Raw genomic sequence first — 72,089 nt, 5'->3', positions numbered from 1 at the left:
AAGATTAGTAGTCATAGTTCTGTGGGTTCATTTCTGGGTCTTCGATTCTGTTCCATTTGGTCTTCATGCCTGTTATGGTCCCAATACCAAGCTGTTTTTATTACTATAGCTTTATAATACAGCTTGAAGTTGGGTATTGTAATTCCTCCAGCACTGTTCTTTCTGCTTAGGATTGTTTTTGCTATTCTGGGTCTTTTATTGTTCCATATGAATTTTTGGATAGCTTCCTATATTTCATTAAAACATGATATTGGGATATTGATGGGTATTGCATTGAATTTGTAGATAGCCTTTGGCAATATTGCCATTTTGATTATAGTAATCCTCCTAATCCAGAAGCATGGGAGGTTTTTCCATTTCCTTAGTTTTGCCTTAATTTCATTTTTCATCTTTTTAAAGTGCTCATCATAGAGGTCTTTCACTTCTTTGGTTAAGGTTATTCTTACGTATTTTATGTTTTTGAGATTATTGCAAAAGGAGTTGCTTTCCTGATTTCAGCCTCGGCGTTCCGGTCATTACTATATAGAAAGGCCATTGATTTTTGAGGGTTTATTTTTTATCCTGCTACTTTGCCAAAGTTTTGGATCAGCTCTAGTAGCTTGGGAGTAGAGTCTATGGGGTTCTTTGGGTATAGGATTATGTCATCTGCGAAGAGAGAAAGTTTAACTTCATCTTTTCCTATTTGGATCCCCTTCATATTTTCTTCTTGCCTAATTGTTCTGGCTAGGAATTCTAGTAGTATGTTGAAGAGAAGGGGAGAGAATGGACAATGCTGTCTTGCTCCTGATTTTAAAGGGAATGGCTTTAGTTTTTCACCATTTAGAATTATGCTTGCTGTTGGTTTGTCATAAACTGCCTTTATTATATTCAAGAGTATTTCCTGGAATCCCATTTTTTCCAGGGCTTTTAGCATAAATGGGTGATGGATTTTATCAAACGCTTTTTCCACATCAAGAGATATAACCATGTGGTTCTTTACCTTGCTCCGGTTGATGTGGTAGATTAAATTAATTGACTTGCGTATATTAAACCAACTTTGCATCTCTGGAATGAATCTAGTTTGATCATGGTGTATGATTTTTTTGATGACCTGTTGAAGTTGATTGGCCAGAATTTTGTTGAGAATTTTTACATCAATGCTTATCAGGGAAATCGATCTAGTTGAGCTATGCAATTATTTAGTTCTTTGGTTTCTTGTTCAGTTTTTGGCATGTTGATTTTTCCAGAGGTGACAGTGGAGTGTTAAAGTCCCCAACTATCAATGTGTTTGGGTCTATGAGTGTTTTTAGAGTCAGTAATGTTTGTTTGATGAAGTTGGGTGCTCTTGTATTTGGTGTGTAGATATTTAGAATGGTTATATCCTCCTGTAAGAGAGATCCCTTTATTAGTATGTAGTAACCTTATTTGTCTCTTCTTACCTTTTTTAATTTGAAGTCAATTTTATCTGATAGCAGGATTGTAACTCCTTCCTGCTTATGGGGGCCATTTGCTTGATAGATGTTATTCCAGCCTTTCACTTTTAGAAGATGTTTATTATTGCTGGATAGATGTGTCTCTTGGAGGCAGCAGAACGATGGATCTTGATTTTGGACCCAACTTATGAGCCTATATCGTTTGTTTGGAGAATTAAGTCCATTAATGTTAAATGTTAGTGAAATCCTGGGGCTCTGTGGTTCACACAGCTTGCAGGTAGGCCTTGTGTGTCCTCTGTAGATGGGGCATGTGAACAGTCTTGGGAACTGTGGCTCCTCCCATTTGCTATGGGCTGGTTGCCTTTAGTGCCTGGCTTTGAATAGGTTGTAGACTCAGCAAGGTGGGGCTCCTCTGGTCTGGTTTACCCGGCTGAGAGTTGGTTGCTTGGGGGGCGGCCTCCTGGGTGGAGCTGGCTATGGATTTCAGCTCCATTCCGGGCTGAGAATTGGGCTTCCTCTGTGATGGGACCATTTATCTGTCTCTGGAACTGTTTGTTCTCCTGTCTGGTTGTTCCGTGCCGCCGGTAGCTCCCACAGCTTTCAGTTTTAATTTAGAAATTCCAGCAGGCAGGGTGGGTTATCTCTGGCTGAGTTCACCTGAGTGTGTGAGCCATGGCCTGGGACGAGCCTCCCACCTGGGCAGGGGTTGTTCTCCTGGGCAGAGCTGGCTCTCACTGGTGGGTCCCTCTTGCCCTTTTCAAAGATGGCTCCTTTGTCCTCACTTTCCCCAGGCCTGCTTTAATTCCAGTCTGGTCTGACTCTATGCCAGTGTCAAAGATGGTGCTTTGCTCTGGCTGTGAGGGAAGGGCTACCTCCTTGAAGCTGCTCTGTGGGCACGAGTGAGAATGTCTTTTATGGGGTACTCATGCTTTCTCTGCGATTTCAGCCTGTCCGTGCTCAGCCTGCGATCCGCATCTGTCTGCCGCCATCTGGAGGATTTCTCCCTGGTTGCTGCTGTGTTCTTTAGGTGCATGAAGTGCAGGGCACTGTGCAGGCACCAGCAGATGCGCCCAGAGCTCAGATCTGTGTTTTCAGGCCAGCAAAGTCAATTTTTCCTTCCTGGCCAGAATCCCTGTACTGTCATAATTTATTTGGGCTGTCTTTCTAGGAGTAAAAGTTTCTCTGGAGTGGTAAAACTGTGATGTGGGAGGGAGCTCAGCTAGGGCTCTGCTGCTCCTCCTCTGTCTTTCCAGAAGTCCCCTTTATTTTTGAATGCCTTTTGGTCTTTAAACTTTTTCTTTGGCTACTTAGGGGTTCAAGCACAGACATAACCAACAATTGATAACCTGCCATACTCAATATTTATTTCCTGTGAAGATCTTTATATGAGTCATTTTCGAATGAATAAAATCAAAGTTGTGTTCAAATGAAAACAACAAAAAAGTATGAGAAGCATGAATATCACTCCCTGCTGCACTTGCTCTGGGGAAGTATAGGATACAGAGTCAGATTAAAATAATTCTTGGGTTCCTCTGAAATATTATTATATGGAGCTTTGTTTCATTAAACATTTAATTAGACAAATCCCATTTTAATGCATTTTCTTACTGAATAGTTGCTGTAATTGCCCAGGGACCTTTGCTTTACTCTCTATGGTATGGTTTGACTGACTTTGCATTCTTTGGGGATTTTTTTTTTCAGTAATGTGAAATAAACACATGGCTTTGTGCATGATCAACTAACTAATTGGTCTACCATTTTAATTATACTCTCTGCCTTCGTGTGTGTGTGTATTTGTGTGTGTGCATGTGTGTGAGTGACATGGTGTCTCTGACTTTGCTGATGCTGGTCTTTAACTTAGAATTCTCCTGCATCCATGGCATGAGTACCAGGGAGAGTAAGATTGTTTATCATATCCAGTTGAATCTGTCTTATATTCAGCCCAGAATTCTTGACATTGTCAACTCAACTATGAAATTACCAGTGGATAAAGGCATTAGGAAGATTTGATGCCACGTGACAGAAGTTCTTATGTTTGCAATCAGTATACCTTGATGGAATGACAAGCCACATGCTTCTTTCTCCCTATCCAATGGAAATTAAAACCATGAAATTGTGAGTATTTTATGTCATCTATTTTCAGAGATTTCCTGGTTACACAACGTTGATAAAGCTGTGTCCCTCACAGCTCTGAATTTAAAGAATGGAAAAGTTCTCTTAAGATTCTTGGAAAATGTCTTCAGGTGTCTTATAGAGATGATTATTTTTGTTGTTGTTATAAAAAGGAGGTAAAAGGATGAAGTAGATTTGAGTGTAAACTTCTCTCTTTTTTTGTAAGTATTGTGGTCTGAACCTAGGACTTCATTAAGCAGACACATTATGCTCCGGCAGTTTATATTCTGTTTTTCTTTTCTGTTTTTGAGACAGTTTTTCCATTTTGACTCAGACACCTTGAACTATGATCCTCCTATCTTTAACTTCCTGACATAGTTAACACTGGTAGTCATCCTGAAAGGATAGCAGTTATCATCATTAACCAAAGCATGAATTTTTAGATTTGTGTTGGTTCTAGGGTTCAAGGCCTAGGCTCTGTCTCCAAAATTATTCTCTTAAAATTGTGGTTCTATCACTTGAGTCACAACTCTATTTTCAGTTTTTTGGGTTTTTTTGTAGCTTATTGGAGATAAAAGTCTTATGAACTTTTCTACACAAGCTGGCTTCAAAACATGATCTTGAGATTTCAGCCTTCTAGGTAGCGAGAATTATTGGTGTGAGCCACTGACACTCAGCTCAAAGTGTTAGTTTTTAAACAAAAATGTTTTATGAAATCAATCTCATTATATTTTCTACCTTGAGTTCTATCTCTGTACATATCATTCAGCAAACTTTATTAATTATTCACATGAGCATTTTTTACCTCCCTTTTATCTATCATATAAGTATACTTAACATTTTTTCCTGCCCATAAAACAGTTCCTTTCCCCACAGCCACCAAACCATTTCTATTCCCCTGTTTATGGTAAGGATTTTTCAGTGTGATGAAATGTGGATGTGCTAAATTGCCAATTGCAAATCAGTCCTTATAATGTGGATTAATGAGACATGTCCTAATCTGGGGGAAGAGTGAGAAGATTTCTCAATTTTCATTAATAAACTTGGTCCTAATAACAATCATGGAGCTAATTAAAGAATTTTGCAGTCTCTCAGATTAGAAGGAGAAATTCTTGCAAACAGCAGCATGAAACTCTGGACAGATGAATGCTGGTGTACAGAACCCTATCTACCTCATGACGTCTCAACCTATGTCAAGATTGAACAGAGAATGAAAAGCAGTGACTTAATTTCCATATTGAGTCCAAAAGCAAAGAATTGCTCAGTATGAAGAGCTAATAATAAATTTAATCTGGTAAACATGGTGATATAATCTTAGGATTTGGAAGGCCAAGGCAGGGGATTGTGTGAATGAGACCTGTCTCAAAAAAATATACAACAATTAGGTTGTATATATTCTACAACTTCAGAGTATCTCTCTGTGTCCTTTTTTCATTTGAGCATGTCATAAATATATCTGAAGAAAACACACACACACACATACAGTCACACATGCACACACACATACATTGTAGGACAGATAGAAATTATTGTTGAGGGCTGGGAATGTGGCTCAGTGGCAGAGTGCTTGCCTTGTATACATGAAGCCCTGGGTTTGATTCCTCAGCACCACATACACAGAAAGGCCAGAAATGGTGCTGTGACTCAAGTGGTAGAGTGCTAGCCTTGAGCAAAAAGAAGCCAGGGACAGTGCTCAGGCCCTGAGTCCAAGCCCCAGGACTGGAAAAAAAAAAATCCAGGCGTGGTGGCACATGCCTGAGGTCCAATTGTAAGGGTGGTTGAAAGGAAACTCCCAGGCGGTTGGGGGGGGAGGGGGAGAGGCAGGAGAGAAAAGGTGGGGCAGGGGGAGTGGGAAGGGATTAGATCTAATCCCAGCAACTCAGCATGCTGAGATTTGATAAAATAAGAGAAAATGCACTAAAAAAATAATAGTAGAAATAAAAAAAATTAAAAAGAAATTATTGTTGAGATCCCTCCAACTACTATCTCAAACAGCAGATACTTTGCATATGGACTAATATTTCAAGGCTTGCTAAGAATTATTCTAATGCTAAACTCCAACCTGGTATAGAAAGAGAATTTTTTCTCTTTCCCTAAACATGGATTCAGTGACCATTTTCTATATGGGACAGCCAGCTTTAAGAGGCATACTTCCAGTCAAATCCACCCAACTACGCTATTATTGAACAGCCATAGATAATAAGTAAACTAGTGACTGTATATATGTCTCCATGGACCCTTCTTTAAAATCAGATGATGGTCTAGTAGTCCTGTACCTCATCCTTTAATTATATTTTATAGCGTAGCTAGTTGTTGTTTTTTAGTAGGTCATGTGCTATTTTCATATATTTTCTGTTTGTCTTAGAGCAAACTCATGAATTTATTCAATAAAACAAATGATATGTATTATCTGCTGATACTTTTTCTGAATCTAAAACCCATGAAAAAATAACTAGCTTTCTCTTTATTGCCCAATGATCAAGAAATCATTAGTCTTTCAATATTGTAAAGTACTCTTTCAGATGGCTGGTGAACATAACATTTAATATACTACCAATGAGAAAATAGTATTAGAATTGGTTGAATAATTTTCAAATGTTCTTGTATCTATTTTTCTGATTTATTGATTTTTTTTCTTTTTACTTTTGAAGCATTATCTTGCTATATGATACAGGCTGTAACTTGAACCCTGTAGATATCCCCTGATGGTTTCAAGCTGGATATCCTCCTGCCAATGAGCCTATGGGGGCTGACACTTTAGACCTCCACTACCACACCCAGGTCTCATATCTCTGCCCATGTTTTCAAATACCTACTAGTGCTCAGGAATATACTGAGGCTATGTAAGTAATATTACAATGATAAAACCTCCTATGAAAGTGTGTCCAGAAAGCAGACACTTACCAGTTACAACTGTGCCCTCAGAATAATTGATTATTTTGTCCTCTCGTAGATTGATGACAACATTCTAGAAATAGCTGAGGTTGAAGTTCAGCAATAAGAATGCTTGTCTAACAGGCTCAAAGCTTTGTGTTCAAACTCAGCACACAAATAAAAGAAAAAATATTAAAGACTTTATTAATACTATAATTAGATAGGTACATGAGATAATTTCCTATAAACAGTAAAATTCAAACTACACAAGGCATGGACAGATATTTGAAACAGGAATCATATAAGAGAATCCTTCAAAATCAAAGAAATTATACAAGTAATAAGAAATAATTCCTACTGTTTTGAGATAAAGTTATTTTTTATCCCCACATGAGATCAATAATAAAATAACCATATATCTTCTTTTTCTAAGCTGCCATGGTAGTTGAGCCATACCTGTAGGCATAATGTTTTCTTCCTCTATGTATTCACTTGATGACAAAAAAAAAAGAATAAGCCAGGCTGGAGGTGTGGCTCAGAAGGTAGAATGCCAACCAAATAAGCAAAAGCAAGTATCAGGAAGTACAAGTCCTAGCCTCAAAAAAAAAAAAAATAAGAAGCACAAACTGGTGGCTCACACCTATAATCCTAACCTCTCAGGAGGCTGAAAACTGAAGGATAAAAATGTAAGCCAACCCAGGCAGAAGAATCTGCAAGATTCCCTCTCCAATTAACCAGCAAAAATCTGGAATGGAGTTATGGCTCAAGTGGTTGAGCACAAATCTTGAGTAAGCAAGCCGAGCAAGTGTGAAATCCTGAATCCAAGCCATGGTACTAGTACACACAGGATAGTGAAGGAGTATCTGAACATTAAATCATAAAGGTTTCTGCCTCCATCATGAATGGGGATGACATCAGATTATATCCAGAGTGAAAGTGCTCTTAAACACACTGTGAAAGCCACCTAATCTTTATTCCTCAAAAAGCATAATAAGATGATCTATCTAACTTACTACTCAAAACCAGTGAAAGCATAGGTATCAGCCATCCCAGAGGACTATGCGGAGATAATCATAGGCAGGAGAAGAAGGTTCATAAGGAGGTTTATTAGTGGGGTCATAGTTCCCACGGGAGAGTGAGTTACATGGCGTCTGCACCTTATCCAGGTGGCAGCTTCTCTGGGGTAAAGGGGAAGTAGTTACTAGTGAGTAGGAGTGGCTCATTAGGTATGGGTGGATCTGCGGGCTAGTGGGAGGAGCTGAGGACCTGAGGCTAGGGAAATGCTAACATTCCCCCATTTGTTGTTTATTAATAACAGAGGAAGAGTACTAGGCTGGGAGTGTGTGCGAAGGTTGTCTCTTCTGGAACTACTTCCTGCTGAAAAGGGGCAAAGTAGTCAGGGGTCCCTGATTCGTCATTTGGCCTGGTACCATCCAGTTTGGTTGGTAAAAGGCCTCATCATTTCCATGAAAATGGTTATCGGGGCCAATGGGTGTCATGGTCTCCTCTGGCTACCTCCTGCAGCTTGGGCACATCAAGGAGTCCCTGGTCCTGGGGTCTTCAGGGTCCAGGTCTGCGCTGGGCAGAGCAATGTAGTAAGAGGATGGCCTTGAACTGCAAGTTCCCAGGTGGCAACCTCAGTGAGGGATGTTATCCTGTTAAAAGAGACTTTTGGAAAGGTCAGGCAAAAGTCTGACAAGTTCACAGGACCAGTTAACATGAACAACATGGGAGAACACACCCTGGGCACAAGCCAGAAAAGTTACATTTGGAACATAAACCCAATTGTGGCCCATTACAAGGAAGGAGGAATAACTGGATTGGGGACAGAAAGGAAGTGTTTAGGGATATTGGACTGGTTGGGAGTAACCAGTCACAGGCTAATTTATATATACATATACAAATAACAAGTAACTAAGGCAAGAATGCAAGTTTATGTCCAGATGGAAAAAGGACAGGTATGGACATTAGGTGGGTAAACAACTATTCCTCTTGATCTCCCAGCTCTGATTAATTTTGAAAGGGCAAGTTTATATTGACTCCATTTAAGATGTGACTTCATCTCCTCTTACTCCTCTCCATAGTTCCTGTTGTCAGGATAGACCTCGTCCTGAAGGTCTAGGTGCTCATTGCTTGGATAGCTTGTCCCAGTTGTCATTCACCGGATTTGAACTCAAGGCCTGGGCACTGTCCCTGAGCACTTCTGTTCAAGGCTAGTGCTCTACCACTTGAGCCACGGTGCCGCTTTCAGCATTGGCTGGTTCTCTAGAGCCAAGCTTCCAGTCTGGCTCTTTGCTGATTAGTTGGGAAATGGAGTTTTAGAGGGATTTTTTCTTTCTTTATGCCCGGGCTGGCTTTGAACTGTAATCCCAGGAGTCTTAGCCATAAAAACCCTTTTTATTTCAATTAAAGAAGCAAGGAGAACAATAGGAGTAGAGCTTACCTGTTACTTGTTGAGAATTGACCAACAAATACTTGAAAGAGTTCTGCTGTAACACTAAGAGAACAGCAGACTGAATGAGATCCATGTGCCATCAAATCAAATCATCATTTAACCTTACTGGCAGGTGGAAGAGAGCACAAATTAATTAATAACCAAGAGGGCAAAGGGTTAAGACAATGTAAAAGTCTCAGCTTCAGCAGCGGCTGTGTCTTCCATCCTGGATCAGCAGGCTTCATTAGTCATGTGTGATGGAGGCAGGCAGGAGAGATGGGTTGGATCTGGGCAAGGCTGCAGTGGCATCTCTCAGAATCTGGATAGATTGTCACACCTCCTGCTGAATTGCCTGTAAAATTCTACACAGACTGGTTAAAGACATTTAAAATCTCCCAGTATTTCCTGGTTGCTTACTCTGAGTAGTATGGCTTTTGTTGGCTGGTGCCCTACTGGTTTAAGCAGGGTGACAACTTTAAAAGATTTTAGAAGGCTTTGGCCTTTAACCATCTTCCTAGTCACAAAATCCTCACAGACCAAAGGCCAACCAAGTCTGTTCTCTGCAGCAGCCACAACAGTTTCTGAGACATGGAGGGGGAAGACTCCAACGCTACCCCAATGCAACCCTGTGCCCAACCCTGTAGCCACAGACCACCACAGTCTACGCAGATAGCACACATGTTGACTTGAATCCTATAAAGCCAAATATTCATCCTGCATCAGGAAAATCTAGGTTAGCACTCTGGTCCCTTGACCTTAAAGAGTTTATGAGAGCACAGGAGAGAAAAATGGAGAATCAAAATCTTAGTCTATACCAAAGAATTGTCAGAATCAGATGCACACTTGACTTTTAGCATAGATGGACATAAAGAATAACACACTGGTTTCACATAATTGTACTTATACCACATGCTGCATATTTGAACTTTTTGGAGTTTTTCTTAGACACATTTGTTTGCACCCGAACATGATCAGTTTGGGTTTAAAACCTGGGTTTTTTCTTTTGGCTTGGAGTCTGGTGCACTGTGACTCCACCCACAGGCTGCAAAGGAAAGTTTAACAGAAGACTTAAAGTAAGTTAAAATAGTAGTCAAAAGCAAGTAATTTTGAAACCATGATGCCAGATTTTACATGTCTTACCAACAGACAAACAGACAGACATACAGACACTTATTCATAAGCTGTGAGGCACACTTAGATTTTTTTTTAATTGGCCATGTAAGTTTTCTGGAATTTCAGTGCCAAAATTATATTATTTTGCCCATATTTTAGAACCACGTGGTCAGTTAAAAAACAAAAAAAACTTTTCCTAGGAAACAAAAAATTTCACAGATTATCTGGTGAGGAAATGAAGAAGCCACATTTTGAGAAACCAGTTTAGCATTTGAATTGCAAGGCACATTTGAATTGCAAGGCCACAGTTACAGAATTTAGGGTGGGGGGGCAGGGTTACCAGGAGCTTGAGTCTCCCAAGTCCCTGCCCTGCCTCGAGTAATTCAAGGAATTTTGCATGCCCATTACCTGGGGGATGGGTGGGACTCCACCTCCAAGAGTTTTTGGAACTTTGATGGAACCAAGGTGGCGCTTGCTAAAATTAATTCTATTGTCCACTAGAGAAAACAGGATTTAGCCAACAACAAACAGAACTTAACCGAATCTCCAAGCTTAACAAACATCAATCAAAGCATATGTTAAACAAATATTGGCACCTTTGGAAGCTAGTACCAGCCCATCGCAGGCAGGCAGGCAGAGTTTAGAGAGAGGTAGAGAGAGAGAGAGAGAGAGAACTCCATCTGCCTGAGTGCTCAGAGAAGTTATGTAAGTCCAAATTTGTAAGATTGTGAGCAGGTTTGGACTGTTCCCCACTTGATGAGTGACCAGCGGAGCTGAACTAGAGAAAATCCAAGCTCCCGGCTAATGGTCACTCACCTTGGTTGGAGTTTCAAATCTGTTGTGGTGGATGATTGTGCCCCTCCCATGGTAGCGATTAGCGAAGCTGAAGAGTTAAATACCAAGCGTCCTCGGTATTACTCCAGTCAGCTGACATGTGAGAGACAATCAGTGATGGAATTGTCACCCCAATCACTGTGTCTCGGACCAAGCATGGAGTGTGGCCCTGTGGCCGCAGCCCGGTGGCCCTATGCTATGGTCATTGAGTGGGGCTCAGAACTTGGCGCCAAGATTTTTGTGTGGCCCAGAAGCCACGGCCCTGTGGCCCTACGGTAAATTGGAAAATCTAATCTGAGCCCTTGTTTAGATGATCACTTACCCTGGGTGTGAAGGCAAATTTGTAGATTGTTGTGGTGGATGGAAGTAGAGCGCTCAGTCAGGAGAAGTTACCTCAGTGGTCATCTGGGTGGGCTTAGGACAGCAGAATAGGTCCCAGAGGCAGCTTGGACCCCCCCAGAAATGGGGGAGCAAATCCACTGGGGAACCTATCCCGGGTTCAGCACCAATGAAAGCATACGTATCGGCCATCCCAGAGGACCATGCAGAGATAATCACAGGCAAGAGAAGAAGGTTCATAGGGAGGCTTATTAGTGGGGCCATAGTTCCCACGGGAGAGGGAGTTACATGGTGTCTGCACCTTATCCAGGTGGCAGCTTCTCTGGGGTAAAGGGGAAGTAGTTACTAGTGAGTAGGAGTGGCTCATTAGCTATGGTGGATCTGGGGGCTAGTAGGAGGAGCTGAGGACCTGAGGCTAGAGAAATGCTAACAACCAGGAGACTGGACACATCTATCAGGAAAAGGGGACCAGAGAAGGCCACCCAGGTCAATTGAAGGTTAAATCTAGGCAATGAGTAGATTATAGACTCAGTGATTTATTTATATCAGATACAGATATATTGGATCCTGTTTGGAAACTCAATAGTTGAGGGATTTGAAACAAAATCAGTGGAAACAAAACCTAAGCCAAGCACCCAGCCTGAGGCTTAGTGGCAAGGATAATTGCCACTAAGTGCTTCTAGATTCCAAATGGATTCTGAGGTCAAAATATGTAAATAAAAAATAAATGAAATAAGGTTTTAATTTCTAAGTTAACCTTTTGGATTTTGTTGATGTTGTTTACTATGATTCTCCCTGCACCATTACAATCAGAACTTCATATATATGACCCCAAGTTTTCTCCTCTCTTCTCCCTTTCCATTCCCTTCCCCTCCCTTTTCCTTTTGCCTTTTCTTTTCTTTCATTTAGTTGGTTAGTATTCTTTCTTTTCTCTTTCTTTCTTCTTTTCATTAATTCTTTTTTTTTGGTCCAATCCAAAACTCAATCTTGATACCTTATCCTTTCACTCATTGGCTAGTGCTCTACCAACTGAGCCATGCCTCTAACTCCTAGACAGTTTTGAGTTCGGGTCTCATTAACCTTCAAGTGGCTGGGTCTGAACTTAGGATTCTCCTGCTATTGTCTTCTGGATTGCTTGGATTATATATGTATGTCATCACACCCAGATTTCTCTAATTTTTTAATCAAAATTCATTGCATTCAGTTTCTCCTAACAGCTTCCAAAAAGTCTGAATTATCCTGGCTTTCCATATTATCGTTCCAACCTATTTGAAGATATTTTAAAGTAGACTGAGATTTTTACTTGGTATACATATGTTCTTTAGAAATTATTTACTTTTTCTTCATATTGCAATAAGGATACTGGGTCTAACTGGTGCCATCTTGGCAATGTGCTGGATGATAGGGAATTAGGTCTGACTGGCATCATCTTGGCTTCTTGGTGGATGGAGGTGAAATCCTACTACCAGAGGATGAGCATGCCTAAATTCCTAAAGGCAGGGTAGGGGACTTGAATAGTAGGTTACTGGACGTGCCATACCTGTGCCATGAAGGAGAGACTCAGAATTCTTCATCCTCTTTGAACTCTCCAGTTCCCTATGACCCTGCCCCCTGACTATGATCCAATGTAGGCCCTGACCACTTCAGCCTCCATGTTGTGCCATTCCCCATATCTCCTGACTTTCCTCAGGTCACCATGCCATCCCTTTTAAACTTTCAATTAAAGTTGATCTGGTCTATTGAGATCATTTTCTGTTCTTTCTTTGTTCAAATATCCTCATGACTAAGTTTCCTAAGAATTTTGGTCAAGACAAGAACAAATCTATAAAAACAGCAGCCTCATGCAGATTATGGACTAGTGTTTAGATAGAGTAGATTGCCAATTTATATGAGAAGGGATCTACTGGGATTTATTTTTCATGACATAGTTTGAGTGATTTAAAATGGCAACCAGTCAATAAAACCAAGTAAACTCTCAAAGGCCAATGTCCTATGGTAAAGGTGTTTGATTCAAAAGCCTCAGGCTTTCAAGTGGATTCTGAGAAAAACGCAATTAAACAAATAATTACATAAGAAAGGCGTTTATTACTTTTAGATTTTTTTCCAGTGGTTTTCTTTCCCTTCTCCATCTTCTTCCATACTGAGATTTAAACCCAGAGCCTCACACTTGCTTAGGGTTTCTCTGAGTTTGGTGGATCCTCAAATCCCTCACCTTCCCTGCCTCTGCCTTGCAAATAGTCAGGATTACTGGTGCCTGTCACCACACCTGACTATTTCATAATTTTCTATCAAAGCCTTTTCTATTCAAATGATAATTGTTTTCTGACCTAGTCCAGAAGTGATTCAATATTAATTTTTGAAATCTATTTTAAAGCATTTTGAAGGTAACCAGAGTAAGTTTATTTGAAAGTGAAAGGAACATCATAAAAGAAAGCAGGGAGACCCTCCACTGGAGAAAAGCCCCAAAGAGAAGTCTTTTAATGAATTTTGAAAAGTCTAAGTCAAGCCCCAGGGGCTCTGGGCTGTAATCCTAACTACTCAGAAAGCTGAGATCTGAGGATAGCAGTTCAAAGCCAGCCTGTACAGGAAAGTCTGTAAGAGTTGTATCTACAATTAAAGTTACTAAAAAAAAAGATGGAAGTAGAACCGTAGCTCAAGTGGTAGAATGCTAGTCTTGAGTAAAACAAGTGTTCAGAGAGCAGCTAGGCCCTGAGTTCAAGCCCTAGGATACACACACACACACACACACACACACACACACACACACACACACACACGAGTCTATTTTGTATGTAGGTAATATTTAGGGATGAACTTGTGTCTCCATATGTTTTAGAATTTCCAGTTATTTCTTTTTATTTATTTGTATTCATTCAATTTTGGTGTAAAAAGAAGAAGCTCTGTGTTTTCTGTTCTTTTCATTTGAGTACAGTGTGTTTTATGGCCTAGAACATGGTCTTCTAGAGAACATTTTATATAAACAGAGGGAGAAAAATGAATTCTACTGTTGCTTTTTGAAGCATGTGCAGTTATATTCACTCAATTCAGGGTATTGTTTTTGGAGTTCTAGACCTGAGGCCTGGCTTTTCACAGTTCCAACAGGCCAACTCCTGCCATTCTTCCCAAAAGACTAAATGGAAAAATGTGTTGTTGAAGTGAGAAAGAAATTTATTGTCAGCATAGTCACCTCAGGGAGGAAAATGGCAGTCTCCCGAATGAAGGTCTGTCTCTGAAGTACAAGCAATTTTCTTGGAATCCCATAGGGAAGGAACAAAGACAAAGCTCAAGGAGCTTGTTCTGCTGAAGACTGGGCAGGCCATTGTGTGGATGACCGCTATCTTAGCATCAGTCACATGAAGATTTGTTGGCGACAAAAAGTTGCTGCTGCCTGGGATGCAGTTTGATTTGTCGCAAGATGTTTACTGATCATACTTGTTTTTCCAGAAATCCAACATGGCCTCAGTAGAAAATGAAACAGGGAAATAACTAGTCAAAAAAAGGCAGATGGAGTAGGCTATGACAAGAACTGGGTTTTTCCTTCTGGTTTAAGATAATGACTGAAAGACTTCTAGACACCACTGCAGTAGTTTGAAGAAAGAAGATCTAAAAGGTAGCTTTGCTAATCTGTTGATTATGATGTCAGCCTTCAAGTGAGAGCATTGGTAGTTAAAGATAAATGTTCCTTAAATGGCTAAAATCTGATATCACATTTAATGTAGCAAATGGGGCATTCCAAATGAAGGCAGTTATGCCATTCACTACATCTCTTTTACATTGTGGAATCAACTAAATCCTCAATGTTTTTTGCTGACTGGATCTGCCCATTTTGATAGTTTTGAAGTTGCCAAGAGTATTTATGAATTTCCCTTCAGTTTGAACATGTTTTTCCTCATGTAGTTGGACATTTTATTGTTAAGCATATGTGAATGTTGATACGTTTTCTGTTTTTCTCTGCAAGGCTTATTTACTTCCATGTAATACACTCCAGTTCTTTCCACATTGCCACAAATGGTTAGATATTACTACCTTTTGTAGTTAAATATTCCATTAGTTATATATGTTCTATTTTCCTTTTCCATTCACTCATTTGATAGATATCTCAATTATATTTCCTGGCAATTTTGAATATTGCTATCATAAACAAGTATTTCTTTGATAAACTGATTTAATTAATTGGTGATTTCTTTGGGATGCATAGCAGTGACATTGATTAATCATATCACAGTTCTACTTTTATAAACTTTTTGTTTGTGATAAGTCCTCTTGAATTTGGAGAGGGGGCTGGGTAAAAAATTTATAATCGTCTTTCCTCCATTTCCTGAGGAGCTGGGATTACAAATATGCTTTCTCATGCCTGACTACAGTTAAAGAAAGAAATCAACGTTCACCCAGGAATCCTTGTCATGGGTCTGAAAATCTGAAACATGAACCTCTATGAAATAAGTGGAAATATAGTTAGGATTTCTAATAAACTTCTCTTCTTTATAGAAAAGACCAATTCCACTATTCTAGAATGTAATGTTCCAATTTCCAGAAGAAATTTATTTATATTATGTGGCTTTTTCTAAAAAATATATATATATATATATATATATATATATATGATCCTAGGGAATTAAATAACTTTAGATGACATCTAGTATTTCTAACTTTTGCACATTTGATTGGCAGAGTCAACACTTCACCAATCTGAATGCCCAAATAAAACCATTTCACAAGACTTTCCATTCTTCAATCTGACACATGAGCAGTCATGATTTAATCCATAGATGTTATATAAGGTTCAAGAAACAAATCTTATTCTGGCTCAGTTAATATCAAATGGCTTGACCTTAAGAGGGCTAAGACTGTTTTCACAAAGTAGATAATTTTTCAGGCTTCCATCATGTTCTTACAGGGCATAAACTTGTCTGTTTATCCTCTGCATTCTGCCTTTCAAATAGGATCATACCAGGCTACCCTCCTGCATAACATTTTAAGAGCTTTCTGAAAAAATTATTCAGATGCATTCCACAGACCTTTTAAGGCATATATGTGGGAGAATGAGCTCTGGAATCATGATAAACTATTCAGACACAAGTCTGGCTGTATTTATTTATGCTTCAAGACAGTTTTCTCATTAGCAAATCTGAAGACAAATCCTTAATTTTTATTTAGTAGCATAGCTTCAAAATACATGAAGTGGGCCATTAAATTAAAATCAGTAGTATCAGTCATAGGCAATTTAACTCACATTTGTCAAAAAAGAATATCAAAATAATATGATCAGTAATTTTAACTATGTACAAATAGAATGCAGTCTTTTATTAAATAACTCAATAATTTTTGCTGCATGTTTTAGCATAAAGGACCTTGGTTAGAATCCAAATTCCTTCTGGAATGTGTCCTTTGACAGCCTAGACAAGGAGCCTCAACATGTCTCCAACAAGGAGAACAGTAGAGTTGATCTCAGCCAAATCTGCTGCTCCAGAAGGTGGTCTCACTTCCAGATTGGCATACTCCCAGAATTCCTTAAGTTAATCCTTTTTCTAGATCTAATAATAAACTTTGAACAAAATCAGGATGTAAGGATTGTCTCACTATGCAACCTCCATGGAGTTTGTCAGCAAGAGAAGATCTTTATATGAAATCAACTGCTGTCTTTTGTTACCAAGTTTCCCTCAGCTTGAGGAAAATGAAAATTCCTTTCTGTACTCTAGGCCCTTGACTTTTCATAAGCATTTACTTTAGAAAATTTATGTAAATCTTTTCTCTGTCCTTTGAAGTTGCAACTCCCCTCACAGCCTCTTCCAAGGTTTTCTACCCAGCAATATATTTCTCTACTACTGAAGAGCCTTGTCTTGGAAGGGAATGATTAAAGAAGGGTTCCTGCGGCTCATGCCTGTAATCATAGCTACTCAAGAGGCTAAGATTTGAGGGTCACAGTTTGAAAGCCAACCTGGGCAGGAAAATCTGTGAGACTCCCCACTAAACTACTACACACAAAAAAAGAACCAAAAATGGAACTGTGACTCAAGTGGTAGAGCACTAGCCTGGAGCAAAGGAAGCTCAGGGACAGCACCCAGGTAAGGAATAATGGGGTGAGAGCACTATGAAGGGCCTTACAATTTGCACATTTACCTCCTATCATGATGATAGGAGACAGTTTACATTTGGGTAAGGCCAATTAGTATAAATAGATAGTATAAAATTGTTCCTAATTTACTGTTCAGCTATGTAAGTTCTCTGACTGATCCAAGTATAAAACCACATTAAGTAAGATTGAGATCTCTAAGCTCAAAAGTTTTATTGAGTCATAATTTTTCTGTGTCAGCTGAGAAAGATCCTGGATGAGTTCTGTAGGTTGCTAAAGTGTCTGTTGAATTTAGAGCAGTTTTATCAAAAAACTTGAGTTGGGAAGGCATATGTTGTTGACACTGAACCTTCAGCGACTATAGCTAAAACAGACAGGATAATCTAAAGTGAAGAGACCTGGGGATTGGGAACATGTGTAAGGAGAATTGCTTATTGCTTTTGAACTGTTTTTGAGTGCCTAGGAGCTGCCTAGCTGGGGATTTTGCTAAGGATTGTAACATACATTCAGAAAATGTGAAATAGTTTGTGGCTTCTGTTGGTGATGGTAATTCAGACCAAAAAGGGTAACTTAAGATAGCCTTTTTCCATCCTCATCCCTTTGCAACTAAACTTAACAACATCACAGCTTCCCTCCCCCCAATTTTTCAATATCCAGGCTTTGTCTCTGCCCTCCACCTATTGCTGGCAGTAATGTCAGAATAAAATCATATTTCTCCTGACCAGAAATCTAATGCAAGGTATTTTTTTAGCACGTTTGATTATAATGTCCTTTAAATTGTTCTCTTCTAGCCTTTGATTTCTTGCAATGTATTAAAACAAAGTACTGGAAATATATGACTTCCCTTTCCCATTTTACTAAAACTTTCCTAGCAGATGACTGGATCTAAGATACTGTATGCCATATTCTGCTGAAAGTGTTCAAGTCTTGTATTCAGACAAAACATATTTTCTCCAAGGAACCAATAGCTAATTACCAGTTAGTTGCCTTTAAAATCATACCAAATGCACAGAAATGGAAGGTCAAAGGGTGAACAAATGCAGCAATGATACTCACTGGACACTAGGTTGAACGTGAACTATACAACTTGAAGGTGAGGATGGGAGGGAAATACTGGGAGAGACAGCTAGGAGAGGGATGACATTGTCCAAAAAGAAATGTGCTCTTTACCTGACTTATGTAACTATAACCCCTCTATACATCACCTTTATAATCACAATAAAAATTTTAAAAATCATGCTAGTAAGGTGATATTGATCAGGATAGACTGTACTCTTCAACTGCTTTGTTAAGTGGCAACACCTTGTAAAACCACTTAAGATAATTTTGAAAAATTATACCAAGATACAGGCATGATGATTCACACCTGCCATCCATGTACTTAAGAGATAAAGGTAAAAGGATCCAGAGCTTGAGTCTAGCCAGGTTACATAGTGAATTCCACGGAAGTAGGAGCTACATAGGGAGAATCTGTCTCTTAAGAAAAGAAAAAAGGAAAAGATTTTGCCATGAAGAAAATACATATTTATTGTTTTTCTGCCAGCAGAAAATATCATGCATTTTTTATTTTGATTTTTGCATAGGCTAAGAGGAAGGACTCTGAGGCCAACCTCTATATTTCTATATGGAAATACAAATTCTTGAGTAGTCTGAGTCATACTTTAAAGGAGGAGCCTAGACAGCACAGAACTGAAACGAAAATCTCCCAGTCCATCTTGGATCCAACTGTGGTGCTATGGAAGATTTTCTGGAACTTAATTCGGGGTGCATAAAGGTGACAAGAAGTCCAGAGGGAAATCCTGGGTAGAATTCACTGAGATTTTTGAAGTGAGGTTTCTCCTTCCTCTGTTATCTTGAGGCCTTTGAGAACATTCCAGTAGCCACCTTTATTCCCCAAATACAATCATCTTTGAATCTGCTGTCTTCAGCCATGGTGAAGTTTGAGAGAAATTTAACTCCTTGTCCAGTTTTTCCACATCACGTAGTTAATACCTACCTGGTAGATTAAACAGGTTGCTTGGAAATGAAGTGATGTGCATAGGTCTTTCCTTGTGCTTGTAGCTCATGCCAGCATCAGGATGCAGAATCCAACTCTCTTGGTCTGGTCTTCTTCTTGATATACCATGCTGTGGGTCTCCTAGTGCACTCAGGAGTTTGGAGTGCCAAGGAGTAGGAGCTGGATGGGAAGGAATGTACAACTTCTTGCCAGAGATGGGAAGTAGGAACTTCTGGGAAGCCATTCTTCTTAGGATATATGTTATGGTGTCCATTTAGAAGGCCTGAAATGGGAATTAAAAGAAACACATGATTCATTTTTGAGACTTTCTTTGAGAACTGAACATAGTAGAAATTTTGTTGTTGTTGTTGGTTGTGGGGCTGGCTTCAACTCAGGGCCTGGGTACTGTCCCTGAGTGTTTTCACTCAAGACTAGTGTTCTACCACTTTGAGCCCAAGCACCATTTATGATTTTCTGGTTGGTTAGTTTGAGATAAGAATCTCACAGACTTTCCTGTCTGGGCTGGCTACAAATCATGATTCTCAGATCTCAGCCTCCTGAATAGCTAGGATTGCAGGCATGAGCCACTGGCACCTGGCTTTGGTAGAAATTTTTATACTTCACTTGGGGAAATGTGTCCTCTATGATAAATAAGAGTTCAGGCTCAGATGAGGCTTAATGGTAATCCACATAATTAGCATGCCCAAGGACCTTAGTCCCATGCCTAGCATCCCAAAAATGTATTAAGAAAGAAATAGTTAATGTTTGCAGCAGCAGCAGCAGCAACAGCAGCCAAACAAGAGCCATGTGGCTTAAGATTTTGTCATTGCTAAAACATGGAACCAACCTAGATGCCCCTCAGGAGACAAGTGGATCAGGAAAATGTGGTACATATACACAATGGAATTCTATGCCTCCATCAGAAGGAATGACACTGCCCCATTCGTAAGAAAATGGAAGCACTTGGAAAAAATCATACTAAGTAAAGTGACCCAGACCCAAAGAAACATAAACACAATGGTGTCCCTCATAGGTAATAGCTAGCATAGGAATAGGCTAGTCATGGTAGAAGAACAAAAGACCCCGATAGCTACACCCTTCTTATGACCACATAAGAAGATGCCAAGTGAAATGAACTCCATGTTACAGAAACAAGAGTTATACCACTGTTGTAATTATTCTCAACATGCCATGTGAACTCGTACTACTTTTTTTCTCTTTTTCCTTGTCTGTTTGTTTGACTGAGTAGTTTGTTTAGTTTTGTTTCTCTTGTAGTCCCTTCCTGTGGCTGTACCCTCGCTACCACTGTATTACATCCGAGTACCCTGGATATTGTCTATACGGGTAATAGAACTGGGGAAGAGAGAGGGAATACCAAAATAGAGAGACAAAGAACAAAAAGACAAACCATTCAAAAAGCAACACATAGAAACTATTTGGTGCAAACCAACTGCACAACTCTTGGGGGAAGAGGGAAAGGGGGAGGGGGAAGGGGGGAAACGAAGGAGGAGGTAACAAGTAGAACAAGAAATGTACTCACTGCCTTTCATATGAATCTGTAACCCCTCTGTATCACACTTTGACAATAAAGAAAAAAAAGATTTCTGGCCTTCTCACCAGAGGCAAGGTTCCTGGAGAGTTAACCCCTTACTCCCCAATAATTATAACAATTTCTTTTAGTCATAAAATATATTCTTTTGTAGCTAAATTTTATATTCATATATATATTTAAATATTGATGGAGAATAATCACAAAAGAACGTATAATCCATGTTCCACACCTTATGCTGAATTTCAGTCACTTATGCCACTACCAATACATATTTCTATAAATAAATATTTCCCTTGCTATTCTCCAGAACAGTTAATCTCAAAACTTTCCTCTGTTCCTCAAATCCTGTGTTCACATGTTCAGTGAAAATTTCTAAACATTACTCCAGAAAAAGAGAAAAAAAATGGGCAGAAATGTCTTTGTCTTTTTCTTCAGATGACCAGATAAATTGTATTTCCACCTATCATTTTTCTTTTTCTCTAATGTCAGGTAAAGCATGGCATACTGCTTCATGGTTAAGCCCTCCAAAGTGCTTCACAGATCATCTAAGTCCTGTAGTGATCTCACACTATCATTTTTATTTTATATATGCCTCATTTCTTTATTCATCCATCTATCCACATGGAGAGCTTTCCCATTTTGTGAATAGTGCTGGAATGAACAAAAGAGCACTACAATCTTATTGAGATTCTTATTTCAATTTTTTTTAATACTCAATGGGATTACTAAGTCCTATAGAAGGACTAATTTTGTTATGGAAAATACAATTATTTACCATAGTAGCTGCACCATTTTATATCTCCTGAGTAAATCTATATCTTGGTCATTCTTTATTTTTAAATAATAGCTACCCTGAAAAGTATGATATTTCATTGTAAGTTTGATTCACACTTTTTTCTGTTGATTAGTGATACTGGGCTCCTTCTGAGATATCTGCTTGTCATTTCCATGTGAGAGTAGTTACAGAGACATAAATACTCCAAAATACATAAAGAACTTCAACTTATGAGCAAAAAATGAAAAAAAAACAAATAAACAATTTTTAATTTAAAAAATGGACACAGACCCATAATACTGGATATTCAGGATCTGGATGATTTTGGTTTCAAGACATCACAGCAAAAAGTGAGCTGGAGGCATGACTCAAGTGGTCTAACACAAGCCAAGGAAGCTTGAAGCCCTGAATTCAAACACCAGAACTGGTTTAAAAAAAATCAAGAAGGTCAACAGTTTGGGGATCAGATCCTTGGAATGTAATCAGTAAGAATAGCTCCTCCTCCATCCAGGTGCCCCCTCCAAAAAAAAAAAAAGAAAAAAAGAAAAAGAATAGCTCTTCCATCTCTCAGTCTTTAAGGGAGGGTGAGATCCTATTTCCAGGAAATCACTTCTCATCTAAAAAGATAGGAAAACTCTTTTTTCATTTGACATAAGCTAGTCAGCTAACATAGAATTCCACCATAATAGTCATACAGATCTTATATGAATGACGTGTAACAAATGATGCGGTCAATTCTTCTTATTTGAAGTTTTGTTATTATATACAATATGTATGTAATGTGTTATTTTTGCTTCATTGTGTTTGAAAGGATAAAGTTTCTTCCCAGGTTTTCTTTCTTTGGCAAGTTCTTTCAGAGATTTTATATGATTCACATAGTGTCCTTATTTTCATCATTAATTAAAATAAACGTTTTTATAACATCTTTGTAGAAAGACTTTTTCAAAGTGTCAGGAGATTTTGTTTTTAACTTTATTTCTCCTCAAAAGCAAAACCACCTTGGTAAGAATGGCAATCAGGGTATAAAATACTCATGCCTTCCTAATTTCTCCCTACACTTCTATATGACAGATCCTCCTCAGAATTCACTTTGGAATAAAAATAACTGTCTCTTATAACCATCTATCAAATGAGTGACAACAAAAAATTTATATCACAAGGATTAAATGATTTTTAAAATTCTCTGAGTGTTAAGGATAGTGTCTGACACATAATATTTATTTGTTATGTCACATTATGGTAAAGCATTGCATCTAAAAAGAGGCTATAAGTAACTAGTTCACATAAATTTACCAAGTACAAAAAGTGCTTTGGGTTTATCTACAGTAGGGGATATTGAAGATTAGCTTCCTTATTTCTCTTGGGCCTTGATCAGACTTCTTACCTAATTCCTTTTTCTTTCCTCCCATGGCCTCTGGCATATTGACGGTATAGTCAAGTGGAACAATACAAACAAAACTTTTTCCGTGGCTCTGCCTCTTAATGTGACAGAGGCCAACTGCTTTACATTTTAGTCACAGGACTGCACAACTGTGACCTTGAAATCTTCTGGAAATTATTAAGAATGATGAGAGTCATCTATTCCCAGGAACTTGGCCTTTCTACTTGCAGAGATTAAATGAGAAAGAAAGCTGGTAGGAAGGAAAGCTACTGGCTTGAGAATCAGGTCTTCTTTTAACAGAAAAGGTATCCTGATTCTAATTTCAGGTGCATTATATAGATGAATTTGATAAAAGAAATCTCCTTTGAAGATGAAATCTCTGGAGATTGGGGATGGCAAACTAAGTAAGGCTGAAAGTCCAATTTGAGGGAGGATAAGTTGGGAAAATGAAGCCTGGTGAAGGCAACTCAGAAACAATGTAGTTAAAAACACAAGCACATATACAAGGGGAGGGGAACAACAAAATGGTGAGACAAAGGACCAATACAACAGCTATACTCACAAGACAATATGTTGGAAATGAACTTCACAACTTGGGGAGAGGAAAGGAGGAAAAGAAAGTGGGAGAAAAACAAAAGAGGAGGTAACAATGTTCACATGAAATGTACTCACTACCTTACATATGCACCTGTAAGCCTTCTGTACATCACCTTGACAATAAAACTAAATTTAAAATATAACCAGAAGCACTATCTTTGCTTCTAAGGGAGACCACAAGATACCTTCCTTATCTCAAAGGTAAGCATCTGGTTTATGGCAGGATGTATTCTTATCTGGAAGAAATGCCCAGAACATTCTGGAACTCAAGGGTAACACCAGGAGCAAAGATAAAACACCTATGTTGTATAACTTTGAAGTATATTTACCATATAAATATCCCTGACAGCCAGAGTTGTGAACATACAACTTTGAGGAAACACACACACACTTTCTGTTAAAGTGTGCCCTCTATCTGCTTGTCTGTGTATCTGTCTACTTCCCTGCTTATACTTTTACTCAATAAAGCTCCACCAAAGTTTCTTACCATATGATTTGTCCAGAAGCTTTTATTCTGTGACCAAGGTCAAAGACCCTATGTGAAGAGTACCTAATTTTAAATGGAAACTTTACAAACCTTTGCCTACATCAGGTGATCCTACTCACCAATGTATCTGAGTAATGCATAAGACCATCCAGTTGAACTAAGTGGGCAGTGCAATATTGCTACTACTTCATAACCTCTTTTCTACTGGTGACAGAGTGCAGTAGATTAATGCCTGGTGCTTGTTGCAGCACTATCTAGGGGAATCATTGCTTTCTGGGAGATAACTACAGACTTGAAGAAGCATACATGAGACTTCTTCAGTATGTCTGAGGAACTATCTCACCTAGCCCTGCCTTTCATGGTGGTGAGTAAATTTCCCTACTCTGCATTTGTCAGACAGGTGTCCATCTTGTCAGCACTGAGCTGTTTCCATAACTAGCTCAATCTCTTGTGATTGCTTCAAAGATAATAGAGGGCTGGATTGAGAAAATTAATGTATAAGTTTTTGAAAAGATAGTTAAATGTGCAGAACAAGGGAACTGGTTGAGAGCCTCTATACTCAATGATTCAGCCAAAGGGGATGTAAAACAAGACATCTAGAAGGGTGGTCTACAAAATACTTATCCCACCTAAAAGAACTAAGGGTATTTTGTTTCTAAAGTCACTGTACTTAGTTGAATCCAGAAATCTTTGGTAAATTTTATAATTATTTTATATTTCATATAAGAAAACCCAAAGAAAATTAATCTTCTTATTCTATCATTGAAAAGATAAATTTTGAGTGCAAACACACTAAAATGTGGGGAGTTGTATACTCTAGAATCTTCTTGCTGAGGTGAAATCCCAACACCTTGCCAGCAAATAAAATCTAATAATTTACTTGAAATATATAACTCTGTATCACTCCCTCACAAGTTATCCTAGCATTTTGAGGTAATAAACTTGAGTTAAAGTGTGTACAAAGGATGAACAAGTTTAGTAGAAGCAGTGATGCTCTGATCACTGCTGGAAACCATGGATAGCCCTGAAAACCATGATTACCAATTCTACAGGGCCTGGATCCCTGGCATTTTTGTTTTGCATAAGGCTGACATCTGCTGGAAAATAACAGCAAAGCAAACCTTTGTGTTTTAGCACAAATCAAACTCTTGGCAAGGCAACTTAGTTGTAGGTGGATGATACATTGCCCGTTTCTACTTAAACACAGTGAGTTTATGAGTTGATTTCTTTTTCTGTATTCCATGCTGGAGTTTGGGTGAGTTTAAGAATAGGGATTTACTCTCCAGGAATCTCCAGTGCATGCAGCATAAAGCCCTATGGTTGAATCTGATTTTCTTATTTTCTGTCATAGACCATTTATAAAAATGACCACAACAACCACATACTTTTGAACGCTGACACTTTGCCTCATGAATAAAAAGCAGAGCTGGTTTTCCATCCTTTTGAATTTACATTAGTTCTGCTATTGACCATGATCAATGCTATATAAAAGAGGGACTCTTGTATAACTTTTCAAAGCATCATTGCATCTCATGTTTATGCTGAATTTATATGTAAGGAAGACAGCCAGAGCACTGAAGAATCACACATGGATAAACACCCACCTGATGCTTAGTATCAAGATTACAGACACATAGGTGTCTGAGACTTGGTCTTCATGGGCAGGTCCCCTGGCCTGGAACTCTTGATTCCTGTCCCTTGCCTCTTGAATGCCGGGATTACAGGTATGCACCACTATCCCTGGGATGGCTGAGGCTACCTTAAAGCTTCCAATCCAACCACGAGCCAAATGAAGCATCACAAATGAATCTTAAGCTCAATAAGCAAAGCAAAGGACCAATCAGCTCAGAAAATTGCTTTTTTTCAGGGATTGCATTTTGAGTGTTGGTTCTGTAGTAAGTGAAAGTTTCAGAAGAAGCAGAATCCTGGGAAGGATCCCAGGAAATGATCACTTTAAAAAAACTTTTTGCAAATTGAGAACTACTGATGTGTGTGTGTGTGTGTGTGTGTGTGTGTGTGTATGCACACCAGTCCTAGGGCTTGAGCTCAGGGCCTGACCACTGTCCTTGATCTTCTTTTACTCAAGGCTAGTGCTCTACCACTTGAGCCACAGATCTACTGGTTTTTGTTTGTTTGTTGGTGGTTAGTTGAAGATAAGAGTCTAACTGACTTTCTTGCACTGGCTGGCTTTGAAGCACTATCATGAAACCCAGCTTCCTAAGCAGTAGGGATTACTGGCTTTGACTTATTTTGTGTCTAAGATGTCTTTTTGTAAAATGCAGTGCCACTTGCAAAACTATTATTGCTATTTCAGTATTATGCTTCCTTCACATATTCTTTCACAAATTGTCTTCCAGAGTGACTGTACTATTTCATATTTCCACCAGGAATGAGAGTTCCTATTTTTTCACATCCTCCCTAGCAGCTCAGCTAGTGCTAAAATTGCTCCAGATTTTGGCCATTATATCAGATGTAAAGGGCTTTTTCTTGTTATTTTAATTTGCATTTCCCAGATGGCATATAATGTAAAGAGTGTTGCCACATCCTTATGTGCCATCTGTTTATCTTTTAGGAGATGTCTGTGAAGATTGCTATCCAGTTTTTGAATCAAGCTGTTTGTGTTCTTATTGGTGACTTTAAAGAATTCTTTGTGTGTTTTTGACAGTGGCCAACCATGGAAAGCTTGTTTGACAAATACTTTCTCCCATCTTCTGCTTGTCTTTTTCCTTCCCTAACACAACAAGTAGATAATAGCATTGGTGTGGAGAGGCCAAAGATCAAGAACAGCCACTTTGCACAAGAACAAAGTTGGAGGACTGACCTGACTCAAACATATGATAGTGACCCAGACAAGGTAGATTTGTTAACAAAATAGAAAATCAACAGGAAAAAGATCAAAAGCTCAGAAACATACATATGAATTCTGACATAGGAGCAAAGGCTACTATAGAAAATAGTCTTTTCAATGAATACTAAATTACTGGATAACATAGGCAGAAAAAAAATCGGTATACAGTCTACACTCATTATAAAAAATTAACTCCGAGTGGATTCCACATGTAAGTATGAAATGCAAGACTTTAAAACTTGCCAAATATAATATAAAGGCAAGCTTGGATGATGTCAATACATTGGTGAGTTTTCAAATGTGATTGATCCTTATTGCCATATACACCATGATTTGCTGGGGTTACCATTGGAATTACACTGAATTTGTAAATGATTTGGAAAGAACTAACATTGAATCTTTGCTTTAGCATAGACTATTTCTGCATTTTTAGTACTTCTTTGATTTGTTTTATATTAATATTCCTCACCTAGATCATATCAATATTTCATTACACTCTTACTTATATCACTTGAAAGTATGTACTGATGTAATAACGAGTTCAATTTTCAAATTCCACCTATATATTGCTGATATATAAGAAACAATTGACTTTAGTATATTAATTTTTGTAGCCTGCACTCATGAATAATTAATACTATCAGGTTTTTTTCCTGTTTATACATAGATTTGTACATAGACAAATTTATTTCTGGGAGAATCCTGGAAGATGATGGAAGAGCAACAGCGCCCTAGCTGAGCTCTCTCCAACAGTGCAGAAGGCACAGCAAAAATAGCGAGCAGCTATCGGCAGCACAGATCAGCCAAATGGGAGAAAAAACTTCCTGAGACAGATAAATGGTCCCATCTAGAAGCCCAATTCCCAGCCTGAAAAAGAGCTGAATTCCATACCCAGCTCTGCCCAGAAAGCCTCCCTTCCCAGGAGGGAGGAAACTCCCCAAGGCAAGAGACTCTCAACCCAGTAAACCAGGCCAGAGATGCCCCACCCTGCTGAGTCCTCAGCCTATTCAAAGCCAGGCGTTAAAGGCAGAGGCCCCACAGCAGACAGAAGGAGCCACAACAGCCAAGAACACTTGCGTCCCCACCTACAGAGCATGCCCAAGTCTTACCTGCAAGCTGTGGGAATCACAGAGACCCAGGATTGCACCAACAGGGGAGGAGGGTCAGAACAGATCCACCCCTGCAAACTGAAGGCACGTCAAACCAGCCAAGTGGCAGAATAGACTGCAGACCATCACAAGGAAACCAGAGACTGTAGAAAGCCCACCCAAACAAGGAAGACTTTTTTTTGTTGTTTGTTTGTTTTCTCTCAAAAGTTTTTTAAGCTTTCATTTTAAATTTTTTTCCCTTATGTTTTCATTTCTGAAACATCATTGGTTTGTTGTGGTCTCCCATTTTCACTTGTTGGTTCTATCATTTTTTTTGTGTGTTGTTGTTGTTGTTGATCTTTTTTGTTTTTTCTTTTTTCTTTTTCTGGTTTTTGTTTTCCTTTTTAGTTTATTTTTTTTAAATAACTTTTCTCGGTTATGTGCATCTGTCTTCCAGTATTCTCTCTTTATTTCTAGCTATGTACTCTCCTTCTTTAAAAATTACTTTCCCGGGGCTGGGGATATGGCCTAGTGGCAAGAGCGCTTGCCTCGTATACTTGAAGCCCTGGGTTCGATTCCCCAGCACCACATATACAGAAAATGGCCAGAAGTGGCGCTGTGACTCAAGTGGCAGAGTGCTAGCCTTGAGCAAAAAGAAGCCAGGGACAGTGCTCAGGCCCTGAGTCCAAGACCCAGGACTGGCAAAAAAAAAATTACTTTCCCATGAATAACATCTCCATTCTTTACTGCTAACTCTCCACTGTCTTATCATTTTAACCTTGTTCTTTCTACTGACTCTACTCTCCTCCGCATTTCCACGTCACTGAAACTAAACCCAAATCATCACCCCCCCCCATACATTTTACTCTAGTTCCTTTATTACATCTAACTTACCCTCCTGACTTACTACTAGGTCCTCCAGATCCCATTGATTCCTGGTTATTGGACAGAGGGTAACCCGCTTAATTAGAGTGAAACAAAGGGGTTCAGAGAGAAAGCCAGTCCAAAAGGAACTTAATATAAGAATAAGAATTGCTCATAGGTTTGTAACAATAAATAAGTAACTACTGAATACAGGGCTCAGGATTGGTTGTTATATTGAAACTGCATTCTTTAGGAACACCAAAATTAATTTTATACACAAGTATAAAAGGTATGTGTAAATACACATAACTGTTCACATAACTGTGAACTTCTAAGATTTACACAACAGTGTTTGGTAAGGTCTGCTTTGGGTCTTAAACGGTGCTCACAGGTGCTGGTAGGCTGGCATTCCCAATCCAAACGAGCAGAAGGAACACAAGAAAGATGGCAAACAATAAAGTCTTATCCCCCACTCAAAACAAGCATGAAGCAGAGCAGTCAATCAAAGACAGAGAAGAGAACCCCCAAAATGCTCTACAAAGTCTACTGATAAACATGATAAATGAAAAGTTTGAATCTCTTCAGTCAACTATTCTAGAGCATGAGGAGGCAAAACAAAAATTAATGCAGAATTTCATGGCATCCACAAATAGCAAGATAAATGAACGTCAAGAGTCAAATGAGAGGGACAAGGTAACAAACAGTACAAGAAATGTATCCAATGTCTAACGTATGAAACTGTAACCTCTCTGTACATCAGTTTGATAATAAAAACTTAAAAAAAAAGAGTCAAATGAAAAGATAGCTACCCAGCTTAAAGATTTGAGAGACAACACTCAAAACCAAAGTAATGAAGTTAATGAAGTAAAGAAGTCCATACAGGACCTAAGAAATGACATGGAAATCATCAGGAAAGACCAGTCAGAAGGAAAAGAGATTCGAAATCAAGTAGCTAGCCTACAGTCCCGACTAACTGAAGCAGAGGATCAAATCTCAGGAGCTGAAAATTCCCTAGAATCTATGGAGAAAGATCAAAAAACAATGCAAATCCAGTCCAATCAACAAAACAGATCACTACAGGAGATTCAAGACACGATCAGAAAGCCCAATTTAAGAGTAATAGGTATTAAGGAAAACTTGGAGAAAGAAGTTAATGGGATAGGCAACCTATTTAACAGAATATTAGCTGAGAACTTCCCAAATATCCAGAAGAAAAGGCCTATACAGATACAAGAAGCACTTGGAACCCCAAACTGACCAGACCAGAATAAACATCTCACTGACACATAGTGATCAAAACAGGATCAGTAGAGTACAAGGAAAGAACCCTTAACGCTGTTAGGGAGAAGAAAACAATCACACATAAAGGAAAAGCAATCAGAATTCCCCCAGACTTCTCAGCAGAGACCATGAAAGCAAGGAGAGCCTGGAATGAGGTATACCAAACACTAAATAAAAATGACTACCAAACAAGAATAGTGTACGCAGCTAAACTCTCATTCATAGCTGAAGGTCAAATAAAAGTCTTCCATAGTAAGGAAAAACTGAAACAATATATCTCCACCAAACCAGCTTTGCAAAAATACAGACAGAGAAATGAACCCTAAACAGTAAACATCAGAACAAGAAATAGGGAGACTCAGCTTTTAACAAGATAGTGACAATGAAAGGAACAAACAATCATCTCTCAATCCTACCTCTCAACCTTAATGGACTTAATTCTCCAATGAAATGACATAGGCTCATAAGTTGGATCAAAAATCAAGATCCATCTTTCTGCTGCCTCCAAGAGACACATCTATCCAGCAAAAGTAAGCATCTTCTAAAAGTGAAAGGCTGGAATCAAATCTATAAAGCAAATGGCCCCCATAAGCAGGCTGGAGTTGCAATCCTAGTATCAAACAAAATTGACATCAAATTAAAAAAGGTAAGAAGAGACAAAGAAGGTTACTACATACTAGTAAAGGGATTTCTCCCACAGGAAGATATAACCATCCTAAATATCTACACACCAAATGCAGGAGCACCCAACTTCATCAAACAAACATTACTGACTCTAAAAACACTCATAGACCCAAACAAATTGATAGTTGGGGACTTTAACACTCCATTATCACCTCTGGACAGATCAACAAGCCAATAACTGAACAAAGAAACCACAGAACTAAATAACTGCATAGACCAACTAGACTTAATGGACATCTAAAGAATATTCGACCCAGCAAGGACAGAATACACATTCTTCACCGAAGCACATGGAACATTCTCCAAAATAGATCACATCTTAAGGCACAAAGAAAATCTGTACAAAATCAGAAGTATCAAAACCATTCCCTGCATTCTCTCAGACCACAATGGAATAAAATTAGAACTCAACTCAAACAGCCACCACAGAGAATCCTACAACTCATGGAGACTAAACAACACACTGCTGAACCATCAGAGGGTCATTGAAGAAATTAAAACGGAAATTCAAATGTTTATGGAACTCAACCAAGATGAGGACACAAAGTACCAGCTCCTTTGGAACACAGCAAAGGCAGTACTCAGAGGAAAATTTATATCTCTGAAAGCACACACCAACAAACTGGAGAAACAGCAATTCAGTAATTTAAGGAAGCACCTTAATTTTCTGGAGAGAGAACAGCAAGCCAAACCCCAAGTCAATAGACGGAAGCAAATAATTAAAATCAAATCAGAATTAAATCAATTAGAGATGAAAAAAACCATCGAAAGAATCAACAAAACAAGGAGTTGGTTCTTTGAAAAAATCAACAAGATAGACAGACCTCTAGGAAACCTGACAAAAAAACGAAGGCAGCACACTCAAATAAACAAGATAAGAGAAGAAACAGGTAATATCACCACAGAAATAACCGAAATTCAGAAAATAATAAGGGACTATTTTGCAAACCTTTATGCCAACAAATTTGAGAACTTGGAAGAAATGGATGATTTCCTAGAAAAAATTCATATCCCCAAACTTAACCATGAAGATTTCAAACTTCTAAACAGACCCATATCCAGTATTGAAATAGAAATGGCAATAAATGATCTCCCATCCAAGAAAAGCCCAGGTCCAGACAGATTCACTGCAGAATTCTACAAGGCCTTCAAAACAGAACTCACACCAAAACTTCTTAAACTCTTCAAAGAGTTCTCTTGAAAGAGAATGTTCACTACCAGACACATTCTATGAAGCCAGCATAACCCTCATCCCAAAACCAGGCAGGGACTCATCACGGAAAGAAGACTATAGACCGATTTCCCTCATGAACATAGACGCAAAAATTCTCAACAAAATTCTGGCCAATCGACTTCAACAGGTCATCAAAAAAATCATACACCACGATCAAAGCAGATTCATCCCAAGGATGCAAAGTTAGTTTAATATACGCAAGTCAATTAATGTAATCCACTACATCAACCAGAGCAAGGTAAAGAAACACATGGTTTTTATCTCTGGGTGCGGAAAAAGCATTCTACAAATCCAGCACCCATTTATGCTAAAAGCGCTGGAAAAACTGGGATTCCAGGGAACATTCCTGAATATAATCAAGGCAGTTTATGACAAACCAACAGCAAGCATAACTCTAAATGGGGAAAAACTAAAGCCATTCCCTTTAAAATCAGGAAAAAGGCAGGGATGTCCACTGTCTCCCCTGCTCTTCAACATAGTACTAGAATTTCTAGCCAGAGCAATTAGGCAAGAAGAAAATATAAAGGGGATCCAAATAAGAAAAGATGAAGTTATATTTTCTCTCTTCACAGTTGTCATGATCCTATACCTAAAGAATCCCATAGACTCTACCCCCCAGCTTCTAGAGCTGATCCAAAATCTTGGCAAAGTTGCAGGATAGAAAATAAAACTTCAAAAATCAACGGCCTTTCTCTATGCTAACGACCTGAAGACCAAGGCAGAAATCAGGAAAGCAACTCCTTTGGCAATAGCCACCAAAAACATAAAATACCTGGGAATAACCTTAACCAAAGACGTGAAAGACCTCTTTGATGAGAACTTTAAAAGCTTGAAAAAACTAAATTAAGTCAGAACAAAGGAAATGGAAAAACCTCCCATTCTCCTGGATTGGGAGGATTAATATAATCAAAATGGCAATATTGCCAAAGGCTATCTACAAATTCAATGCAATACCCACTAATATCCCAACACCATTTTTTAATGAAATAGAGGAAGCAATCCAGAAATTCATATGGAACAATAAAAGACCAAGAATAGCAAAAACAATCCTAAGCAGAAAGAACAGTGCTGGAGGAATTACAATACCCTACTTCAAGCTGTATTATAAAGCTATAGTAATAAAAACAGCTTGGTATTGGCACCGGAACAGACCTGAAGACCAATGGAACAGAATTGAAAACCCAGAAATGAACCCACAGAACTATGCCTACTTAATCTTTGATAAAGGAGCTAAAACAATAGTTTGGAAGAAAGATAGCCTCTTTAACAAATGGTGCTGGAAAACCTGGTTCAACACATGCAAGAAACTAAAACTAGATCCTTATTTATCACCCTGCACCAAAATCAATTCCAAATGGATTAAAGACCTCGAAATCAAAACAGACACCCTGAAAACTCTAAAGGAAGGAGTAGCAGAAACACTTCGGCTCCTTGGCGCAGGACAGAACTTCCTTACCAAAGACCCCAAAAGGCTACAAATCAAAGAAAGTTTGGACAAATGGGACTGCATCAAACTGCAGAGCTTCTGCAGGGCAAAGGACATAGCTTGCAAGATAAACAGAAAGCCCACAAGCTGGGAGAAGATCTTTACCGGCCATACAACGGACAAAGGCCTCATATCTAAAATATGTGCAGAACTGAAAAAATTACCTTCCTCCAAAACAAAACCGCAAAGAACCGATAGCCTCCTCAAAAAGTGGGCTAAAGACTTACAAAGAGACTTCTCTGATGAGGAAATCAGAGTGGCCAAGAGACATATGAAAAAGCACTCTACATCACTGGCCATAATAGAAATGCAAATCAAACCAACATTGAGATTCCAACTCACCCCAGTAAGAATGTCATATATCAACAAAACTAACAATAACAATTGTTGGAGGGGATGTGCCCAAAAGGGAACCCTACTTCATTGTTGGTGGGAATGTAAACTGGTTCAGTCACTCTGGCAAGCAGTATGGAGATTCCTCAGAAGGCTAAATATAGAATTCCCCTATGACCCAGCAGCCCCACTTTTGGGTATCTATCCAAAAGACCACAAACAAAATCACAGTAAAGCCACCAGCACAACAATGTTCATTGCAGCACAATTTGTCATAGCTAGAATCTGGAACCAACCCAGATGCCCCTCAGTAGACGAATGGATCAGGAAAATGTGGTACATATACACAATGGAATTTTATGTTGCTATCAGAAAGAATGACATTGCCCCATTTGTAAGGAAATGGAAGGACTTGGAAAAATTTTTACTAAGTGAAGTGAGCCAGACCCAAAGAAACATGGACTCTATGGTCTCCCTTATTGGGAATAATTAGTACAGGTTTAGGCAAGTTACAGCAGAGGATCTCAAGAGCCCAATAGCTTATACCCTTATGATCACATAAGATGATGCTAAGTGAAATGAACTCCATGTTATGGAAACGATTGTTATATCACAGTTGTAACTACTTTCAACGTCCCATGTGTATCTGTAACTTCTATTATTGGTGATGTTCTTGTATCACCTTCCTGTGGTTGTACCTACACTATCTCTGTAATCTTATCTGAGTATATTGGAAACCATGTATACTGGCATTAGAACTAGGAAATTGAAAGGGAATGCCAAAATTGAGAGACACAGGGTAAAAAAAGACAAACAACTACAAAAACAATACTTGCAAAACTGTTTGGTGTAAGTGAACTGAACACCTCATGGGGGGAAAGGGAAAGGGGGAGGTGGGAGGGTGGGTATGAGGGACGAGGTAACAAACAGTACAAGTAATATATCCAATGCCTAATGTATGAAACTGTAACCTCTCTGTACATCAGTTTGATAATAAAAATTTGAGAAAAAGAAAAAAAGGGGGATTAAATTGTTGATTACAAAAAATTAAATGCAGAAAGTACAAGCTAAAATATATACATTAAAGATTATACTAAACAAAAAATTATTTCTGCTTTCCTAATATATAGTTTACATATTCTTTTCTTGTCTTTGTGCATTAATTAGCACTTCTAACATGATGTTGAAAGGTAGTACTTGGCTAGGAACTGGTGCCTCACGCTTGTTATCCTGGCTATTCAGGAAGCTGAGATCTGAGGATCACAAAAGCTCTGTCTCTCACAACAGACAACATGAAGCCTCCAGCAATTTATTAGTTATGGTGAAGGTTTTTCTACTTTAGCACTGGTTCTAGGAGGTTTTAGCTCTGATAAGTAGTGAATCTCTATACTCTTCTATCAAGTTTCTTTAGTTTGGGAGACAATGGCTTGCCCTGAGAAATTAGATCTATTTTAATCCTTCCTTCCTTCCTTCCTTCCTTCCTTCCTTCCTTCCTTCCTTCCTTCCTTCCATCTTTCCTTCCTTCTTTCCTTCCTTTGTTTCTCTGCCTCTCTCTCTCTTTCTCTCTGTCTCTCTCTTTTCTTGACAGGATACTTCTATGTACCACAGGCTGACTTCAAACCTCTAACCCACTTGCCTCAGATTCCTGGGTAACTTGAGTTATAGATGCATAGCACCATGCCTAGTTCAACATCTTTTTTTTTTCTTTTTTGGCCAGTCCTGGGGCTTGAACTCAGAGCCTTAGGCTTCTTTTTGCTCAAGGCTAGCACTCTGTCACTTGAGCCACAGCACCACTTTTGGCCATTTTCTATATATGTGGTGCTAAGGAATCGAACCCAGGGCTTCATGTATACAAGGCAAGCACTCTTGCCACTAGGTCATATTCCCAGCCCCAAGTTCAACATCTTCAACTTTCTAAACTACCAATAACATATGATCATCTTCTGATACTTACTTCTCTTGTGAGTCACTAAGTGTAGAGATACTATCTGTCTACCCAGGGTAGCAGAATGAGTAAAAGAAAAGAAATAATTAAGATAAAAATAACAGAGATTTAGAATGAAAAGAACTAGAAGGAAAGGTCTTTGTGTGTTTTGGTGATTTTAGAGTATTAACCAATAAAGAAAGGTCAAATTTAGGAAGTACAGTAGAGACTACTAAGATCCCCCAAATGAAGAGATAAGAACATATTTACTAAACAAGATGTGTTTACTTGATTAAGGAAAGATTTCAATTCTTGCTGTTCTGGGAAAAAAGTCCCTGATACCATTGCTTTTGTGGTCCTAGAAGTAATTAAAAGCAGAGGAGAGTTACTTTGTTTAATGAATTTCTTGTCAGACAACTGTTCAAAGGTGAGGGCTGGGAATATGTTCCAGTGGTAGAGTTCTTGCCTTACATGCATGAAGGCCTGGGTTCGAATCCTCAGGACCACATATATAGAAAAAGCCAGAAATGTTGCTGTGGCTCAAGTGGTAGAGTGCTAGCTTTGAGCAAAAAGAATCCAGGGCCATTGCTCTGGCCCTGATTCCAAGCCCCAGGGACTGGCAAAAAAAGTATATTCCTCAGATTTGAGCTCTCAAGTGAACTATATAACATAAAGGTCTGATAGAATTGTTATTGATTATTTCAGGTGGTGGTGTGCACCTGGAATCCCAGCTACAGTGAGGGCATCAGTAAGTGGAATGCAGGCCAAGGCCAGACACTGGCAGAATATGAAGCCCTATCTAAAATAGGTCTGGTTCAGAAAATATAGCACTTGGAGTCTGGCTCAAGTAATAGAGCACCTGTTTAACAAGAAAATGCCCTGAACTCAAAACCCAATACCCAATAAAATGAATTAAATGCACATTCTCATGTCTAGTCCAGGCCTACTAAATTTGAAACTCTGAGTCAGGGCCCAACCACTTTTTTTAACAAGAATTTTAAAGAACTTCAGATCTTTTCTAAGGTCTGAGTACCACTGATTTAGAGAAATATTTCCATAAATATGTATTTCATATTATATACATATTCCATATATATATGGAATTATTGGATATCGGATTTTTTTCATCATGGGTATATACTTGTTTTTCATTTCCTTATTGTTAAAGTGATGTATAGAGGGGATACAGTTTCATACGTAAGGCAATGAGTACATTTCTTATCCAACTTGTTACCTCCTCCCTCATTTCCCCCCCGCCTCCCACCTCCCCACTTCCCTTCCCCCCTATGAGTTGTGTTTACACCACATAGTTTTTAAGTATTGATGTTGCATTGGTTTGCCTTTTTATCTTTTGTCTCTTGATTTTGGTATTCTCTTTCCCTTCCCTAGTTCCAAGACACATACATACAAAATCCAGGGTACCAAAATCACTTGCAGTGATATCAGGGGTAAAACCACAGGAAAGAAAGACAAAAAGGGATATACACTTTTAAAAAAAATTTCCCCAGGAGAGTAAAATATGCAGCCAACTTCAAGACATGGACCCACTTACTTTGTGAGTCTTTGCCGAGGTAATTCTGGTCAAAGCAGGGCTGTCTGGGTTTGCCAGGGCAACAGTTCTCCTCCTCTTCATTGTTCCTTTGCCCCTGTAATGAAGATCCCAACATCCCTCAGTCAGAGCCCATATAGGGGAGGAAATCTGGGTGTGTTTGAGAAATTTGGCCTCTTCTGCATGTCAGGGACCCAGTAATGAGGAGGGAGTTAGAAGCTGAGGTGCAATTCTACATCCAATGAGACATATCTGTGAATTATGTTGCAAATAACCACAGATGTTTCTGTGTAGCCAAAGCTGAGAGTTCTTCCAAGGTACCCTGATAGTTAATGGCAGCACCATCTTCAGACCAGGTAAGAGGACTGCCAAACTTCAGATGGTTCACACAGGTGAATGTAAACGATGTGTTCATTTAAATCCTGTACTACTTCTAGAACTTGCACTGGTTACCTCTAAATCAGTGGGTCAAATGGACCTGAGTTGGATGTAGGAAACTGCATTGGCATCTGTTCTCTCAAAGGCTGACCTCTCCGTGAAGGGGAGGCAGGTAATCTCTAGGCCTAAGTGAGACCAATGGATGGCCATTTATATACATAAAGTATTGTAATATTGGATAGGCAGGCTAGGTATGTAAGATTCCTATGGTGTAGAAGATGTATAATCATAAGATGAGAGGGGATAGATAAGAGGCTAAGGAGAAGTTCTGCTTATTTCTGTTTTCTTGCACAAGAGCCCTAAGAATAAAATTTCCATATGAATCTGGACTTCTGAATCATAATGGCTACATATTTGCTAAGGCTGAAGAGAGTATAGTGTTTTTCATAGTGTTTAATGCATAGGTAACCTGCATTTGTACATTTATGAAGACTACCTGTCAATGTTAAGGGCAGGTGTGTTCATCAAAACCTTCAGTGGAGATCAGATCAGATAAGAATTACAAAAGTGGCTTTGAAGTCTGAACACTCTGAAGAGACCAGAGTCATTTCTCTTTCTCTTTTGCATTAACATACTTCCAAAAGTTTCTGAATTTACTTCAAGAAGTGATATATCTGGCCCAAACTGGACACCTGGATCTCCTTTGCTCTTGAAGCCTTTCTCCTGCATCATCTGCACAAGAATATGGAGGAGGAGCTTGTCTCTACCAGCCTCTCCTTCCATCCAATCCACTCACCTCTTCAGTGTCAAAAGTGTCCTGGGACTGTTGGGTTACATGTTGGTACATTTCTGGCCTGTTTGGGATCTGCTTCCACCTCTGCTGGATGTTGGAGAGATCCAATGGCTCCACTTTCCGGTCCAGAGGGCTCTTTGGAAATAGGCATTTTCTCGTTTGGCTCTTTCTTTTCCAGAAAGTCTTATTCTTGTCTGAATGGCTTTCCTGTAGACCACACAGTTCTTTTTCTAGCTGTGCAGGGTTTGGGCTGCATGGTGGCTCCGTTTTGTTTAGAGACTGTGCCCAGCAGGATGGCTCAGTCTTACAATGCAGAATTTGTGGTATTGCCAGGGTTCCTTGCTGTTCCTCTGTCAGGCAGAGGAGTAACGGAAAGGAGGAAGCAGGAAGTTTTGTATCTCCAATGGAGGGTACGGGATCATCCCCTGGGCCTTTTTCAAAGCCAGGTCCTTTCTGGAGGACTAGTTTCTCTCCTCTCACTTTGTCTATCACTTCCCACACCACTTGGCCCAAGCTGTTCCTTTTCGGGGTGTTGCAATGTAACAACAGCCGGCCTCTGGAACCTGTATATAGGCACATTTTGGAGATAGCTTTCCGGAGGCGTTCTCTAGGTGAGTGGGGTTCAGGCTCTGGGGTCAGAATCTTGATGGATGGCACATTGGTGGGGTTATAGTTCCAGAACATGTGTGATGGTGTAAACTTCTGGATAGGTGTCTTAGATACATAGGAATAGAGACAGAAGAAGGCATCTGCAGTGACAGCCAGTGTTTGCACCTGCTTAAACCTGCCTGGGTATAAACATTGAACATGGTGATTCAAGGAATAATCAGAAAATTACCTCTTTAAATGTCTCCCTGCAAAAACCCTCCCAGAGCTCTGATTCTAGAGACAAGCTGCTTCTTTGTCCTGTTTAGATTTCAGACATCCATGGTCCCTTTCTTATCTTTCTTGACTCCTTATGCTCACTAGATGTCTCCACTAGGAAATAAATGATATGTAAAGATATTGTGCTGCTTTGATTCAGATGCAGGAAGGCCTAAAAGGTACAATGATGGTCTGAGGATTTTTAAAAATTTTTGCTGTTTTTGTTGGTCATATGGATTGAACTCAGGGTTTGGGCACTATCCTTGAGCCACTCAGGCTCAAGGCCAACACTCTACCACTTTGAGCTACAGATCCACTTCCAGTTTTTTGGTGGTTAATTGTAGATATGAGTCTCATAGGCTTTCCTGCCCCGGCTGGCTGTGAACCATGGTCCTCAGATCTCAGCCTCCTGGGTAGCTAGGATTGCAGGTATGATGTACCTGGACCTGGCTTAGACTATTTGTTCAAGAGAAAGAAATAGGTGAAAGACTCCTCTATTTTTAGTGGAAACAGAAGAGACAAAGGGTTTAATGAAGCTATTCAAGAAAAAGTAGATTTTGAAGACACTGAGCCCTGTTGGGAATGGAGAGTTTGGTGGAGAAGTGGAGCTGGGCACTTTGGTAACACTCACTGGCCAGCATGAGGCAGGGGTCCTCCATCTCAATCCTCTGCACCTGGGACTTCAGAAAGAGCTGGAAATTGATGCCTTTGGCCTGGGAGGGGTTGATAAAAAATCTTGCAGAGATCCGACATGTGTCTTTGTGGTCCTCTTGGCCAAAGCCAAGACTGAAGAGGACATCTTCTGCATCTTCTTCTACCTGGTCCAGAATCTCAGAGATGCTAAAAGGATGGGGGTAGGGGAGGACAGGATTGAGCGTAAATATGAGATGCTTTCAGACTGTAAGTCCAAAACATACAATAACCCTACCTTTTAGTATGACTTTGAGAAAAGTTTTCACTACTCCGCACTTGAATTCTGACTGAAGCATGGGAAGCACATTCTGTATCTGGCTATAGACCTCCATAAAACGTTAGTACAGTGCTTAGAGCTACATGTAGTGGATGAAAATAAAGTTAAGTAGATACAAAATCCTTTCAGAAAATTTTTTAAAAAGCAGTTCTCCACTTGGGATGCTGTATTAGAGCTGGCTTTTGGCAAGTGTTTTGCAACTTCCCATTCAACTTGCCATGGGAGTGGTGTGAGACAATCAGGAATTAAGCAGACTTCATTCCAAAGGTAAACATTCATCAACAGTGATGGGAATCTCCATATCAGCAGGGAGGAGCCAGAAAAGATCACCACGCCCCTCAGTCTGTTAACTCCCTGCAGGGTCCCAAAAGATGTGAATCTGCTGTGTTCTCACAGTTCCATGTTGCTCCCATGGCCCACTGACCACCCTCCCCCAAAGACCCCTCTTGATTCTCAGGTAAACTTCACCAAGACCTTAGCTGAAAATTCAGGCATGTCTGAATCAGGGGACACCCTAAAGCCCAAACAAGACAGCTTGCACAATAATCCCCAAGCAGGACTATCTTCTACAACTACAAAAACATTCCAGAGAACTCTCATATTTAAACCCTCAACTCCCTATGTTCCCAGCTTTTTGTTTCTCTAGCTCTGCTCAGTGATATGTGGAATCCCACGGCAGCCATGATGAAAGTCTGTTCTGATTAGTTGAAGACTCTGCCTTCTTTCTCTCCTTTCATCTGTTTGATCTTTCCGAACAAATGGGTTTGTTCAAAACCTGATTTTGAGAGCTCTACTTAATGTTTTTTTGTTATCTTCAAGTAGTTGTACAAAGGAGTTGCCATTTAACAAAGCAGTTTATGAATACATATATCTTGATCAATGTCACTCCTTTCAACATTCTCACCCATCCCTCCTTCACTCCTTCTTAATTTTGTTGAATATACATTCCCCCCCCCCCCACCTTCTTTTCTTCATTCATCTATGCCTTTTCCCTTGATTTTTGAGAACACTCTTCCTGGTGTTTGCTTTTGCTGAACTTTGATTTTGGCTTTCTAAGGATTTACACTATTTGAGATCTCCCTTGAATCTACTGTATTTCAGTTTTTTGTTTGTATGCACTTGCATATCACCCAATGTATTTTCTTATGAGTTTGTAAGGTAAATGTAGCTCTTAGGTGTAAGGGAAAACTTTGGGCCTGACTTACTTCATTTAACATAATTCTATCTAGTTCTATTTTTAGGAGAACATCCCTGTGCCCCAGGGCACTGTGGCATACTCTTTACTGTTCCTTCAGTATAAGATTCAGCTGAAGAGACACCCATATTTTACATACAGCATCCAGCCCTGAGGAGAGGATTATTCCATATACCCTAGCACTCTTTACACATGTATGGTCAGATTTTTCTCATATGCATTGACAGTATATAAAGGCTTTCATAATGTATTCCAGAAAAAATAGTGGGTGATAGCTGTTGGTTCTGTTATCCTCTGTGTCATTCTTCTCTATCCTTCCAAGCCCTAATAGACTTAGTACCTACCTTGAATTAGTCTTGTTAGTCCCACTGGTCATGCTGCTGGAAGCCAGACTACAGCCCAGATTAAGTAGCTGGCCAGGCCTTGCTGTCTGGAGAAAATTCCTGCAGAGATCAAAGCTGATGTCATGTGAATTTTGTAACCAATCTTATCACTGTGGCTTCAAACTCCCCTCACTGAGCATATACACCCTCAGCTGGTCACTATGAAACATAGCCAATGTTTTCATTGTGTCTTACAACCCCCCCCCCCCCCCGCCCCCGGCTCTGAATCAGTAGCTCTTTGTTCTTAACCTCTCTGACTTTCACACCTCCTCTAGCTCACTATTTCTTTTCTTTTCTTTTTTGGCCAGTCCTGGGGCTTGGACTCAGGGCCTGAGCACTGTCCCTGGCTTCTTTTTGCTCAAGGCTAGCACTCTGCCACTTGAGCCACAGTGCTACTTTCTGTATATGTGGTGCTGGGGAATTGAACCCAGGGCCTCATGTATACGAGGCAAGCACTCTTGCCACTAGGCCATATCCCCAGCCCCTCTAGCTCACTATTTCTTAAGAAGATATCATGGCTGCCCCTGATACTTACCTGGAGAAGAGCTTGCCATTGGCATCTAGCAGTGTGGCTAGATAAGAAGAGAAATGCAAAGAACAAGTTAGAAGGGGGAAAATCCACCTATGTGGCTTCCTGAACTTCAAGAGAGAGAGAGAGAGAGAGAATGAAAAAGCTCTACTATCTTCCTTTACCATTACTATATGATAGATGAATTATTTCGATTCTGGTTCTATTATTTGTTTCTTTTTCCTTTTTTTTTTTTTTTTTTTTTTTTTGGCAGTATTGGGGTTGAAATGTAAACCCTTATGCTTGCCAGGTAGGTGTTTGTTGCATCCCTGGAGCCATACCCCCATACTTTTGGTTTCCATTATTTGCTTTTAATAAAGCCACATTTGTGCCTGGATCAAGTTAGACCACAATAAACCCAACATATTTGCAGAGTTAGGGTAACAGGCCTACAACACTGAATCCAATCATTTATTGATTGAGATAGAGACTCACTTTTGGCCTGTCCTGGCCTTCAATTATGATTCTCATGAGCTTCCCCTTCCAAGTAGTTACAATGATAGGTTCTTAGTGAAGTCTCAAGATTTAGCTACCATAGCCCAGAAGAGAATACTCAGGCTTGAAGCTTCTGAAATTTTGATCCATGATATCTGGCCAAGAGCCCTTATGTCTTGAGGAGAGGAGTTATATAGCTCTTCAGGCTCAGGTTCCTGTTCTGCCATCTGGGTCTCTATAGGTACCAGGAGACACTGGTGGATGGCTGTGTCCTATCTTTTATTTGAGCCCCTATCCTTTGGCCAGGCTACCTCTTAAATTCAGTTATCAGACGTCTTTGGAATTCTTATAGAGAAAAAAGTCTCTTAAATATCTGAGCAGCAAGTGTTATGGTGATTTTTACATCATTTTCCAAGGGGCCAAGGGAAAACAAACAATGGACCAGTAGGAGATATAATAGACTGGTTAAAAGTTTCTGATCACACGATACTCTCTGATTTTACATGATATTATAGAATTATTTTTCCACTCCAGATAGGAGCCCAGGAAAACCTGATTATTTCTAAAGTTGTTTTTTCTTTCTCTTCCATCTGTAATTCAACCAATATATTGCCTCTTCCTGGTCTCAGCTTCAGAGAGTAGGACCACTCACCCTCTGCTCCAAGGGTCAAGTCATCTTCAAAGCTGATCCCATGGCTGTAGCACCCTATCAAATAATCAACCAAAGATCACACAGGTGCATACAAAAAACAAAACAAAACAAAAAAGTCAGAACACATACACACATGCATGCACACCTACATACATGAACATCCCCATGTGTCCTTGGATTTACATGACAAAACAAGTACACTAGGTATCCAATGTTAGAGAAACTACCCTGAGCTTAACATATGCTATCTCAACTGCAAGCATGTCTAGATTCAGAATCTCACATATGCCCACTGGTAACTAGTCTGTGTCTTGTATACATGGTCAGCTACCCAATCTTCAGATCAATAGTAAGCACATGAGGGTATACAACACACACACACACACACACACACACACACACACACACACACTGATTGTCTCATAGCAGTGGTTGTTATCAGAACAACCACTCACATTCCTACAGCCTGTGATTTGGCCAACAACTATTTTCCTAACATCTTGGACTTCCCCAAGTGAAAGTGACAAGTGAAAGGTGATTTTCAGGCCCTAAAGACAGCCAGGCACTTTGCCACACACATATTTATGCCTGTTGGCATATATAAATACTCACACACTTTACAGAGCTGTATCACTATCCATACGGAAGAGAATGAGTCTAAACTCACCATTGTCTGTAGACTCTCCTGTGTCTTCAGCAAGATCTTCAGTGTCTCTAAAACCCAAAAACAATCACTACATTATTTCAGTGTGTTTTTTCCTCAAATATCTTTCACATGCTCATTTCACTTTTCAGTGGAAGAAAGATGGTAGCACTTAACTAGGTTTGTGTGTGTGTGTGTGTGTGTGTGTGTGTGTGTGTGTGTGTGTGTGTTGCTGTCCCTTTGCTTTTTTGCAATAGAACATTATATTTTGCTAGCACTCAATGACTTGAGCAACAACTCCACTTCTGGCATTTGGGGTACTTAACTGGAGATACGCTCATGGACTTTCTTACGTGGGTTAGTTTTGAAGCACAATCCTCAGATCTCGGCCTCCTGATTAGCTAGGGCTGTAGGCATGAGCCACTGGCACCCAGCTAGCTTGCTTTTTATATTGGAGAACACTAAGTTCCAGTGGTTACTTGAGTCACAGACTCATAGATCTAGTCATGAGGAGATGGGACTGAAATATACTACGTTTTTCATTTTGCTGGCACTTCCTTGGTTGTATTGTCTAAAGTCTGCTTTGTGATGATCCTTCCAATCTTTAGGTAAAGTAGGAAAGGAAAATTAAGAAGGAAAACTGAGGAAGATATAGTGGAGAAGAGGAATCTGTGGCCATAACAAATGCAAACATTTTTTTTTTATCTTGAAACTTTTAGGTCACTTGTTCACCCACACCCTCTATTTTTCTCAGAATTGTGTTCATTCTGACTATCATGTCTTTCAGGAAACAGAAAAAAATGCATCGTGGTTAGAGATAGTTTTAGATTTTATGATATTGTCTTATCAAACATTTACTATCTCTACCAGAAGAACAATTTTACAAAGCAAATCATTACATCTATTGGCATTTTTTGCTGGAAGCTTCCTTTTAATAGCAGAAAATTCAGCCATGTTTTTGAAAATCTGAATTTTATGTCCTTATGGAAAAAAACTATTTCACATGTATTATAAAAGGTAAAATTATGCTCAACCTAATTAAGAATGGGTAATTTGAATAAGACAACTACAAGTACAAATGGATATTTTTTAATATATAATTCTACACGAATATTTTGTAATATAATACTACAAACACTATATTGTTAATGGAATTTAATACTTATGATTACTAAAAACTACAACTAATAAAGCTATTTACCACTAGAATATGGCATTTATTATTATATTTAATATTTGCCTCATAGCTACATAGAACACATTTACAATTCTTTGTCAGAAATGTTTGGGATCAGAAGCATTTTAGATACCTTATTTCCAATTGTTACAATTTTCACAAAGATATCTAGTAAGATATATTAGGCCAGAGGCCTAAGTTTAAAGATAAAATTTAGTTATGTTTAATAAACATATAGCTTGAAGGCAACTTTATATAATGCTTGCAATAAAGTACCCATCACACAAAGTCAAATGTGGAATGTTTCCACTCCTGTTGTCCTGTTGACACTCAAAAAATATCATATTTATTTTGGGGCTGGGGATATGGCCTAGTGACAAGAATGTTTGCCTCATATACATGAGGCCCTGGGTTCCATTCCCCAGCACCACATATACAGAAAACGGCCAGAAGTGGCGCTGTGGCTCAAGTGGCAGTGTGCTAGCCTTGAGCAAAAAGAAACCAGGGACAGTGCTCAGGCCCTGAGTCCAAGCCCCAGGACTGGCCCCAAAAAATCATATTTTGAAGCATTTTGGACAGAATTACCAATGCCATTTCTAGAGCCTACTATTCCTCTTGTGCTCAATGGAAATGCCTACATATATTCTCCTTAAGAAATACTAGGCAGATGGCTGGGAATATGGCCTAGTGTTAAAGTGCTCACCTTGTATACATGAAGCCCTGGGTTCAAGTCCTCAACACCACATATATAGAAAAAGCCGGAAGTGGCACTGTGTCTCAAGGGGTAGAGTGATAGCCTTGAGCAAAAAGAAGCCAGGGGGCTGGGGATATAGCCTAGTGGCAAGAGTGCCTGCCTCGGATACACGAGGCCCTAGGTTCGATTCCCCAGCACCACATATACAGAAAACGGCCAGAAGCGGCGCTGTGGCTCAAGTGGCAGAGTGCTAGTCTTGAGCGGGAAGAAGCCAGGGACAGTGCTCAGGCCCTGAGTCCAAGGCCCACGACTGGCCAAAAAAAAAAAAAAAAAAAAAAAGAAGCCAGGGACAATGTGCAGGCCCTGAGTCCACACCCCAGGACTGGCAACCAAAACAAAAACAAAAACAAAAAAGAAAAGAAATACTAAGCAAAATAACCCAGGAAAGACACCCTGGAGTCTGTATCAATTGTAAAACATAAAGACTCTATAAGAACTGTACAATTTAATTCTATAATCCAACAAAAAGCAGTGACCTACAACTGCATGTAAGTACATGAATGAAGATCACAATGGAAAATGTAAAAATAAAACACACAAACAGGCAAAGTAATGCATGTTGTAGAATCCTATTTATGCAAAATTCAAGAAATTCTGAAACTTATTCATGAGCCTAAATTAGTTACCCTCAGGCAGAAGTGTGAGTGGAAGGTCTCAGAAAGGAGGCTTTTAAAGAATTCATAATGTCTGCTTTAAGTTTCCTTGTTCTAGTACTCTGGTGAAAATTCTTCACAGTGTGTATTAAACACTCATTTAACTTCCAATGAGACTAGCACACATTTATCCAATTTATATTAAAAATTAAATTGCAACATACATATGTAAGTATGTGTGATACTTCAATAAAAATTTACATTGAAATATGACTAATAAAATTCCTGGTTTGTCCGAAGCAAATTTCATTGATATTTATGAGTCTTTATTGGGTATTTGTCCTACAGTTCATTGGTTGTTGGATATTTGTAATTTCTTGCTGGCAACCAGCCCAGCATGAGCCCATAGGCAGGACACTTTCCTATGTGTATGTAGTATTTACTCTAACAGTAGACAAGGAATAATTGTATTGCTGTGTTCTCACTGAACATGATCCTTTGAGACTTCTTAGCTATCATCCAAGCATGAGGCATTTCAAGCATTGTAGCACAGGCCACCAAATTTGATGGATAGGGATAGGATCCATCTCTGTTCCCTTCTTTCCTCCCATGCTTTGATAGGTCCCTTAGCAAAGTCTCTCTCAAACCTAAGATAGAAGCATTGAAGTAATACTTCTCTATTATATTCAGTTCATAAACACACAGTAGAGAAGCATAAAAATAAAGCATAAAAATTGTTGTATTCTAGAAAATATGTCTATCTTCTCGTACTTCCCCTGTATGTATATCTGCAGAATTAAGTGGAAGCTCATCTAGATGACTTGGGGCCCTCAAATTTCCTCTGATGAGTCACAAATAACGAAGTCCTGCCTCAAAAAATCCCCTGAGAACTTTAGTAGAGAAAAGGTAAAGAGCCATAGTTTGTCACACATGTGCATTGTAATCCTGTAGTAGAATGGGCTGCACCTAGATTCAGTTGCATTGAGAGAAAGTAACACTAACTTGCCAAGGGCAAGAATGGATTTTCTTAAAGAACTTGTCAGAGAAGAAAACCTTGCTACCACTAAAAAGCAAATATAAATTCAATGGTTTTGAAACCGAATTGGAAAAGTACCTCCCAGAGCACTAGCCACATTGGAGACAGTTTTAACCAGAGAATATGGGGTCCCTTTCCTCTGTGGTCCTGGCAGTCAAAGAATCAATGGCCACAGTGAGTCATACGTCATACACTCCAGTGTACTTTTCCTCCCACCACCATTCGTAATCGCCATTGTCATTATTCAACTCTTACTATTTCCCTACAGAATGAACAAGTTCAGGCACATGTGGCCTAAATGACAGGGATTATATTCTGAGAAATACATTCTTAGATAACTTCATCAATGTGCAAATATCACATATAATCTTAGGGGACTCCTGGTCTCTATGAAGTTGGTCACTGGCTAAAGTTGTGGCTACACAATGCATGACTGTATCCCATATTTATTAGAGAGAAAATAGAAAAACACAGAAATATGGATATGTATATACGTACGTATATAAATCTAACAATTTCCCTTCCAAAGAGAAATGTTAAGTGTGCTAATCACGCTTTATGGGCTTTCTGAAGTTTGAATATAGGAGTGTTAGCAAAGCACAGAGAAGTGGAGAACTATGAGAGATACCATGCAATTATTCTGCCTGTGAACATGCTGATATATTTGCCTCAGAAATAAATAAAATATTAAGTAAAATACATAATGGAATATAAAGTAATAAAAATGAAGTAAATAATAAAGATACAAATGATGTGTTGCCCTATCCTTTCTGCCCACTAGAGGATTCCATCCATTATTGAAAGGATGATGAGTATCATTTTTGACGATTTGCTTTCTGATAAATAAGTAGATAGATGGATCTTTCTACAGGTAGACTCATTTTGTGAAATATTAATTAAGTGTAAACCTCCATTTATTTTTATTAACTTATATTTATTTTACTTATATATTGGCAGTACTTGGCTCTTTGCAAGGCAAGTGTTCTGTCACTTGAAACAACCACACCTCCTCCAGCCATTTTTGCCTTTAGGTTTTTTTGTTAGATATGATGTCCTATTTTTGGCCAGGGCTCATTTAGAATATTTTCCTTTATCTATGGTCTCTAACATATCTGGGACCACTATAGCACACCACCATACCCAGTATATTTGTTGAGATGGGGTCTTGCTAATTATTTGCCCAGGCTAGCAGCTCTAAACTATGACCCTTCCATTCTCCATCTTCTGAGTTAGAGAACTGAATTACAGAACTGAACCACTGTGTCCAGCTATTTTTTAAATAAACAAAACAACTAATTTTTTTACAGTTGGATTAGATTTCTAAAACATTGTCTTCAACTCATAGATCTAAGCAATTCTCCTGCCTCAACTTCCCTAGTAGCTAGAACAACAAACTCATGCTCATACTAGCAAGCCAGACGTAAAGTTTCTCCTTCTAAGCGGCATCATAGAGCATGGAGCACCTACCCCTGTATCATCTCATTTCAAATTGACATGAATCTTTGGAAATTTGTGATGGGACTGTCCTACTTTGCAGGAGTGGGAGAAGAAAAGAATTTATTGCTTACATACAATTTGTTACACGAGAATTTATTTCCCCAAATCTTGGAAAGTTTCACTCCTTAGACCACATTTTTCATGACAAGTTTGGGTTTGGGACTTTGCAGAATGTGGATGGGGGAATGGTGATTTCTAGAACTGACATTCTTGTATTTCTGAGAATTCAGCTAGAATAGCTGGTGTGTGTGTATGTATGTGTATTTTAAAATACTTTGCACCATTTCAGGTGATGAAGACCATCAGACATTAGACAAGTGAAAACTTAATGACTGCTGACTTGAACTGACAGGGGTGGCTAATAAGATCAAGATTTTAACTGAGCTAATGATTCTTCGGGGTAAATTTGGTCTAGCCCTTTAAAACCAAAGGCAGTATTTATTCCTATGTACCTCAACAAGACCCACAAACATTTCTATGACAATAATGCTTTTCCCCTCCAGAATTTTCAGGACAGCTCCACTGACTTTGAAGTCACTGAATTGTGAATAAGATGAGGACATAAAGAAAACATAACTTGTGAACATCAGAAACAAACACAAAGTAAGCCCATATTGTCATCACCTTCCAGAGTTAAAATAAACAACCTTAAGTTGTTCATTATCATTTATTTCCTACCCAGAAAGCCCAATTTGTTGTCCATTAATGGATGGGTGTATTTTGAAGGATATATACAGTTTGAAAGATGTGTGGAGGAGGCATAAGGAGCAGGCAGAAGTTTCACAGGTTCGGAGAATTTGTGCTAATAGGATGAATCACACTTAAGTAGGTTGCAGACTGGGCTGGGGATATAGCCTCGTGGCAAGAGTGCTTGCCTCGTATACATGAGCCCTGGGTTCGATTCTCCAGCACTACATATACAGAAAACAGCCAGAAGTGGCGCTGTGGCTCAAGTGGCAGAGTGCTAGCCTTGAGCAAAAAGAAGCCAGGGACAGTGCTCAGGCCCTGAGTCCAAGGCCCAGGACTGGCCAAAAAAATAAAAATAATAAAATAAATAAAAATAAAGTAGGCTGCAGACGCTTACCTTTGTATTTGTGGAGACTGAATCTAAAATGGTAGGGGACTGTGGGATAGGGAAGTTTCTATTTGAAAGTGTTTCTGTGAAAAGAGATTATATATATTTTATTTTGAAAGGCCTGGATTTTCATCTCTTTGGATGTCCCTTATGCTAACCCTGAGCCTTCCAGTTTCTAGAGTAGAAACAAAGAGCACAGCCCTGCCTTGCTCCTCATATAGACCGTTTTCCAACTTCTCTTTTGTCTCACAATGGAAGACTCTGTACCAAAAGGGATCTAGAGCTCAGCCCAGTCATTCCCTGTAGAAACAGATTTTTTATTTCTTGTTAGAGTTAGCCTGGTGACCACTGTGGCATATGACCAAATTCTGAATCATCAGTTGACTCCCAAATCCCTTTAACACACTTTCCAACAACCTTATTCCCCAGGCTTTGTTCAAATCCATTTTCTGAGTTCTCAAGGGTCACAGATATAAGAACAGCCAACCGTCACCCACCTCCAGTCCCACTACCTGTCCAGCACTCACCCACAATCCTGTAGCCAGTCTTCAATCTTATTGATTGGAGTTCCTAGAAAGGAAGACACCAGGTCTTGTGAGAACTCATGGAAACCACACCTTGTTGGTATAACTCATTCCAATCCACAGTTTATCCTGGTAGAAACCATGATAATTTTTTCCCATCCTACAAAGCATTTCCTTTTTTATTTTTTTTGGTGTAGTTCCTGGGGCTTAAACTCAAGGCTTGGGTGCTTGTCCACTAGGCTTTTCTGCTCAAGGCTAGCACTCTACCACTTGAGCTGCAGTTTTACTTCTGGATTTTTTTTTTTTTTTGTAGTTTATTGGACATAAGAATCTCATAGACTTTCCTTCTCAGGCTGGCTGCACTCTCCTGAAGTAGCTAGGTTTACAGGTGTGAATCACAGATGCCCAGCTTCCACAAAGCTTTACTTTAAGATAGGTGAGAAAAACACCTATTTTAAGGTAAGGGAGGAATATAGCTGTATATAAAGGGAGCAGATATTTTCCTTTCACCAGCAAACCTGAAAAATGCCCAAGACATTGGGTTCACTGCTTTCTATTCTGGAAAAAAAAAAGAAATAGAGAATAAAGGAAAGTGTATCTCTGTGGCTTTAAAAAAAAGTTCCCAACATAATGCATCATTTTGTGTCCCTTCATGCCCCCATTCCAGTATACTAATATCACCTAGTCAAAATGGGACTTGTAGTTGTTGTCATAATTCTTCCTACCATGTGGGATGCTAAGTAATGCCTAACAACCTCTTACCTTCCCGGAAAACATCATCCAGGCTGGAAGGCCCAGGACCTGGGACATCCTGAAGGGCAGCCGCAGCCTCTTCTTCAAGAACCTGTGTCTGCCAGTTACGACTCTGTAGCAGCCAGGCCCTTCTTTTCTCCCAAGAAGTTGGACTCAACACAGAAGCCTCCATGGGCCTCAGTGACTTCCCACAGGCTGATGTTGTCGTAAGAACTGAAACACAGTGATAGTCCCTCATCCTCTGCTCAAGGTTTCCTCCTCACAAGGGATACAGGGATATGATCTCTCTGCTTATTCAAGAGGCCTGAGGAGATGCTGAGCCCACCTTCTTCTCTGTTCCCCCTCAAAGGTGTAAGTAACAGGTTATGTCTTACAAATCAGTTAAATCTGAAAGCTTGGAACATCACAGAATCAGGGGAGCATAGAGAAAGTTTTATGAACATACACACCTCTCCTGGTGCTAGCTGAATTGCTAAGCCAGTTTGCCTTAATTAGTAAGGATCTTGTCTGTCAGAAGCTTCCATTAAAACTACAACATCTTTGAAATTACAATTTATAGAATTCATGTGACTTTGTCCTACTCATGATATATTAAAAATAAGTTTCAAATATCTAAGATCAAACAGCTTTGCTGAGATCTCACAACCAGAATGTCTCCTCACCTATTGACATTCTGAATTAGGGAGGAAGGGCTGATTGTTTTATCATATTTGACATATAAATGGTCCAGATAGGATTTTTTCTTCACAGAAAAAAAATTCTTTATCTTAAAAAGAAAGGGACACTGCCTGAAATAACTAGTAGGCAGCAATTTAATGGGGAATCACTTTCTAATTTGTCAACCAGTTTCTGTAAGATTGAGTTTCTTACCCTGTTTCATATGTTTATCATTCACTTAACATTATATAACCAGCACCTCTATTTTCTTGCAAAAAGTATAACCCCAGACATAGAATTTAAAGAGGAAAAAAAAGCAAGGATATAACCATCTAATTATCCAGCTAGAGCTTAGAAACACTGAAGGCTAAACAGTTGGTCCTTCCTGCTTCCTCTTCCCCTCTGGCCACACCTACTTCCCACCACAGTGGAAATCACATACTGCACCAGGATTCACTCTGTTGTACCCTCCTATTCCTTTGAGCTGTCATAAAAGCATCAACTTCAGAGCTACACTTTTTGAGCTACACTTCAAGGAAAATTAAAGGAAGAAAACAAAGGCAAGAGTGCTAGTTTCCAGAGACTTCTGTCCTTAAAACTGTGTGTGCGTGTGTGTGTGTGTGTGTGTGACATTCAGTCAATACGTACTAAAATAGGTTTGTTTTTTTTAAGAATCCTAAGCACAGAATATACTTCTAAGATAATAAAATACTTTTGGATGCCTCCCCTTACTAGAGACAAAGCTTGTCAGAAGAAAACTAATGTATCATTACTGCTATCTGATTTACACTTTTTAAAAAAAATTCAGGTCCAGTCCAAAACCGTTTTCCTAGAGGAGATGGCAGTGAATGCTATGAAAACTGACCTTGTGTGTCTTTTTGGAGAAACTTAAATCATTGAATGAAGTTTATATCATAAGGAAGCTTCACACAAGATTATTTTTGGTGGAATTTGGTGGTGAAAGGAACTTCAGAGAAGGGACAAGAAAGCATGATGACAGGAAGGCAAAGTAAAAAAAGAAGAATGGTTAGCAAGATAAAAGGTGAAAAATTAGAGGAAAGAGAGGAGGAACAACTGACTTCCAAATTTCTACCAATCATCACCCAGGAAAATTTAGTCCCTTTCTCTTGTTTCAGTTTCTTGGAGAGGACATGACTGCTCTGGCATTCATTACTTTCAGTACTACACCTTTCTGGATGCAGTATTTTAATGCTGAGTTGCCACTTTATCTAGCAAAGTCTTAGAATCTCATGAGAGTGAGAGGGTTTCAACATCCCCTGTGATATGAATCTCTTCTACATTTCTCCCACATCTCTGAAAATATCTCACAGTCCTAGTGGCTAACTTCTTCTCCACCCCTTCCTGACCACCTATTTTTCCTTAACTTTTTCTTAAATATCCTTTTTCTTCTTCCTCAATGTTTGACACACTCAACCTGAAAATCCAAGCTCTGAACCAACTTCCTCCCCCAGAAGCCAAGCCTAGATTTCACAGCCCATCCTAGACTCATTCCCTAAGTACCTGTCTTGCTTAACTTCTTAGTTTTATAATGCTCTTTGTATATATTTCATAAACTAATTTCATTTATTGTTCACTTTTCTGATTGGCATATAAGCTCTGAGAGGACCAAGGATTTTTGCTAGGATTTTTTGTGGCTAAATTTCTAAAACAGAACCCAACACCTGATAGCAGCGTGGAAAACACTTATTCTCTAAGAAAAATAATATTTTGTAAGTGATTGTTCCCCGTGGAATCTTTATGCCTTACAGATTCACCTTAGAACTATGCAAGGAGATTGATTCAAAACTATACTCCTATTATTTAACTATGTACTTACTAAGTAAGTAAAATATTGGCAGAGGGAAGGTTGAAAACTGGAAAAATGACAAAATGTTATTCTAGGACTCATATCTCCCTCAAGAATCCATATTATTGAAGACAGAGGCTGTATTTATTTGACTATCATCTGTATCTATTCTACTTGTTGTCTGTCTTTATGTCCTGCTTACAGAAATTTCACTCAGTATAAATACCTAAAGGAAAATGCTTGTTGAAATAGAAATTCTTAATGCTTAACAGATGCCAGAGAAAGGTTTGCAAACAAATGGTTATGGTCGTTAAAGCAATGAAAAGACTATGTGGATTCAGAGCTCCACTATTCACTGCAGAAGACAACTATTCTCAGGTAACTCAGCTGGGAATTTGATCACTTGAAGATCCTGCAGTGGTCTCAGATTTAAGAGAAAATATACAAGACAGCCATTCTTCTCAACATGGTACACCTGACATGGGGAAACAGAACAAATGAAGTGCCCCAAATATCCACCATACTTGGGTTGTAAAAGCTGTTCATGGAGTATTCTGTAGAAACACTGTACATAAATACCACCAAAAAAACAAACTCAGGAAAACTACAAATGTCTGGCTTATGGTGATAGGGGGAAGGCCTGAGTATTCATGAGAATTCAGAGGAAGTGGCAAATGATTATCTGATAATGTAGCCACCCTGAATATGTTACAAAGAAATGGAGGACAGATGTTGAGATAGCCGCCCTAAAGGCCTTGGGGCCCCTTGCAATACAGAGAAGGGGCCAGAGGTGCTTTCTCTATATAAGTTGTACAAAAATATATTCCTATAAAGCAACAGAATTTGGCATTGTGAAAAGAATGAATAGGATTTAGGGTGCATGGATGTTCTTCCAAACTTTGTTTAGTTGGCTCTGGCAAGTCACTTAAGTTTTCTAGTTAGCCATCATTTTTGTGTTGTTTTAAATATTTTTATCATCTTTCAGTAATTGTACAAAGGAGTTGCCAATGAAATGAAGCAGTTTATGAATACAGCGTGTCTTGATCTGTGTGTTCTCATCCACTCTTCTCTCTTCACCCCTTTACTCACAAAACTAAGAAAAATAGGGAATTGATAGGTCAAAGGGTAGGGGTATGAAAATGTTGAAGGGGTGACATAGATCAACATCCGTTGTAAACCTAAATTGCTTTGTTAAATGGCAAAAAAATTCAATACATATCCTAAAATATCAGCCATCATTCTATCACCCAGAGATGAATTAGTGGGATCCAGTAGATTTACCTATAACACCCATGCTCTTGAATTTATTTTCAGACATTCTGACTGAGTATGAACTATTTTAGAAGTCGTGACAGTAAAAGGAAATGCAGTCATATAGTTTTCCTATAGAGCATAGGAAAAGACCCAGTGGCCTCTGGAGTTGCTCTCACTCACAAATTCCCATTCATAAATTAACATTGAGTTTCAGGGTTCCCAGACATATACATTTCACAACTTTGGAAAACTGGGAAACCCAAACAAGGAAAGTTTATATGGAACCCAAATAAATGTGACTAAATCATGTGTTGCTTGTAGTCCCCTATATTTGAATTTTCCATTTCTTTTCCTTTTCTTTTTTGGTTAAGTCCAAGATCAGCACTTGAACTCAGTACCTGACACTTTTGCTCACTGGCTAGCACTGTACCAATGGACCCATGCCTCTAAGCCTGAATTTTCCACTTCTTTGCCTTAGTTTATCCAGATTTATCACCTTGTCTCCTCAATCAAGTCCTATCTACCCTTCCAAGCCCTGTTCAAATTAATCTGCTTCTGAGCAGTGTCTAGCAATTAGCTAGCACACATACCTGTGTCATATTCAACATGAGAGTAAATGACACCCCTCTAGTCTTATGTACCACCCCTTGTAATCTAAGCCCTAACTCTTTCTCTCAGGGCATGGCACAATAAGTTTCAAGTTCTTATGGGTGAGTAAATGCTGTACCTTCAAAGGAGCAAGAATTGTACCTGAAATCATAGACTAGAAAATTTTTACTAACTACTGCATCATGGGGCAGGTGCTTCTGACTTGAGTCACGGCCTTAGATTCTATGCTGTCTTCCTTGGAAAGAAGAGAAAGACAGCATACCTTTTCCAATCCTTTGTTGGTAGATCTTGTGAATTCCCTAAGTCTGGCTAAATTCATAAAGCTTAAACTAGAATTTCTCCTATCTATATAGAACTGTTTCCCAGAATTTTCCACTGTAGATTTTTACCCATTCCTCAGTCAAAAGTTCCTTCTGAAACTGGGGCTGGGATTGTGGCCTATTGGTAGAGTGTTCTCCTAGCATACATGAAGCCCTGGGTTTGATACCTAAGTACCACATACCAGAAAAAAGCTGGAAGTGGCACTATGGCTCAAGTGGTAGAGGGCTAGCCTTGAGCACAAAGAAGCCAGAGACAGTGCTCAGGCCCTGAGTTCAAGCCCCAGGAATGGTAAGAAAAAAAATTCCTTCTGAAACCTGATTACCACATTCACTGATAATGGTTTTACTCCACTACTGTATTTATTGTATCCTCCATGAGGAATCTGAAGTCTGCACCTATCTTTCCCACTTTTTCACTAACCAAGAAAGTTCCCACACTGCTTCTGTTGCTTCCTGCCTGAATCTCCCCCAAGGCCTTATTTGGCCTTCCATTATTATTTCTAACCCTTTGTCCATTTACTTACCTTGCACTAGAGTTGCATTCCTGTAACCTCCACAATCAGTCAAGAGTTCTAGAATCCAACTACCACTGAAGAGAATAAAAGTAATTTTCATCATTGTGTATTGTACAGAATGTTTTATCATTCTACGTAATACAGCAAAATCAGAAATTGTAAGGTCGGATAGAGGTGAGACAATAAAATTGACCTCTAGTTGTTTAAGACCAGGGAAGAGCTCTATCTCCTCACCAAAAGTATTATCAAAGCAGTAACTGCAGCAACCGCGAGAAACCTTTGGGGATGTACATTAGGGGTGAACCGCGAACCTCACCTTGTCCATGGCCTGTGTTCTAAGGGATGCAATCAGACTTTCCCTGTGCATCAGGACAAGAATTTTTGGTCATTGAGTTATCTCTGAATCTATATCATTAATTCTTCAATCTTATTTTCTTAGTAATGAAGCTCTTTTCCTTATGTACATTATTGTCCAACTTCCTTTTTTTACTTCTCAGTAGCTACATTTTTCTTCTCATCCCTCAGCTCATTTGAATAATAATATGCTCACTCCAAATCTATGTGTTAGGCCTACATGGACAATGGGCACAGAACTCAGTGTGTATCCAGTTAGCCACTTCCGTCTTGTCTTTCTTAAGGTGGGAAAATGGAACAGCTCTGAGCTTTCAAGTAGAAATACCTGTCTGCTCTTTGTCCTTTACTGTAGGCCAGAGGGGAATGTATGAGTCACAACATGGGCTCTCCGTTTTCGATTTGACTTTTGAAGCATCCATCTTGGCCTGAAAACAACTATGTTAGGGCTACATGGCCACTCCATAATTCTTAATCTCAGGATTTTACCTGTGCTTCCTAGGAACAAGAACATGTCATTCCTATAGTTGTAAGTAGTTTCTGGGGTGCCTATAAGGAAGAATGCACATTTGACCTCCTCCTATTTCTCCTCACTAGCTTCTCATCATGGATCCTATTCTAGTAGACAGACAACAAGCCTAGCTTCCTCTATCCATAGCAATGCTTCGATGTTACAGGACATTCCTGACCTGTGACTAACTGCTCACACAGAATGACTGGCAAGCCTGAAGTTTGGCCATACAAATTTGCAGGCCTACAACATCCAATCTCCTATCCTATTAGAAAGTCCCTTGACTCTCTCTATTCAGGGACTTTTATAGTAGATATAGTTACTAGTTCTTTACTGGGTATTTCTTCTCAATCTTTTCTGTGTATGCACACCACGTCTATGGGAGTTTGTCTTGTTCATGTTTTGCTCGGAGGAGGCAACTCTTCTCTTCTATCCACTGGTGAACTCAGTGCAAGGATGGGAAAACCCCAAATATGGAGGATCTCTCCCCTCCCACACCCTACTCAGCAGTCATGTAGATGGTAACATAACACAGCCTGACATCACTAAGACAAGGGGGTACAGGCAACTGACCCCTTTCAAGCCCTAGAATTATGTAGCTCATTGAAAAATCCATTTCTGAAAACTGGAACAATAAGAATCAGTCCTGACAGGAGATTAGCTAACTTGAGATTGATGTTCATGTAGCCTGGCATCATCCCACGGTGTCAGTCTTCTTTTGTGACTAACCCCACTAGATCTTACTGTAATTCACCCACACCACAATACTCTTCTTCAGCTTTTGAAGAAAGAGATCTCAATCCCCAGAAAGCCAAGTTGGGCCAGGTTGGTTTTTCCGAACAGAGGCATGGTGGCTAGAACAGGGCACATTGGGAACAGGACATTGGGAAAGTGGCTCATCAGAAGCCTCTCCCTTGGAAAGAGCTGAACCCCAAAAGTGAGTTTGGCAAGAGTTAACTTAAATAATGTGAAGAATAGAGTACATAGAATTAAGTCACACGAACTGGTCACATAGTCATTCAGCACATCAAAGGAACCCACCCATGCATTGCAATCCTTGAATGGCATCCTGTTCCTAAGGAGCAATGATGTTGCCTGCAAGGTTGCAGTCAGGGAGGAAAGAGGTCTTATGTCTTGGTGGGCCTGACTTTTTCTGTAGCTTGTTTCCTTTTGTCTCCTAATATCATTCTAGAACAGCATAGCCCAAGATTTAAAAGCCACTCTTACCTGACTGTGGATAGAGACCTGAGTTGGAGAGGAAGGATTTTCAAAGCTGAGCCAATCCCACCAGAGGAGACAGGGGGAAGAACAATGGGCTGTTCTCATGGTATAGATCTGAAGGCCACTTTCTCCCTGCTGTCATTCAACTGCTGCTGCCATCAGGAAAGGGGAAGCGGAAATGAGAAAAACACACACACACACACACACATCTGCACAGCCCCCCCCCCCCACCTAGCCACATCCTTTGCTCTAGCTCCAGAGAAGGAAAATGAAACCATCTCTCACTGCCAAGCTCACAAGTGGAGAGGCCTTCCTTTCAGTGACCTCTAGCAGCTCTCCATCTCTTGCTCTTGAGAGAAAGCAGCATTCCATGGAATGATGGGAGTCTGGCAACATATCCATGTGTGTGTCTAGAACAAAAACAAGAGGAGGTATTTAAAAAGGGGAAATCTCTAACCTGCCATAGTGACACACACCTGTAATCCCAGCTTCTCAGGCTGCTAAGACAGGAAGAAGATCCAGCTGATATGATCAGTTATCAAGACCCCCTCAAGTGGTAGAATCCCTGCCTTGCATGTGAAAGGTGCTGGATTCAACTCCCAGGACCACGGAATAAATGAACAAATAGAACTCAATGTACTGCAAATCATCTCATACTTCGCTCTTAGGAGCAGTTTAACACCCTATGTGTGCCAAAGTTTATTTGTTTTCATAGCTCTTTCCCGCTTTTGTAAATTTCTCAGAAGCTTGTTGTTGTTTTTGTTTTTTTAATACAGCATAACATTGTAAGGAGCTTTCCCTTTTTCTCTGTGTTAATTTCTTAGCACTGCATTTTTATGTTTAGACAATGTCAAAGTTTCGCTTTCCCTAGTAAATGACTACTTTTCTCAAAAAAATTAAACTCTAAACCCTAGAGACATCTTCCATGTAGTAGTCCTCAGTACCTAGAAGGTACCTAGACGCTTAAAAGGTTAGGCTCTGAAAGATTTCTCCCCATCTTTCCTCACGCACACATAGGATGTGTGTGTGTGTGTGTGTGTGTGTGTGTGTGTGTGTGTGTGTGTGTATTCATGTCTCATCCCTCTCTCCCTTGTCTCCTTTGGTGCTATCTCATATCAGATTTTTTTCCTGTGCCTTTTCTTATATTATTTACTTATAAATGTTTATCATACTTATTGTATGAGGCATTCCTTCAATATGCTATCAATGACTGATTTTTCACCTGCTTATTATTCTTTCTAGTTTTCTAGCCAGAACTACAGTTCTGGCTCCTTTAACCATGTCTCCAACTTCCATTTTTAATTACCAATAGTTTCACTCCTCTAAGTAGTGACAACATAGCTATAATATGGCAGAAAGGAGCTTAAATTTAAAAAATCTGTTCAACTTGATACTTAAGTATAATGTGATGAGAATGATGATTTTTTTTTCTATTTCTCTGTATTTTTCCTGCGCAGGCTGTGTTGGAATTACCATTCTCACATCTCAGCCTCCTGCATTGCTAGGATTACAGATGTTACCCACAAATTGTTTTGGGAAAGGTTTGCCTTTTTTTTCTGTAAAATAAGAGCTTTGTTCACTGGGTCATGGCTCATGCCTGCAATCCTGGCTACTCAGGAGGCTTAGTTCTAAGGATCATGGCTCAAAGCTAACTCAAGCAGGAAAGTCTATGAGACTGTTATCTCCAGTTAATCACCAAAAAGCTGAGTGAAGCTATGGATTAAGTGGTCAAACACTAGCATCGAGCACAACAGCTCAGGCAGTGTCAGGTCCCAGGGCCAGCACAAAAAAATGAAATAAAATAAGATTTTCTCATTTTGCACCTGGTTGTAAGTAAAAGCTTGTGCACTAAATGAAAACAAACTTACTCTCTATTATTTTTATGTTTCATCAGTCTGTTACTCATCCCACAGCTAGGTTGTCATTCCCAGATGCTTCCCCTTGTCATGGAATTTACAGGGAACAATGAGCTAGAACAAGAATCTGATGAATTCAACTCTAACCACACAATACTTTCTTAGTTTTATTTGTATGTTGGCATTCTTTTCTGCCAAAGAGAGAAATACTCCCCAAGATTTTCTTGGACTTAGAAATCTACATCGGCACAAGCCTCCATAGCTATATGACTTACTGTAGAGAATGAAAATGTTTAGTAACGAATCTTTGGTAAGAAATTATGATAGAGAGCCTAGAAAATGCATTGTAAAAAATCTCAGTTGCAAAGCCAAGTACGCATTGCTTTCAGATAACATTACCTGTAGGCATGTCACCTAGGAAGTCTGGGAAGTTGGGACTGTTTCTAAGCACGGATGTGCCCATCAGACAGATGGACGGGGCTGGGCACAAGTTTAGAAGCCACAGAGCTGAAGGCTCAGCTGGCAACTTGCCCAGCGCTGGGGCAGAGCCAGGACAGCTGCCCAGAGAGCCTGTCCCAGGGTAGAGAAGCTGCTGTTGATGGTCCCTACTCTGTCAGACAGCTGGGCCCTTCAGTCCAGGCCCAGATGCATGTCATCTGCTTCCACTTACCACTCAGATTCTGGAGCTGTAAAATGTCCTTTTTTTTTTTTTTTTGGTAGGCATCTGTTCCTCCAAACTGCCCAGGTAAGGTTCTTAATAAATTTGTCCTCCTTCTTTCACCAAAGGCTTGAAAGGGAGTAGTAATCAAGATTTTTCTGGAACTTTCTCTAGACAGAAAATGTTCTGCCTAGGTCTTCATGTCCTTCTCCATTTTCTGTGTTCTAGACATGAAGGCCCCTAAGCAATGGGTGTTTCCCAGCTAGCCCTTTCTCATGAGTGTGTGTGTGTGTGTGTGTGTGTGTGTGTGTGTCTATGCATGCACGTACATCATAAAGAGAAATAACAAAAAAAAAAATCCATGTTACTTTACATAGCATGCTTTTAACACTTTCGATACTTCAAGAAGAGATACTCCTTTACAAAATGATTTGTATTTACAAAATGATTTTTTTTTCTGCCGGTCATTGGACTTGAAATTCGGGCCTGGGTGCTGTCCCTCAGTTCAAGGCTAGCACTCTACCACTTTAGCCACAGTGCCACTTCTGGTTTTCTGGCTATTAATTGGAGATAAGAGTCTCACAGACTTTCTTGCCCAGTCTGGCTTTGAACCTCAATCTTCAGATCTCAGTCTCCTGAGTAGCTAAGATTACAGGCATGAGCCACCAGTGCTGTGCTCAAAATATTTGGTGTTTTTTTTTTTTTTTTTTGAGGCACATTCCAAGGAAATTTCTTTGGGAGACATTGTCTTCACTCTACAGATCCTTCAGGTATTTCTTGTTTAGATTCAACAATGACATTCATGTTGGTACTCAGGTGTCTGGAATGCAGGATTGTTTGCCTGGTGAGTCTCTACTCCATCTTGGTTCTTTCTGATCCAACCAGTTCAACTCAAAGGCATAAGACCTCATGAAGGTCAGCGGAAGTGGGATTAGATGCTGGGTGGTCTGTTTTAGAGGAGAGCCTGGAGCCTAGGATGAGGGCCGAAGTGCACAAGAGAAGGAGGGATCTGGGAACTTAGTAGGATGGGTGTCCAAGTCTCTATCCTAGAAGATATCTATCTAGAATCTACTGTCTAGACTTGATAAGTCAGAAATGTGGAATAGTTCTCAACTCTGCCTTTGACCCTGAAAGAGAAGCACTGGCTCTTAGCTATTGTTCTCTCTCTACCACATACTGATACACTGCAAATGCTCATAGCAATAGTCAGACCCCAGAGAGGAATGGAAACCTAAAGGCATCCAGTGTCTCTCCTTGAGGTTGAATCAATAATTATGTTCAGGAGTCTCAGCTCCCAGGAGACTTTTGTCTCTTGGCTTGGGGAGAGAAGGAAAAATTCTCTGTTGAGACTCAGAGGAAAAAAGAGAGGTGGCCTCAGAGAGAATCAGAAAGGAAGTAATTTGCAAAGCAGAGAAAGTGAAACTGGATAGAACCACTCCAAACCACAGGAGGCAAACTTGTCTGGGCTGCCCCCCACCCCTACCCCTGTTTCTTTTCTCATGCGCCTGTCTCTGCAGCTACCCACCCACAACTTGCACTGCCACCTGCCTTAGAAGAACTAAGGAGGATGGGTGTGGTGTTAGATTTAATCTACTGAAAGCACTCTACAGTTCTACCCTCTGTTGTTTGAATTGGTTCCTTCTGACCTACGTGGGCAAAAGGGAAGGAGTTGAAGAGCCTGCCCTTCAGACTTCTTCATGCTTGGGTGGATTTCACATTCCTTCCGGGAATAATGGTGCAAGGATCATATATGTTCCTTTACTGAAGGTACTTTCCAGTATATTTTGTTTCCAGCAACGCTAGTGATCATGAAGATAATCTTTAAGACGCTTCCTTTCAGATGACCTACAAAAAGTGGGGGTTGCGACGGTCCGATGAAAAAAACGGGGCTGGTGTGCTTCCTGATTGTACTCATCCTGAAAAACTTCCTGAGCTCACAGATGGACTCCCAAACGGATGTACTTGCACGCGCCACCAGGTGGCAGCCCACACCCATTCCCTAAGCACTTGGGAAACAGTCCCGGGTGACTGAACCCAAATGTAGGAAATCAATTTAAGGAAGTTTCTGAACGAGTCTGCTGATCTTTTTGATTACAGAATATTGAACCAATTCTCAGGATGAATGTGCAATTGACTTATTAAAAAAAAACACCCCAAATTACTGATTTTAAATTAAGGTTGACCAGGTTGGATAGAATTTCAAAAGAGTCTGGAGAAGAAAAGAAAAATGCTGTCTTGACAGAAATCTGAGTCTCCACAAATGCCAACATGGAAATCTATAATATATGTTTGGGAGAAAATTAATTAGGTTGATCCTGCTATACCATGAGTGAGTGACACAGATAACAGAAGTTGAGGTGAGAGACAAGAAGTACTTGAATAGCATATTGTAGAATTTAAACTTTAACTTTTAAATATTTATTTTGAAATGGTTTTTTTGAACTTGCAAGAGAGCTCTAAGAAGAATAAAAAGAGATTATTGCCAGTGGCTCAAATCTGCAATCCCAGCTACTCAGGAGGCTGAGCTCTGAGAGCCATGATTGGCAGCCAGGCCAAGAAGGAAAGTCTGTGAGACTCTTATCTCCAAATCACCAGCAAATAGTCTGACTTGGACAGGAGGGTGTGACTCAAGTGGTAGAGCAACACTGTACACAAGCAAGCCCAGCAAGCACTAACTCCTCAGTTCAAACTTCAGTGCCAAAAAAAGAAAGAAAAGAAAAGAAGGAAGTACTGAAACGAGTATATATAGCACAAGTGGAAAATGTGATAAGAAGTAGGCTATTTGCCCAGTTTTTAAATATCTAAAAGTGCTTAATAATTAAAGAGGGAAATAAGGCTTTAAGTATTAAAGAAAGCCCAATACCACATCATGCTCGATAATGGCAAAACATTGTCTACATGCTTCCTGAGGAGACACACTGGGATACAGCATGGCTCTCCACCATCCTGACAGTACTGCCCCTCCACCATAGATGGAATGGACTTAGGATCAGGTAAACTGGGGAATTCCTCACAGACAGAAGCCTGTGCTCTCCAAATGGTCACTGTCATGGAAAACAAAAAGAGACAAACAACTCTAGATTCAAGAAGGCAAAAAAAACAGCCAAAGAACAGCCAAATGGAAAGTGTGAGGCTGCACTCTATTAGGATAATAATACCATTGAATTCATCTTGTAAATATTTTACATATATTAAATTTCCTGAATTGGATTGTTATACTATAGTTATATAAATCACTGTCCTTGTAATTGTAGGTAAAAGCTCATAATGTGTACAGGTCTCCAAAAGCTGAAGAAATAAAGAGAGTGTGATAATGCAAAATAAAAAACCAATTATAAATTAGAGGGATGGGTGTAGAGAAATTATTTTTACTTGTTTATTGTTTTATTTTTTGAGCTAATATACCTTTTTAAGATGAGAAGAGTTCATTGTCTGATTTCCATAAGCTCACACAGTGAACTTTGAACAAATTTATCCCTACTCATACCTTCTTTTTCTCCTTTTTTATTTTTTTTTGCCAGTACTGGTACCAAGGCTTGAATTTAGGTCTCTTCTTTGACTTTTTCTGCTCATATCTGGAGCTCTACTACTTGAACCATGCCTCTACTTCTGGATTTTTACTGAGTAATTGGAGATAACAGTGTCACAGATTTGTCTGCCCAGGCTGGCATGTAACATGGTTGTCAGATCTTCACACAACCTCCTAAATAGCTAAGATTGCAAGTGTGAGCCACCAGAACCCAGTATTTTATTTTCTTAAGAAATGAAGAATACAGCTGGGAATATGGCCTAGTGGCAAGAGTGCTTGCCTCGTATACATGAGGCCCTGGGTTCGATTCCCCAGCACCACATATATAGAAAATGGCCAGAAGTGGTGCTGTGGCTCAAGTGGTAGAGTTCTAGCCTTGAGCAAAAAGAAGCCAGGGATAGTGCTCAGGCCCTGAGTCCAAGGCCCAGAACTGGAAAAAAAGAAAAGAAAAGAATAAGTGTGGAGGGAAGGGGTGACATGGTCCAAAAAGAAATGGAGAATAACAAAATAAACAAGAAAAATGTTGCTTTAAGTAAAGTAACATTGGAGCCATGTACATTTATATTCAGCACTCAGGAAGCCTCCCCCCCTCCCCCCGCCCTGTGTGTGTGTGTGTGTGTGTGTGTGTGTGTGTGTGTCTGTGTGTGTGTCTGTGTCTGTGTCTGTGTGCCTGTGTTCTTCTGCCTAGGACTCTGATAGTAGACTTTTAAATTGCTGCTGGAATCATTTAACTTTTAATCTCACATGTAACAATTGATTAGAGAGAGGAAGGACGCTTCTCTGGTGAGACATTTTCTGTATTTGTTCCCGTGGGCAGATGGAAACCTTGTACAAGGTACCGTCAGTACAATCCTAAACACAGAGCCACCATTCTGAATTGGATATGAGAAACTTTATTGAACTCTGATTCTCCACCTCTCTTCTACGTGTCTCATTATCCATGTTCTCATTTAAGTCATACAGCAACCCTTCAAGAGAAGCAGTATCAATTACCTAATTTGCAGTCTTTATTAGAATGTTACCCTTTTCTTAATGTACAGGATTACACATTTCGTGTAGCTTTTTCCTTTTACCTTCTTTTTTTTTTTTTTTTTTTTTTTTTTTTTGGCCAGTCCTGGGCCTTGGCCTCAGGGCCTGAGCACTGTCCCTGGCTTCTTCCCGCTCAAGGCTAGCACTCCGCCACTTGAGCCACAGCGCCGCTTCTGGCCGTTTTCTGTATATGTGGTGCTGGGGAATCGAACCTAGGGCCTCGTGTATCCGAGGCAGGCACTCTTGCCACTAGGCTATATCCCCAGCCCCTCCTTTTACCTTCTTGAAGCTGGCACTGTTTTTTAGCCATGCTTTACCTCAATTCTTTTTTTTTTTTTTTGGCCAGTCCTGAGCCTTGGACTCAGGGCCTGAGCATTGTCCCTGGCTTCTTCCCGCTCAAGGCTAGCACTCTGCCACTTCAGCCACAGCGCCGCTTCTGGCCGTTTTCTGTATATGTGGTGCTGGGGAATCGAACCTAGGGCCTCATGTATCCGAGGCAGGCACTCTTGCCACTAGGCTATATCCCCAGCCCGTTACCTCAATTCTTAATACATGAAATTCTTCTGATGGAAGGCCAAGATAATTTAATCCCTGACCCCTTTTGAGTCTGAAACTTGTGTCATTTCTGCTGCTCTATGACTCCATGATAGCAAAGAGAGTTCTAAGAGCAACCTAGTCATCATCACATAACTGACAAAAGTAACTTCTTGGGGAATATGAAAGAGTTGTCATTTGTCTCTTTTGTAGGGTTAAGAGTCCTGCACCAGACCCCTAGTGGGAAAACCCAGCCTTTTTGACCTTCTAATCAACACTCTAATTTTAGGATGTGTCCTCATTGCAGGAGAGGAGAAAGGTTTTAGGGGACTGAAGGAGAAAAAAATGCAGAATGGGAGCTGTAAGAGTGGCAAGCCATCAAAGTGAGATCCAGAAACCTCTCCTGGCTTCCTGCACATGGCCACGAGGCTGCCCAATGGTGTCCACAGAATCCATGAAGCAGAGCACATCTGTGCTCTGTGTGATTCTTCTTGCCAGGGCCCAGGAGATTGTCAGGACTCTAGAGAAAATTCTTTTTTGGGGGTTCAGGGCAGATGCTGTGCAGCTGAGCAAGCAGAAGCAGCAGTGGCTCCTCCAGTTCCCTAGGTTATCAGAGGTCCTGAGAGAGCAACCTTCTGTGGGAGCAGGAAGCTGCTTCTCTTCTGGCCTTGTCCCAATGGGGGCATTCACCTGGGTACAAGAGCGAAGGAGTAACGAAGTACAGACACAAAGAACAGGAAACTGTGCTTCTCTTCTGCTTCAACTGACAAGCCAACAGACAGCTGGGCTGAGGCATAAGAGGATTCTGCATGCCTCCTGGCTGGGGAGGGCACGGACTGAAAGCTACAGAGAAAATTCATGCTGAGAGTGAAGAAAGGGAGCCTTGATGTATCTCTAACATTTCATCTCAGTCCAAAATAATAGGTGGACATTTGAATGAAGCTAGCATACACCTCATATGAAGAAATATTTCTACTGACATTGGAAGTTTTCTATGACTTGGTGGGTTATAAGAATCTTGCAGGTCCATTTGGACTTAGAAGGAGGGACATGGCCCTGCCTGGAGGGGCAGCAACTTGCTTCTCAAAGAAAGGGTGCTTAGAGATGGAGTTGCCTGCAGTTGGATCCTGGGGTTGTCATTAATCAGCTCTTTGAGTTTGGACAAAATGCTCAGCTCTGATGCCCTTGTATTCTCATAGAGCAGGAAAAGAAAATAAAGTACCTATCAGTGGGATGGGTGGGTGAAATTGGGGAATGTGGAATTCTGAATGTATCACCCACTACAAGAATAAGTGGGCAGGCAATTCCAGAATCGCATCCCAGGTGCCACAGGCAATTTGGGAGTAGCAGCCCTTGTGCCACAGCCAATTCAGAAGTCGCAGCCCAGCCTTGGCAGGCAATTTGGGAACCTGAGCCGGGGCTCCACAGGCAATTCAGGGGTCTGAGTTGGGGCTCTGTCCACAGTTTGGGGGTCCCACCCCGGGCACCCACGGTCACCAGCACAGGGATCCCAGCTGGGACACCACAGGCAGCACAAGGGTCGCAGCCAGAGCACACCACCCGCCTTTGGCAGCCCAGGGGTCCCTTCTGGGACCCACTGCAGGCAGCTCAGGAGGCCCAGCCAGAACCAGCTGCCTGCCCTCGGCAACCCAGAGGTACCAGCCAAGCGCCACAGGCCCCACTGCCTCTGAGGTAGAATGCTGCTGCTGGCAATGCCTTGGGAGCAACAGACTGGTTCCCCAGGTCGACCACAATCCCCCAATTACAGAGGGCACCCAAATTCTACCCACAATCCTCAGAGAATCACAGAGGCACCACCATCCAGGACCTCCAGAATCCATTGAGCCCAGGTTAATGATAGGCAAGATAATAGGCATCCCGGGTCAATCTGAGTGACTTAAAGGTGTTCCTAGAGCAATTGTATCAACCCAAAAAGAAATAACAATAAGATTTTAATGGTATACAATATAGCTACTGCATATTGGGCTCAGGGTTGGTTTCAACTTCTAAAGTGTAATTTGTGGGTACACCAAATCTGCTGCCATACCCCCCAAAAGGGAGGGAACTTACCTGTCTATGTCTGTGTACCTATAAGAATAGCACAACTCAACCTAATAAGGTCTGGTTCAGGTCCTAAACAGTGCCAAAGAGGGGTAGCAGACTAGCATTCCAAACCCAAATGGGCAAAAGAAACACAAAAAGTATGGCAAGACAGGGAAATTCATCACACACTCAAAACAAACAGGAAACAGCATTCAATTGAAATCCTGAAGTAGAGCCCTCAAAATGCTCTACCAAGTATGCTGATAAAAATGATAAATGAAAAGTTTGAGTCTCTCCAGACAAGTATCCTAGAGCGTGAAGAGGCAAACCAAAAAATAACTCGTGAATGTGATTAATCCAATTGTAAGTTATTAGAGGACTTCATGGCCTCCACAAACAGAATGATATACGAATTCCAACAGAAAGAAAAAGAGTCCTATGAAAAGGTAACTACTCAGCTAAAAGAGATTAGAGATAGCACCCAGAGCCAAATTAATGAAGGAAGTACATGCAGGACCTAGAGAGAGTTATAGCAGAGACATGTAAGCCATCAAGAAAGAGCAATCCAAAGGTAGGGAGATAAGAAACCAAGTTGTAAGTTTAGGGAGCAAACTGGATGATGCGGAAGATCAAATCTCATGAATTGAGGACAGCCTAGACATTATGGAGAAAGAACAAAAAACAATACAAAATAAATCCAAAAAGCAAGACAGATCACTTCAGGAGCTTCAAGACACAATCAGGAGGCCCAATATAAGGCTAATAGGTATTGAAGAAAACCTACAAAAAGAAGTCAATGGAATAGGCAACTTATTTAACAGAATATTAGCTGAGAACTTCCCAAACATCCAGAAGGACAGGCCTATCCAGATAGAAGAAGCATTTAGGACTCCCAACAGACCAGACCAGAACAGGACTTCCCATCAACACATTGTAATAAAAACAGGATCGATAGAGGCCAGAGAAAGAATCCTTAAAGCTGCTAGGGGAAAGAGAACAATCACATATAAAGGAAAACCAATCAGAAGTATCCCAGATTTCTCAACACAGACCATGAAAACAAGGAGAGCCTGGAATGATGTTTGCCATATTCTAAAGAAAAGTAACTTCCAACCAAGAATTCTGTACCCAGCTAAACTCTTACTCACAGCTGAAGGTCAAATAAAAGTCTTCCACAGCAAGGAAAAATTGAACCAATATATCTCCACCAAGCCAGCATTACAAAATATCCTCAAAGATGTCCTCCACATCAAAAACCACCAAGACCACAATCCAGATAGGGAAAGCATCCCTAAATAAAACTCCAGATTAGTAAATCAAAAAGGGAAGACACAGCCCCTACAAGATAGATACGATGAAAGGAACAAGCAATCACCTCTCAATCCTAGCTCTCAATATTAATGGACTTAACTCTCCAATTAAATGACATCGATTGACAAGTTGGATTAAAAAACAAGATCCATCTTTCTGCTGCCTCCAAGAGACTCACTTTACTAGCAAAAGCAAACATATTTTAAAAGTGAAAGGCTGGAATAACATCTATCAAGCAAATGGCCCCTACAAGCAGGCCGGAGTCACAATTTTAGTATCAGATAAAATTGACTTCAAACTAAAAACAGTAAAAAGAGACAAAGAAGGTTACTACATACTAATACAGGGATCTCTCCTACAGGAGGATATAACCATCCTAAACATCTACACACCAAATACAGGAGCTCCCAACTTCATCAAACTAACACTACTGACTCTAAAAATTCTCATAAACCCAAACACATTGATTGTCGGAGACTCTAATACACCACTCTCACCTCTGGACAGATCAACATACCAAAAACGGAGCAAAGAAACCTCATAACTAAACAATTGCATAGACCATCTAGACTTAACCGACATTTACAGAATATTTCATCCAACAACACCAGAATACACATTCTTCTCAGCAGCACATGGAACATTCTTCAAAATAGATTACATGTTACAGCACAGAGGAAACCTCTACAAATTCAGAAACATTGAAATCATCCCTTGTACTCTCTCAGACCACAAAAGAATAAAACTGAAGCTCAACACCAAAGGCCACCAATGAAAACTCCATAATTATGGAGACTCAACCATACATTGCTGAACCAGCAATGGATCATCGAGGAAATCAGAACAGAATTTCAAATGTTTATGGAACTAAACAAAGATGAACAAACAAATTACTAGCTCCTCTGGGACACAGGAAAGGCAGTATTCAAAGGAAAATTTATAGCCCTGAGCACCCATATAAACAAATACGAGAAATCACAATTCAACAACTTAACAAAGCAACTCAAACTCCTTGAAAGAGAGCAACAAGCCAAACCCCAAGCCAATAGACAGAAGCAAATAATTAAAAACAGAGCAGAATTAAATGACTTGGAATCCAGAAAAACCATAAAAGAATCAACAAAACAAAGAGTTGGTTCTTTGAAAAAATTAACAAGATAGACAAACCCCTAGCAAACCTGACCCCAAACCATAGACAGCACACCCAAATAAACAAGATCAGAGACAAAACAGGTAACCTTACCACAGAAACAACAAAGATCCAGAATATAACATGGGACTATTTTGCAAACCTATACGCCAACAAATTTGAGAACCTGGAAGAAATGGAAAAATTTGTAACAAAAATTGATATGCCCAAGAGAACATAAATCTACTCAACAGACCCATATCCAGCAATGAAATTCAAACTGCAATAAGTGATCTACCTTCCAAGAAAAGCCCAGGACCAGATGGATTGACAGCGGAATTCTACAAGGCTTTCAAAACAAATCTCACACCAGCACTCCTCAAACTCTTCAATGAAATAGAGTGTAAAAGCTCACTACCAAACACATTCTACAATGCTAATCCCAAAACCAGACAGGGACACCTCAAGGAAAGAGAAATATAGACCCATCTCCTTGATGAACATCGATGCAAAGCTCCTCAACAAAATTCTGGCCAACCTACTTCAACAAGTCATCAAAAAAAATCATACACCATGATCAAACTGGATTCATCCCAGGGATGCAAAGTAGGTTCAATATACGCAAGTCAATTAATATAATCCACCACATCAACCAGAGCAAGATAAAGAAACACATAGTTATATCACTAGATGTAGAAAAGACGTTTGATAAAATCCAGCACCCATTTATGATAAAAGCCCTGAAAAAACTGGGTTTCCAGGGAATATTCCTGAATATAATAAAAACAGTCTATGACAAACCAATAGCAAGCGTAATTCTAAACGGTGAAAAGCTAAAGCCATTCCCTTTAAAATCAGGAGCAAGACAGGGATGTTCACTCTCTCCTCTCCTTTCCTCTTCAACATAGTACTAGAATTCCTAGCCAAAGCAATTAGGCAAGAAGAAAACATAAGGGGATCCAAATAGGAAAAGATGTGTTGGGATCCAGCCTTGGGCTTGAGGGGGAAGGGCATTGGAGAGTGCGACCGAGACGCCACTCTTCCCCCAGCCCTGGGGAATGCGGAAGCAGGCCACAATTCTCTGGGTCCGGAACCAGAAGAACTGGCTTTGCAACCAGCTCCCAACTTTCTCGCCAGCCCATGTGCCCCCCATTCTTGCGGGCTTTTCACCCGTGGGGTGTCGTTATCCAAGTGA

General features: G+C 39.9%; 1 protein-coding gene across 3 annotated transcripts; it reads right to left on the bottom strand.

Annotated features, from left to right (window-relative positions):
* Positions 1–18,735: 18,735 nt before the first annotated feature.
* On the bottom strand, positions 18,736–51,732 carry Tespa1 (thymocyte expressed, positive selection associated 1). Of its 3 annotated transcripts, none has more exons than XM_048362637.1 (10): positions 51,570–51,732; positions 50,811–50,853; positions 44,176–44,222; positions 43,509–43,562; positions 42,389–42,425; positions 41,815–41,913; positions 39,937–40,145; positions 38,445–39,229; positions 37,274–37,367; positions 18,736–19,470 (listed from the first exon to the last, which is right to left on the bottom strand). In XM_048362637.1, the coding sequence occupies exons 1-10, from the start codon at positions 51,730–51,732 to the stop codon at positions 19,265–19,267; spliced, it is 1,737 nt and encodes a 578-aa protein (XP_048218594.1). In that variant the 3' UTR covers positions 18,736–19,264. The 3 variants fall into 3 exon arrangements, with proteins under 3 accessions (XP_048218594.1, XP_048218613.1, XP_048218603.1); XM_048362656.1 differs by having other exon boundaries at positions 38,445–38,791; XM_048362646.1 differs by lacking the exon at positions 37,274–37,367 and having other exon boundaries at positions 19,385–19,470.
* Between the last annotated feature and the right edge of the window lie 20,357 nt (positions 51,733–72,089).

Source organism: Perognathus longimembris, chromosome 1, assembly GCF_023159225.1.
Source record: "Perognathus longimembris pacificus isolate PPM17 chromosome 1, ASM2315922v1, whole genome shotgun sequence".
Classification (NCBI taxonomy): domain Eukaryota; kingdom Metazoa; phylum Chordata; class Mammalia; order Rodentia; family Heteromyidae; genus Perognathus; species Perognathus longimembris.
This window is presented reverse-complemented; position numbering and strand designations above follow the sequence as displayed.

Excerpts from the sequence above, each read along its gene's own strand:
- Tespa1 (XM_048362637.1), bottom strand. The coding sequence starts at position 51,732 with ATGGAGGCTTCTGTGTTGAGTCCAACTTCTTGGGAGAAAAGAAGGGCC. Across the intron at positions 43,563-44,175 it reads AGGAGAGTCTACAGACAATG|GGTGCTACAGCCATGGGATC; the intron begins GTGAGTTTAGAC and ends ATTATTTGATAG. Across the intron at positions 42,426-43,508 it reads CTTGACCCTTGGAGCAGAGG|CCACACTGCTAGATGCCAAT; the intron begins GTGAGTGGTCCT and ends CTTCTTATCTAG.